Source organism: Symphalangus syndactylus, chromosome 20 (assembly GCF_028878055.3).
Source record: "Symphalangus syndactylus isolate Jambi chromosome 20, NHGRI_mSymSyn1-v2.1_pri, whole genome shotgun sequence".
In the NCBI taxonomy this organism is placed as follows: domain Eukaryota; kingdom Metazoa; phylum Chordata; class Mammalia; order Primates; family Hylobatidae; genus Symphalangus; species Symphalangus syndactylus.
Window position 1 is genome coordinate 40,903,491 of NC_072442.2, and position 63,001 is coordinate 40,966,491.

At 45.4% G+C, this 63,001-nt stretch overlaps 2 protein-coding genes and 1 pseudogene across 6 annotated transcripts; 1 reads left to right on the top strand and 2 right to left on the bottom strand.

The window, feature by feature from the left end:
• Window positions 1-1,500: 1,500 nt before the first annotated feature.
• GJD3 (gap junction protein delta 3) lies at window positions 1,501-6,407 on the bottom strand. The gene has a single exon (XM_055257594.2). The coding sequence runs from the start codon at window positions 4,773-4,775 to the stop codon at window positions 3,894-3,896; it is 882 nt and encodes a 293-aa protein (XP_055113569.2). The 5' UTR covers window positions 4,776-6,407; the 3' UTR covers window positions 1,501-3,893.
• On the top strand, window positions 6,305-10,033 carry LOC129470141 (peptidyl-prolyl cis-trans isomerase A-like; annotated as a pseudogene). Its single transcript, XR_010117952.1, has one exon. The product of XR_010117952.1 is annotated as a peptidyl-prolyl cis-trans isomerase A-like (transcript).
• Window positions 10,034-30,378: 20,345 nt separating this feature from the next.
• Window positions 30,379-60,175, bottom strand: TOP2A (DNA topoisomerase II alpha). Of its 4 annotated transcripts, none has more exons than XM_063628851.1 (35): window positions 59,992-60,175; window positions 58,968-59,123; window positions 58,651-58,741; window positions 58,225-58,288; window positions 55,675-55,820; window positions 55,389-55,486; window positions 54,951-55,163; window positions 53,821-53,994; window positions 53,528-53,629; window positions 53,283-53,420; window positions 50,659-50,797; window positions 50,131-50,288; window positions 49,714-49,839; window positions 49,010-49,120; window positions 48,761-48,866; window positions 48,561-48,670; window positions 46,977-47,069; window positions 46,566-46,680; window positions 46,340-46,461; window positions 44,786-44,934; window positions 42,732-42,963; window positions 42,413-42,547; window positions 42,093-42,293; window positions 41,756-41,951; window positions 40,903-40,994; window positions 40,636-40,800; window positions 40,425-40,508; window positions 38,174-38,356; window positions 37,329-37,419; window positions 34,447-34,599; window positions 34,080-34,203; window positions 33,931-33,974; window positions 33,350-33,475; window positions 31,813-32,012; window positions 30,379-31,495 (listed from the first exon to the last, which is right to left on the bottom strand). In XM_063628851.1, the coding sequence occupies exons 1-35, from the start codon at window positions 60,010-60,012 to the stop codon at window positions 31,367-31,369; spliced, it is 4,587 nt and encodes a 1,528-aa protein (XP_063484921.1). In that variant the 5' UTR covers window positions 60,013-60,175; the 3' UTR covers window positions 30,379-31,366. The 4 variants fall into 4 exon arrangements, with proteins under 4 accessions (XP_063484921.1, XP_063484922.1, XP_063484923.1 ...); XM_063628852.1 differs by having other exon boundaries at window positions 33,350-33,482; window positions 33,929-33,974; window positions 59,992-60,159; XM_063628853.1 differs by having other exon boundaries at window positions 59,805-60,103.
• Window positions 60,176-63,001: the final 2,826 nt, after the last annotated feature.

Below are 63,001 nucleotides of genomic sequence, written 5' to 3' on the forward strand. Positions count from 1 at the left end.
TTTGATCGATAATAAAACTATGCAAAAAAAAGCCAAAACAAAACCCTTAATGGTTTTTTTTTTTTTTGAGACGGAGTCTCGCTCTGTCGCCCAGGCTGGAGTGCAATGGCGCGATCTCAGCTCACTGCAAGCTCCGCCTCCCGGGTTCACGCCATTTTCCTGCCTCAGCCTCCCCAGCAGCTGGGACTACAGACGCCCGCCGCCACGCCCGGCTAATTTTTGTATTCTTAGTAGAGATGGGGTTTCTCTGTGTTAGCCAGGATGGTATCGATCTCCTGACCTCATGATCCGCCCCCCTCGGCCTCCCAAAGTGCTGGGATTACAGGCGTGAGCCACTGCGCCCGGCCTCAAAACTCTTAATGTTTTACATGTAAAACAGGGTTTGGGCCCAGGGTTTTCACTTATGCCAATGTCCAGTTGGACATTCTAAAGTTGTGCCTGAGGTCGGGTGCAGTGGCTCACGCCTGTAATCCCAGAATTTTGGGAGGCGGAGGCTGACGGATCACTTGAGTCCAGGAGTTTAAGACCAGCCTGGGCGACATGGTGAAACCCTGTCTCTACAAAAAAATACAAAAATTAGCCTAGCCTGGTAGCGTGCGTCTGTGGTCTCAGCTACTTGGGGGGGCTCAGGTGGGAGAGTTACTGGATCCCTGGAGGTTGAGGCTGCAGTGAGCTGCACTCTAGTCTGGGCAACAGACGGAGAACCTGTCTCAAAGTATAAAAATAAAAACAAAAAAGTTGTGCCAAGCAGGTTTTTATTTCAAGAGGATATCTTGACGTCCATAGCCCTTGCCCACTAAATGCCAACGGGGTCCCCCATCATTGTGAAAACAAAGCAGTGCCCCCCCACATTTACACAGTGCCCCTTGGGGTAGTGCCTTTGCTGTTGGGAACCTCTGGTCTTGGGGTTGTCCTCAGTGGTCGACAGTTCACTGCTGTCGAGCAGAGTTGCTCAGCTTCAGCACCAATGTGAAGATCTGAGCCAGGTTGTGGGGGCTGTCCTGTGCACTGTAGGATGCTAAGCAACATCTCCAACCTTCCGCCCATGAAACCCTAGTGGTGCTTCTCCCCCACCCCAGCTGTAACAACCAAATATGTCTCCAGACATTGCTAAATGTCCCCTTGGGGGGCAAAATCACCCCCAGGTGAGATCCACTGCTGTGGAGTGTGGTCCTCCAGGGCTGATGTGCTTTGCACTGAGCCAGGGCCCATCCTCTGCAGGGAGACTGAGCCAGAGGAAGGTGACCGGGATGCTACCGGGGCAGGGCTGCAACAGGATTGACAGGCCTACGGGAGTACAGGGCAGAGGCATTGAACCAGGCCTGGGGCAGGGCTCAGAAGACTTCCTGGAAGAGGTGGCCCCTCTCAGCTAAATCTTTTTAATTTAATTTTATTTATTTTGAGACGGAGTCTCCCGCTGTAGCAGAGGCTGGAGTGCAGGGGCGCTGTCTCGGCTCATTGCTAAATCTCTAGAGGAAAGAATTGGCTAGGTGGGTGCAGATTTGGAAGACTTAGTTTGAAAAAAAGAATGTAAACTCTCTCCTTAATACTTTTTAATATCAATGAGGCATTAAGATGAAAATATTTTGGATATACTAGGTTAAATAAAATACATGACTAAAATTAATTTCACTTGTTTCCTTTTACTTTTTTAATGTGGCTAATGAAAAACTTGAAACTACATACACAGCTCACATGCTATTTCCATCAGATGATGCTGATCTTGAACATCACCTGACACACAGTAGGTACCCCACAAATATTTGTTGAATGAATACATCTGGAAAACAGTGGCACAGCCCCATCTGAGTTTGTATGGATGGGTCTGGGTTGTGGACACAGAACTGTCATCAGAGAGATGGTGCCCACCATAGCATGGATAGTGTTCGGGCATGGCAGTGGTGTAGGCCTGGGGACACCTTCAGTTTCTCATCCAACACATATTTACTGAGCACATACTACGTGCCATGGAAGGGGAGAGAGCAATGCCATCCTGCAGGAGAAGTGCTCTCCCTAGGGAAGCGAGGGGCATCCAGCTCTGCCTGGGGGTGGGGGCTACAGGAAAGCCCTCTCCTTGAAGGTGTCTGTTTTCTTCCCAAGTGACAACAAAAGGTGGGTGGGCATTAGCTAGGGGAGGAGAAGGCTGCAGGAAGCAGAGGCTACTCTGGGTAAAGGAACAGCACGTTCAAATGCTTGGCAGCAAGCGGGTCTGGTGCTTGTTAGAACAGAAAATTCCCTATGGTTCTGAGCACACCTGGAAGCCGGTGCTGTGGGGTCAGAGGCCTGACGTGGGCAGGGCTTCAGAAGGAAGCCTTGTGAAGGCGCTGGACTCACCCTGAGGGCAGGGGTGCTGCCCCCAGCCCCGGGTTTAATTGGGGGGGTGCTATTCAGAAAGACCTCCCACTGCTGTGCGGGGCACAGGAGGAGAGCTGAGAAAGACGCCAGGAACTCAGAAGGACAGGGTGGGGTGATGGCGGGGAACGCACAGCCTGGTAGGCAGGATGCGGTGAGGCCCTCAAGGTGCAGTCCGATGACGGACCCTGGATTTGTCACTTAGGTCCTAGGTGATCTTATGGAGAGCAGCCTACTGGCTGGTGAAGGGGAAGGGCAGACGGGAGGGGAGACACAGGAGGGGGATTCACTGCATAGGCAGCAGCTCTTCGAATGCCCGCAAGGAGGAAGAAGGGGGTGGTTGGAAGGGAAGGCAGGGCCGGGAGCGCGTGTGTTTTGGGAGCTTTCTCCTGAGGACAGAAGGGACTTTCCCTGGGGGAGCAGTAGTGGCAGGGAGGATGAAGATGGAGGAGGGAGGCATAACACACGTCTGGGTTGCCCTCCGGCCCGCCGCCCACCCCCATCCCACCTCCATGAAAGGGCCCAGCCCCCCGCCTCGCCACAAGGCGGACAGCGAGGATGTGTTCATAGGCTTCCGAGGATTGAGGCCTGCCCGGGGAAAGGGAGCCTCTCCTCCTCTTCCTTCCCTGGGCGGAGTCTCTTGGGAGGGGGGACAGACCTGTGATGCCCTGGCAGGTGGGCTGGGTTAGGGTGGTAGGGAGGGAGCCATTGTGGCTGCTGCTGGTATCGGATCCTGGCCACCCCCGCAGTGCATACCAGAGATCACACACACACGCGTGCACACACGGAGGTCACGCAGGATGTACACATGCACACATAGCGCACAAGGATGTTTCTGTGTACAGGTGTGCACACGCAGCCCACGCAGAATGGACATGTGCGTGTGTGCACAATGCACTCACACAAAGCTCACAAGGATGTGAGTACACAGCTCTCAAGGGGCATACATGTGTCTGTGTGCATGCGCACACAGCTCAGCCGGGAGGGTTACGTGTGTCTGTGTGCACAAGAGGGCCTCACGCAGGGTGTACACATGCGCGCACATGCACAGCGCTCACAGAGTGTACAGGTGCGCGCGCACACAGCTCACAGTGCTTATGTGTCCGTGTATGCACACTCGCAGAGAGCCCACACGGGGACCACTCTCTCTCTGAGCACAGAGAGTGCCTGAGAATGCTGGCATCGCAGTTGTTTTTGTCCCCAGTAAAACAACCACTCTCCACCTTCCGCTCTGCTCTCCCCCTCGGGTCCACTCTCTCTCAGGGCCCTGGTCTCTTTCTTTCCACCTGGGTGGTGGCATCCAGGACCTGCCTGAGTTCATCCTCCGCCCCCAGCCCGGCCTGCCCCAGGTGCCGCCGGCAGCCACTGGGAGGCAGTACGAGGCAAGTGCGATGCCGCCCGCGGGCCGTACCCACAAGGCGTCTCCTGCCGGGGCAGGTCCCGCGACAGCTCTGGTGGAAGCAGCTTCCGGCTTCTGCGGTGCGGGCGGAGGTGGCGGGGTCCGCCCTCGCCTTCCAGCCTGTGCGAGGCGGGGCCTGCCCCTAGATGGCCAGATCTCGGCGGCCAGTGGCCGGTGACGCCTTGCCGCGGCCGCTGCCGCCCTCGTGGTGGCTGGCCGGCCCCCGGTGCGCATAGGCGGGCGGGGCGCAGGGCTCGGGGCCGGGGCGCCGGGAGGGCAGGGCCGGCGGCGGAGGTGGCGGCAGCGGCGGGAGAAGCTTCTGCGCCTCTTCGTGCGCACGGTTGCAGCGGTTGTCACGCTCCCCGGCGCGCAGGCGGCCCTTCCAGAGCAGGTGGCCCAGCTCGGCTACGCTGAGCAGAGCCGACAGCAGCCCCACTGCGAAGTAGAAGAGCACGAAGACGGTCTTCTCGGTGGGACGGCTCACGAAGCAGTCCACCGTGTGCGGACAGGGCGGGCCGGCGCACGCGAAGTGCGGGGCCACGCGGAAGCCGTACAGCAGCGCCTGGCCGCCCAGGAAGGTCAGCTCGGCCAGCAGGCGCAGCGCCACGCTCAGCAAGTAGCAGCGGCGCGCGCGGCGGGCGCGCAGGGCGCACGGCGCGCACTGGGCGTCGGGCAGTCCCGGGGCGCACTGCGCCGCCGCCTCAGCGCCGCCCGCCTCCTTGCCGGCCCGGTGCTTGGAGTAGACGACGAACAGCACCGGGGGCGCCGAGAGCAGCAGAATGTGGAAGAGCCAGAAGCGGTAGTGGGAGACCGGGAAGGCGCGGTCGTAGCAGGTCTGGCGACAGCCCGGCTGCAGCGTGTTGCACACGAACTCCTCTTGCTCGTCCTCGAACACGGCGCCGCCCACCGTGGCCAGCACCAGGATGCGGAAGATCAGCATGACCACCAGCCAGAGGCGGCCCACGAGCGGCGACTGCAGCTGCACGGCGTCCAGCAGCGAGCCCAGGAACGCCCACTCCCCCATGGCGCTGGGGACGCGGGGCGGGGAGTCAGGGGATGGGGCAGGTCAGGGACCCCCGCCCCTTCCACGCCTATCGGGATGGGGTCCTTTGGACCTTCTCGGACTTCAGGGTGAGTCGTGAGGTAGGAGAGGCCCGGGTTTAGCGATGAGACCAGTATGAAACGGAGGGCCACGGGAGGGCCCGAGGGGAGCAGGCGACTCTCAGCTATGGGTTCCCTTCTCTTTGGGGTCGATGGGTGCTGGGGAGGATCCCCCATTTGCGTTTTAGCCGCACCCCCTGAGCCGTCTGCGTTCGACCCTGGGATCCTCCAGATCCCGGATTCTTAGGAAGGACCTTGGAGATGAGCTGGGCCAGCCTCTGACTCGCCTGGTGGAAGCGGAAACCCAGCGGTGCCCTTAGCTGTCAAGGATGCTGTGGGAAGAGTGGAGCCTCGAACCTGAGCCTCCAGACCCAATTTGGTGCCCCTGGGAGGAGTGGGAGTGGCAGAGGCAGCGAGACCACTCCTTTCTTGGCCCACCATTTCTCTCACCATTTTTACTGCAGTGAACTCCTTTCAGGGTGGGGGGCTGGTACAGAGGCAACTCCGCTTTCATAACTGTCACAGGGTCCTTTGTCAGAGGTGTCCCTGCCCTCCTACCCCAGCGTGGTGGGAATGCGAGGCCAGGCCTCTCCCTCCTCCCCGGCCTCCTGTGCCTTCAGCCTCCACATCTCCTGAGAGCCTCCCCACCCCACACTTACACAGGTCCCCACACGCCCCTGGTGCCCCTAAACCGCCACCCAACCCCACTCACCCTGGGGCCGGGACTGGGGTGTCAGAGCTGAGCCAGGGACCTTGGGAGGTGGCTGGGACCGGCGCCTCCTGCTCCCTCTTTCATTTTCCCTTTCGGATTTGGCCGGGATGGAGGACAGGACAGGATGGCTGAGAGGGGCTAGCGCTCCCCCTTCTCTTAAAGGAACAGGGTGACCCTGCTGGCTGGCTCCGCCCTTGGGAACAGGCAGGGACCACGCCCCTTGCTGGGCTCTGTGGCCCTCACTTTTTAGCTAAATTTCCATCTGGAAATGGGGGAGGGGGGTAACCACAGCCACATCCTTTATCGAGGAAGCTGGGGGGTTCCTAGAAGCCCTTCCCAGACAGACCCTCAGTCTGGAGCCTAGATCCACTATGCACTAACTATGCCCTGTGAAGATGGTCTTCCGGGACAGAGGGAGGTTTGCTGCTGGAGTTTAAGGGGCAGCAAACATCTAACAGCTTCTGGTTCCAGCTCTGCCACTGCTCACCTTGGACAAATCTATCGGCGGTACTGAGCCAAGCTTTCTTGCCTTGTCAACAAAGGCGGCCAGTCCAGCTGACCCCCAAGTTTCCTTCCAGCTTTACATCTTTTTTGGAACAGGGTCTCTCTATGTAGCCCAGGTGGATCTTGAACTCCTGGCTTCAAGTGATCCTCACACCTCAGCCTCCTGAGTAGCTGGAATTCTCTACTTCTTAATATTGAGTTCCCAACCATATTACAGAGAACCAAAAAAACCCTCGTGCCTGCAAAAAAAAAAAAAAAAAAAAAAAAAAATCCCATATGGAAAACCATTAAAATATCCCAAGTGCCTGGCTTTGGTAGTTAAATAAAATCTTTGGTTTCTTTCCCACTTTTCTGTGATTTCCAGCTTTACTATAATGAACATTTTATTTATTTATTTTTATTTTATTTATTTGTTTGTTTCGAGATGGAGTCCCGCTCTGTCGCCCAGGCTGGAGTGCAGTGGCACGATCTTGGCTGAATACAACCTCCACCTCCCAGGTTCAAGCGATTCTCCTGCCTCAGCCTCCCCAGTAGCTGGGATTACAGATGTGCACCGCCACGCCCGGCTAATTTTTGTATTTTTAGTAGAGATGGGGTTTCGCCATGTTGGCCAGGTTGATCTCAAACTCCTGACCTCAAATGATCCGCCTACCTCAGCCTCCCAAAGTGCTGGGATTACAGGCGTGAGCTACCTCGCCTGGCCTAACATGTTATTTTATTATTTATTTATTTATTTATTGAGACAGAGTTTTGCTCTTGCTGCCCAGGCTGGAGTGCAGTGGCGTGATCTCAGCTCACCGCAACCTCTGCCTCCCGGATTCAATCGATTCTCCTGCCTCAGCCTCCTGAGTAGCTGGGATTACAGGCATGCGCCACCACGTCCAGCTAATTTTGTATTTTTAGTAGAGACAAGATTTCTCCATGTTGGTCAGGCTGGTCTCGAAATCCTGACCTCAGGTGATCCACCTGCCTCGGCCTCCCAAAGTGCTGGGATTACAGGCTTGAGTCACTGTGCCCGGCCTCATGTTATTTTATAATGTGAGAAATAGAAGACTTCTTTCCCCCCAGAAGGCTCTGAATTGAGAGTTCCCTCCTACTGCCCTGGGTGGCGGGGGGGAAGCTGTTTTATAGAGAAGGGAGTAAGGGTGACCGACGGTGATCTGAGTGGTCAGGGAGGGGACACCCCAGGCTGAGATGTTTGGTTGTCTGCTCTGCCTTCCTAGGGGTCCGCCTGAGTGCATAGCAAAACCCGCTTCACCTATGCACCTGCTGGGCCAGTCCCCGTGTGGAACCCCGTTAGCTCCATATGCCAACGAGCTCATTCGATTCTCTGTCAGTGGTGGCATGAGGGCACTATTTACAGCAGGGGAAACTGAGACTCAGAGGGTCTAAGCCACTCGCCTGCTGTCACGCAGCTGGTAAATAGCAGATCCAGGCCTATGCGAGGCCCAACTCATTCTTGGGCCCAAGCTCTTGAGCCTTTCATGGAACTGTCCTCCATCCAGCCTGGCGGGGCTTCCCAGGTGGTGTCCCAGGGCCTGACAGTCCCCAGCAGGGGTTGCCTCTGTGCCAGCCTTGTGTGGGGCTGGTGGGTGCAGGCAATGGAGGGAGGTCATGCCTGTCCCTCTGAGGAAGGGCAGCAGGACTCACCTCCTTGGCCACAGTTCCTCTCCCTGTCAGCCATGGGTGCCTGTGTGGTTTTCCATCTGCTGACGCAGACCCCCAGGTCCACTTTCAGGAAGGGGAAGGCACATACCCTTCACCCACCACTCCCTCCAGCTCAGGGGCCCAGCCCCCGCCGGAAAAACTCTAGGTGAACTCCTGCTTGTGTGTGTTGGGGAACCCTCCTGCCCTCGTGCAGGCTTCCCTTGGGAGTGGGCCTGGGTGGGGGACGCTGCCCTGGAGAAAGTCCAAGGGAAAAAGCACATGCTGGAGCCCCAGATTCTGAAAACAGGATGTGGGTTGGGGGCGCTGCTGGCCTCCCCCTCCCGACCTCCCTCTGCCCCCAGCAAATCTGCTACCCGCCCCCTGCCCCCAGCCACAGGGGCTCAGGGTCACACCTCATCTCCCTTGACTGTCCAGGAATGGTCCCCACCCTGTCCTGTCCCGTGGCTCCTGCTGGGTCAGGCCATTGGCGCCACCTGGAAAAAGCCCATCAGACCTGCGGGAATGGAAAGCAGCTGAGGCGGTGGGCCAGGGTGGGGCGGGAAGTGGAGAGCCCATGGTCACCCTGTGCTGTCCGCAGCCTGTGATGCCACAGGGCCAGACCCAGAGACTCTACAATCTCAGGCCTGGTCCTCTTTCCCTGATCGTGCAATCCAGCCTGAGAGGAGGTGTTGCTGATGCTGCCTAGATCTGGCAGCCGGTGGCGCCATTCTTGGCCATGCTTAAAGACTGGGGCCGGGCCGGGCGCGGTGGCTCACGCCTGTAATCCCAGCACTTTGGGAGGCCAAGGCAGGCGGATCACAACGTCAGGAGATCGAGACCATCCTGGCTAACACGGTGAAACCCCGTCTCTACTAAAAAATACAAAAAATTAGCCAGGCGTCATGATGGGCGCCTGTAGTCCCAGCTATGCGGGAGGCTGAGGCAGGAGAATGGCGTGAACCCGGGAGGTGGAGCTTGCAGTGAGCCGAGATGGCGCCACTGCACTCCAACCTGGGCGACAGCAAGACTCCATCTCAAAAAAACAAAAAAAACAAAAAACTGGGGCTGGGCTGAGAGGCCAATCCTGCCTTGCTCCCGTCTCTGTTCCAGACACCTCTCCCTGGCCATCAGATTGTGGGGCCACTGCTCACGTAAGACACACATGGGTGCACGTATGTGTTTGTACCCAGTAACTGTCAGCCATGGTCAACCCCACCACGTTCTTCAACATCACCGCTGACAGCGAGCCCTTGGGCTGTGTCGCCTTCGAGCTGTTTGCAGGCAAGTTTCCAAAGACAGCAGAAAACTTTCGTGCTCTGAGCACTGGAGAGAAAGGGTTTGGTTATAAGAGTTCCTGCTTTCACAGAATTATTCCAGGGTTTATGTGTCAGGGTGGTGGCTTCACATGCCATAATGGCACTGGTGGCAAGTCCATCTGCAGGGAGAAACCTGATGATGAGAACTTCTTCCTGAAGCATACAGTCCTGGCATCTTGTCCATGGCAAATGCTGGACCCAACACAAACGGTTCCCAGTTTTTCATCTGCATTGCCAAGACTGAGTGGTTGGATGGCAAGCATGTGGTCTTTGGCAGGGTGAAAGTACGCATGAATATTGCAGAGGCCAGGGAGCGCTTTGGGTCCAGGAATGGCAAGACCAGCAAGATCACCATTGCTGACTGTGGACAACTCTGATGAATTTGACTTGTGTTTTATCTTAACCACCAGCCCATTCTTTCTGTAGCTCAGGAGGGCACCCTCCACCCCATTTGCTCACAGTATCCTAGAATCTTTATGCTCTCGTTCAGTTCCCTTTGAGTTCCCTGTTTTCCTTGTTCCTTTCCATGCCTAGCTGGATTGCAGAATTAAGCTTATGATTATGAAATAAAAACTAAGTAAATAAAAATAAATTATTTGTAAGGCCTGGCATGGTAGCTCATGCCTGTAATCCCAGCACTTTGGGAGGCCGAGGCGGGCGGATCACCTGAGGTCAGGAGTTCGAGACCAGCCTGGCCAACATGGTGAAATCCCATCTCTACTAAAAAATACAAAAATTAGTTGGGCATGGTGGCACATGCCTGTATTCCCAGCTATTCAGGAGAATCGCTTGAACCAGGAGGTGGAGGTTGCAGTGAGCCAAGATCGCGCCACTGCACGCCAACCTGGGCGACAGAGGGAGAGTCTCAAAAAAAAAAAAAAAATTATTTGTAGAGATGAGGGTCTTGCCGTGTTGCCCAGGCTGGCCTGGAACTCCTGGGCTCAATTGATCCACCAGCCTTGGCCTCTCAAAGTGCTAGGATCACAAGTATGAGCCACCACACCTGGCCACTTATTTTTTACTGTTATTTATTTATTTATTTATTTATTCTATTTACTGACATCCTTGAGCCATCACACTGCTGTTTTGTCTCCTGTGCCCTGCTAACATTTTAAAAAGTCCTTACAGAAATGCTGTCTTTTCATGAGGCTTTCCCCAGCTGCCCTACTGTTTACCCCTCTGTTTCCTGTCCCTTCTCAGCTTTATTTCCTTTGTACTGACTACTGCATAACTATACACACACACACACACACACACACACACACACACACACACACACATATATATAGAGAGAGACGGAGTCTCACTCTGTCACCCAAGTTGGAGTGCAATGGCACGATCTCAGTTCACTGCAACCTCCGCCTCCCAAGATCAAGCAGTTCTGCCTCAGCCTCCCGAGTAGCTGGGATTACAGGCACCCACCACCATGCCCAGCTAATTTTTGTATTTTTAGTAGTGACGAGGTTTTACCATGTTGGCCAGGCTGGTCTGGAACTCCTGACCTCAAATAATCCACCCCTCTCGGCTTCCCAAATTGCTGGGATTATAGGGGTGAGCCACCGCGCCTGGCCAACGTTATCTTTTTCTTTTTTCTTTTTTTTTTTTTTTGAGATGGAGTCTCACTCTGTCGCCCAGGCTGGAGTGCAGTGGCGCAATCTTGGCTCACTGCAAGCTCCGCCTCCCGGGTTCACGCCATTCTCCTGCCTCAGCCTCTCCGAGTAACTGGGACTACAGGCGCCCGCCACCACGCCCAGCTAATTTTTTGTATTTTTAGTAGAGACGGGGTTTCACCGTGGTCTCGATCTCCTGACCTCGTGATCCGCCCGCCTCGGCCTCCCAAAGTGCTGGGATTACAAGCGTGAGCCACCGCGCCCGGCCCAACGTTATCTTTTTCTTACGTATCCTGTTTAGCGTCCATCTCTCCCATTAGCACAGGTGATCCACAGGGAAGGAATTTTTGGTGCTCTGCCTACTGTCCCGTCCCCAGAACCTAGAATGGTTGGGGGCACACAGTGGATGCTCAGTAGATGTTTGTTGGGTGGATGAATGAATGAAGTGGGTGGAAGTTTCTGCCCTAAGGTGATAAGAACTCTGTGTGTCTCAGGCCTCAACTGCTGGCTCTGGTCTCCTCTAGGGCTGTGGGCATTTAAGCGGCCAATCAAGTCTCAGGTCAGCAATCAGAATTTCCCATCCTAGATAGAAATCAGAACTCAAAAATTGATTCATGGTAAACACCTGCCCCCAGCTCCGCTGGCCTTGGGTCCATGTCTGGGTGGGAGAGGGAAGGGGTGGAGGGCGGCAGAGTTGACTCTTCTTGGTCCCTTCTAGTCCTTCTGCACCCTCCCCAACCTGCCTACAGCTTCTGACCTTTCATATTCTTCCCAGTGCCCCGAAAACCTTCCAGACCAGATGACTTCTGCCACCCCAGGGTGGCCACACCTCCTGGCTCTTGCCTTGGAGCTTGCCTTTGGCTCCCTATGGACCCCTGGGGCCCTGCGTTTTCAACACCTGGGACCCGCCTTCACATCTAGCCTTTGCTCCCTCCTTTGGCGCCATGATTATTTAAGATTAGGTTTGGGGCCAGGTGCGGTGGCTCATGCCTGTAATCCCAGCACTTCGGGAGGCTGAGGCGGGCGGATCACGAGGTCAGGAGATTGAGACCATCCTGGCTAACACACGGTAAAACCCCGTGTCTACTAAAAATACAAAAAAATTAGCCAGGCATGGTGGCGGGCACCTGTAGTCTCAGCTATTTGGGAGGCTGAGGCAGGAGAATGGCGTGAACCCGGGAGGCGGAGGTTGCAGTGAGCCGAGATCTCGCCACTGCACTCCAGCCTGGACGACAGAGCAAGACTCCGTCTCAAAAAAAAAAAAAAGATTAGGTTTGGATGGAACAACAATTCGAAACAGTGGCTTAAGCAAGACAGAAGTTAGTTTCTCTCTCACGTAAAAACTCTGCCCCAGCTGGGAGCGGTGGCTCACGCCTGTAATCCTAGCACTTTGGGAGGCCTAGAGGGGCGGATAACCTGAGGTCAGGAGTTCAAGACCAGCCTGGCCAACGTGGCGAAACCCCTCCTCTACTAAAAATACAAAAATTAGCGGGGCACGGTGGTGCACGCCTGTAATCCTAGCTACTCAGGAAGCTAAAGCAGGAGAATCGCTTGAACCCCAGGGCGTAAGTTGCAGTGAGCCACGACATTGCACTCTAGCCTGGGCAACAGAGCGAAACGCGGTCTTAAAAAAAAAAAAAACGGCTGGGTGCGGTGGCTCACACCTGTAATCCTAGCACTTTGGGAGGCCGAGGTGGGCGGATCACCTGAGGTCAGGAGTTCAAGACCAACCTGGCCAACATAGTGAAACCCAGGCTTTACTAATAGCCGGGCGTGGTGGCATGTGCCTGTAATCCCAGCTACTCGGGAGGCTGAGGCAGGGGAATCGCTTGAACTCAGGAGGCGGAGATTGTAGTGCGCCCAGATTGCGACACTGCACTCCAGCCTGGGAGACAGTGAGAGACTCTATCTCAAAAGAAAAAAAAAGCTCTGCCCCACGGAGTCCTCAGGGGCGCGGGCACCTCGCGGCGCCTCCCACAGCCCCATGCGCTGTCACTCTCTCTCTCTCCCCCTGTCTCAGAAAAGGGCCAGTTAGTGGCCACTTTACCGATTTGCTCACATGTCACTGGGTAGGATGAGCCCCACGACCACACCTATCCGCAAGGGATGCTGGGAAATGTAGTCTTTATTCTTGTGCCCAGGAGGGAGCAGGGAGACTCCCTCGTTGTCACAGATCTGCTTCTGGCGTTGGTCCCCCACGCTGACATGGGTCGTTGGACTCACTGGGTTCCTCCCAAGTCTTTGCCCCCATTAGCTGCTCTGGAGGAAGAAGGAAGCCTCCACAGTCTTGCCTGTCACCTTGTCCCTAGGCCCTTCCAAACCATTGCACCTCTGGGCTTTCCTTCACACCCCTCTGCCAAGCCTCATCCCTTCTTTACTGTCCTTGGGCAGCAGGGTCATTTCCTCCAAGGGGACCGCCTGCGTTTTCACCCATTTTTAGGTTGCACATGTAGCAACCTTGCTCTGCAAAGACAATGACTGTACCTGAATGTGGCTGGGGCCTGCGGTAGCCTCTTCTTAGTGACCAAGGGGCTTGGGAGTCCCTTTCTTCCTTTCCTTGAAAGCCGTTCTTTTTCTTGAAAGAGTGAACTGACAGGTGAGAGAAACTGCTTTGGGATTGGGGCTGGGGCAGGGGAAGGATTTGAGTCATCAAGAGGCATTTTTCAGAGTCCCTCCCCTGCACCCCCCCACCACCACCCCTTCACCGTGCGGCTCTGAATGGCCTGTGTTTTTGTACATGTCAAGGTGTGTAAGCAATCACTATCACTGCCTGTAGCCTGGGGTCCCGATCCTTTTTCCATCACCCCAGCCTCATGATCCTGGACTTGGGCTGGGATTGAGAGTACTCCGAGGTCCCTTCCCTTCCAGAGTCTCTCACGGGGGACTAAGCAGGTCAGTAGTGCAATCAGGTCAGCTCAAGATCAGTGGACCCACAGACCATTGAAGCTCCTTCCCTGAAAGCAATTCTGGACCCAAAGGGCTGTGCTTGGCACAGGCCCTGGAAAGTTACTAGGGGCAGAAGACAAGGTCGTCTATGGATGGAGCTTCCTTTCTTCTACCTAGAAACTGTCAAGCGCATCCGTGTGAAGAGAACACGAACAGGCTTTGTGTGAGCAACAAGGCTGTTTATTCACTTGGGTGCAAGTGGGCTGAGTCTGAAAAGAGAGTCAGTGAAGAGAGATGGGGAAGGGGTTGCTTTATAGGAGTTGGGTAGGTAATGGAAAATTACAGTAAAAGGTGGTTATCTATTGTTAGCAGAGGAGGGGGTCACAAGGTACATGGTGGGGAGATCATAAGACTCATTGTCCAGAAGAAGAATGTCACAAGGTCGATTGATCAGTTAAGGTAGGGCAGGGACAAGTCACAATGGTGGAATGTTGTAATGTTGGTTAATCAGTTAAGGCAGGAACTGGCTGTTTTACTTCTTTTGTGGTTTTTCAGCTGCCCCAGACTTCTTGGCTCCTGCAGGCCATCTGGACGTATATGTGCGGGTCACAGGGGTTGTAATGGCTGAGCTTCGGCTCAGAGGCCTGACAAAAACAACATTTATGGGTATAATATCTTTTTACACTCACCACGATGTATTGGAGCTACCTTGAGCCCAGTGAAGATATCGTCTGTAATGGTTAATATTGAGTGTCAACTTGATTGGATTGAAGGATACAATCCTGGGTGTGTCTGCGAGGGTGTTGCCAAAGGAGATTAACATTTGAGTCAGTGGGCTGGGAAAGGCAGACCCACCCTTAATCTGGGTGGGCACAATCTAATTAGCTGCCAGCGCAGCTAGAATATGAGCAGGCAGAAAAATGTGAAGAGAGTGATTGGCCTAGCCTCCCAGCCTACATCTTTCTCCCATACTGGATGCTTCCTGCCCCCCAACTCCAAATTCTTCAGTTTTGGAACTTGGACTGGCTCTCCTTGCTCCTCAGCCTGCAGATATGGCCTATTGTGAGAACTTGTGATCATGTGAGTAAATACTTAATAAACTTCCTGTTATATATATCTATTCCACTAGTTCTCTCCCTCTAGAGAACCGTGACTAATACATTGTCTCACCCAAGAGAACACAAATCTGACTCCTGAAAGTACCCAGCAAGTAAGAGGGAATGTACCATGATGCAACTGCTGTGAAAACCAGCTCCTCGGTTTCTTATGAAGTTAAACATACACTTAACATGTGACTCGACAATTCCACTCCTACGTATCTACCCAAGAGAAATGACAAGTTATGTCTAGAAAAGGATATGTACTCTAATGTTTATTACAGCTTTATTCATAATGAGCCCAAACTGGAAACAGCCCAGATGTCCATCAACAGGTGAATGGAGAAACAAGATGATACCATGGAAAAATATTCAGCAATAAAAAAAAAGAAGGGCCAGGGCCCTTGGTCTTGATCTCCTGACCTCGTGATCCACCCGCCTCGGCCTCCCAAAGTGCTGGGATTACAGGCGTGAGTCACCACACCCAGCCAACATGGATGCATTTCTAAAACATGCTGAATGAAAGAAGCCAGACACAAAAGCATACATACTGTGATTTCATGTATATGAAGTTCTAGAATAGGTGAATGTAATCTGTAATGCTGGAAATCAAATTAGTGTTTTTCTGGGGCCAGGGGTTGAAGAGGCACATAAGAACTTTTTGGGGTGATGGAAATGCTTTATATCTTGATTGTGATTGTGGTTGTTCAAGTGGATACATTTACCGTTTACAGCCATACCATCCTGAACTTGGAAGCTAAGCAGGGTTGGGCCTGGTTAGCACTTGGAAGGGAGGAGTTTACCTTTATCAAAAAGTCATCAATCTTTACACTTGGAATGAGTGCATTTTATGGCCGGGTGCGGTGGCTCATGCCTGTAATCCCAGCACTTTGGGAGGCTGAATTGGGTGGATCACCTGAGGTAAGGAGTTCAAGACCAGCCTGGCCAACATGGTGAAACCCCATCTCCATTGAAAATACAAAAATTAGCCAGGTGTGGTGGCGGGTGCCTGTGGTCTGAGCTACTCGGGAGGCTGAAGCAGGAGAATTGCTTCAACCCAGGAGGCAGAAATTGCAGTGAGCTGAGATCGCACCACTTCACTCTAGCCTGGGTGACAGAGTGAGACTCCGTCTGAAAACAACAACAACAACAACAAAAAAACAAGAATGGTGCATTTTATGTAAGTAAATTACAACTCAAGGTTGATTAAAAAGAAAAAAGCAATGCATATCTGTGCTGAAAATCATTGAGGCGACAATGAAAACAGAGAGTAAGGCTTTCTCTAAGTCATCATCACACATCTCTCTCTCATCTCTCCGGTGGACTTCTTTCCTTCTTCTCCCCCTCCTCCTCCTTTTTGTCTTCCTACACTCCACACTGTTCACCCTCTCCTCTTTTGTTGCCTGTCTTTTCCCTGTTCTTTATGAAATAGAGTAATCTGGCTTGCTCCTGATGATGCAGGACAGGCGAGCCCCAAAAGTGAGGCTTAGCCCAAGAGAGTTTTTGGCTTTGCCCAGGGAAGAATTTAAGGGTGAGCTGGTGGTGGTAGCAATTTTTATTGACGCATCGGTGCACAGCAGCAGCAGAGGTGCTGCTCCATGCGGAGCGGGTCTACCCCATAGGCAATGTGCCCAGAGAAGCAGCTCAGAGGCAGGTCTGCACTCACATGCATATCCACTTTTAGTTATATGCAAATTAAGGGGAGGTTTATGCAGAAATTTTTAGGAAAAGGGTGGTAACTTCCTGGTGGTCAGGTTGTTGCCATGGAAAGGGGCGGTAACTCCCCTGGGTGTTGCCATGGCAATGGGAAACTGACAGGGCCCACTGGTGGGCGCTGATGGAAAGCTGCTTCCGCTCATCCCTATTTTAGCTAGTCCTCAATTTTGTCCGGTGTCCGAGGCCCGCCCGCAGAGTCGAGTCCCGCCTCCTACCTCACGATCAGTTTTGAGTTTCTAATGTTTGAGTTACACATTTTCCCCCCCTTTTTGTGGAGAATAGGTTCTAGCTATATTGCCCAGGCAGGTCTGAACTCCTGGGCTCAGGATATCTGCCCACCTCTGCCTCTTTAAGAACTGGGATTCCAGGCGTGAGCCACAACACCCGGTGAGTTTCTAATGTTTGAAAGGGATTTTGTGCTCAAAATCAGTATCCTTGGGTTTGAATTTATTTAGTTGATTAAAACTTTAAATTTTAAAAAATCTAATTTTTTCCTTTTAAGCCTTCAGGTCCAACTTACACAGTTTGTTATTCTAGTTATACATTTAATAATTTGGGGCCGGGCGCCGTGGCTCACGCCTGTAATCCCAGTGAGAGGTGACAGCTTGCTGGCAGCCCTCGCTCCCTCTCGGCGCCTCCTCTGCCTGGGCTCCCACTTTGGCGGCACTTGAGGAGCCCTTCAGCCCATCGCTGCACTGTGGGAGCCCCTTTCTGGACTGGCCAAGGTCGGAGCCGGTTCCCTCAGCTTGCAGGGAGGTGTGGAGGGAGAGGCGCGAGCGGGAACCGGGGCTGCGCGGCACTTGCGGGCCAGCTGGAGTTCCGGGTGGGCGTGGGCTTGGCGGGCCCCGCACTCGGAGCGGCCGGCCGGCCCTGCCGACCCCGGGCAATGAGTGGCTTAGCACCCGGGCCAGCGGCTGCAGAGGGTGTGCTGGGTCCCCCAGCAGTGCTGGCTCACTGGCACTGCGCTCAATTTCTCGCCGGGCCTTAGCTGCCTCCCCGCGGGGCAGGGCTCGGGACCTGCAGCCCGCCATGCCTAAGCCTCCCCTCCCATGGGCTCCTGTGCGGCCCGAGCCTCCGCGACGAGCGCCGCCCCCTGCTCCACGGGGCCCAGTCCCATCGACTACCCAAGGGCTGAGGAGTGCAGGCACACGGGTGCGGAACTGGCAGGCAGCTCCACCTGCAGCCCCGGTGCGGGATCCACTGGGTGAAGCCAGCTGGGCTCCTGAGTCTGGTGGGGACTTGGAGAACATTTATGTCTGGCCTAGGGGATTGTAAATACACTAATTGGCACTCTGTATCTAGCTCAGGGTTTGTGAATGCACCAATCGACACTCTGTATCTAGCTACTCTGGTGGGGACTTGGAGAACCTTTATGTCTAGCTAAGGGACTGTAAATACACCAATCGGCACTCTGTATCTAGCTCAAGGTTTGTAAACACACCAATCAGCACCCTGTGTCTAGCTCAGGGTTTGTGAATGCACCAATCGACACTTTGTATCTAGCTACTCTGGTGGGGACTTGGAGAACCTTTGTGTGCACACTTTATATCTAGCTAATCTAGTGGGGAGGTGGAGAACTTTTGTGTCTAGCTCAGGGATTGTAAACGCACCAATCAGCACGCTGTCAAAAACGGACCAATCAGCTCTCTGTAAAATGGACCAATCGGCTCTCTGTAAAATGGACCAATCAGCAGGATGCGGGTGGGGCCAGATAAGAGAATAAAAGCAGGCTCCCCGAGGTAGCAGTGGCAACCTGTTTGGGTGCCTTTCCAGGTTGTCGAGAGTTTGTTCTTTCACTATTTGTGATAAATTTTGCTGCTGTTTCTGTGGGTCTGCTCTGCCTTTATGAGCTGTAACACTCACTGCGAAGGTTTACGGCTTCACTCCTGAAACCTGTGAGACTACGAACCCACTGGGAGGAACCAATAACAACACACGCGCCACCTTAAGAGCTGTAACATTCACTGCTGAGGTCCGCAGCTTCACTCCTGAGCCAGTGAGACCAGGAACCCACCAGAAGGAAAAAACTCCAAACACATCTGAACATCAGAAGGAACAAACTCTGGACACGCTGCATTTAAGAACTGTGACACTCACCGTGAGGGTCCACGGCTTCATTCTTAAAGTAAGTGAGACCAAGAACCCACCAATTCCGGACACACCAGCACTTTGGGAGGCCGAGGCCAGCGGATTGCCTGAGCTCGGGAGTTCGAGACCAGCTGGGTAACATGATGAAACCCTGTCTCTACAATACAAAAAATTAGCAGGGCATGGCGGCGTGGGCCTGTAATCCCAACTACTCTGGATGCTGAGGCAGGAGAATTGCTTGAACCTGGGAGCCGGAGGTTGCAGTGAACTGACATCGTGCCACTGCACTCCAGCCTGGGCAACAGAGCAAGACTGGCTCCAAACAAAATAATATTAATAAATAATAATAAAAACAAGAATAATCACTTTCACGTATTATCTAATTTTTAATTATCTCACACTTTTGAGAAGTCAAATTTGCCTAAGCAATGAACACCTAATTGATGACATTTCTAAACACTTCTAATGCCTGATGGGGCAGACGTGCAGTTCTAACAAAATAATATCTTCCTATGCATTAAAACAACTCTTGTAAACTGAATAAACCAAATTTACAGATGTAATTCACGTGCGTTTTTCTTTTTCTTTTTTTTTTTTTGAGTTGGAGTAGTCTTGCTCTGTCGCCCAGGCTGGAGTGCAGTGGCATGATCTCAGCTCACTGCAACCTCCACCACCCGGGTTCAGGCGATTCTCCTGCCTCATCCTCCTGAGTAACTGGGATTACAGGCATGCGCCACCATGCCCAGCTAATTTTTGTAGTTTTGTAGAGACAGGGTTTCCCCATATTGGCGAGGCTGGTCTCGCACTCCTGACCTCAAGTGATCTTCCCACCTCGGTCTCCCAAAGTGTTGGAATTACAGGCGTGAGCCACCGCACCTCACCCTAATTCAGGTTCTTTTAAATTTTCTAATAATGTTATAATGTTTACAAATTTAATCAAGTTCCTTAAGCCTTTCAATGTAAAATCATACCTAAAAAATTGTGCATTTAAATTGAAAAAAACAGCTGGGTTCCAAGATTTGAGGGAGAGTAAAAGCCAAAACCAAAACAAACAGCTGGGTGTAGGCGTGGTGGCAAGTGTCTGTAGTCCCAGCTGCACAGGAGGCCTAGATGAGAGGCTCATTTGAGCCCAGGTAGTAGAGGCTGCAGTGAGACATAGTCGTGCCATTGCATTCCAGCCGTGGTGACAGAGCAAGACTCTGTCTCTTAAAAAAAAATTGAAATTACAAGGCAAATCTGAAAGATTCTCTAATGTGACAGGTTGAAAGAGTGTTACATTCTCTTAAACATTAGAGACATTTAAAATATGCAATACAGACACATTATCCTGATGACTTTTAACACTAAATTATAAATACTATGGGTTTGATTACCTTATCATTTCCATATTATTTCTTTACCCTCAAGCCTGTAAAGTCATCTACCCCACCCTGAACAGTTTGACCATGTCAGGTGGACTGAGGATTTCTACATTAAAAATAAACGAAGACTGAGATTTAGGGTTAGTGATTCAAGGCTGAGATTTGAGACCAGGTTGCTCCTTTTTTTTTTTTTTTTTTTTTTTTGACAGAGTCTTGCTCTGTTGCCCAGGCTGGAGTGCAATGGTGAGATCTTGGTTCACTGCAACCTCCGCCTCTTGGGTTCAAGCGATTCTCCTGCCTCAGCCTCCTGAGTAACTGGGATTACAGGCATGTGCCACCATGGCTGGCTAATTTTTTTTTTTTTTTTTTTTTTTTTTTTTTTAGTAGAGATGGGGTTTCACCATATTGGCCGGGCTGGTCTTAAACTCCTGACCTCGCGATCTGCCCACCTCAGCCTCCTAAAGCACTGGGATTACAGGCGTGAGCCACCGCACCCGGCCCAGGTTGCTTCTTTTCTTGTAGTTGAGCCTGTCTGTTTTATCAGCAGCAGTCCCCAAGTTCACCCCTTTCAGTGGGAATTTGTTTTATAACTCACTTTGTCTAATTGTTCACTCACGATTAGGTTCAAGTTAAGTCTTTTTGGCAAGGATACTCCATGAGTGATGATGTATGCTTCCCATTGCATCACATCAGGAGCGCATTATGGCATTTGGTCTCTACTGGTGTGCCAAGTTTGATCACTTAGTTAATGTGGTGTCTGCCAGAGCGCTCCACCTTTTCACTTTGTAATTTATCAAAGATGGGTTTTTATGTTCTCATTTTTAGTCTTTTCATAGACTGTCTTGTCTAACAGAGACAATTATAAAGCACATAATTTGAGTTTGCACTCCCTGGATTCTACAACCACACAGATGGTAAGGCGACCATTTTTCCATCCAGCTCAAACTCCTCTGTTTCATCCAGTAAGAAAAGATACATTAATGGTTTTCTTTCTTTTCTTTTCTTTTTTTTTTTTTTGAGACAGAGTCTCCCTCTGTTGCCTAGGCTTGAGTGCAGTGTCACAATCTCAGCTCACTGCAACCTCCACCTCCCGGGTCCAAGCAATTCTTCTGCCTCAGTCTCCCAAGTAGCTGGGACTACAGGCATGTGCCACCACGCCCGGCTAATTTTTGTAATTTTTGTATTTTTAGTAGAGACGGGGTTTCACCATATTGGCCAGGCTGGTCTTGAGCTCCTGACCTCGTGATCTGCCCACCTCAGCCTCCCGAAGTGCTGGGATTACAGGCGTGAGCCACCGTGCCCGGCACATTAGTGGTTTTCGTATGTTTAGTAGAGGCCGGGTTTCACCATCTTGGCCAGGCTGGTTTCGAACTTTTGACCTCAAGTGATCCGCCCGCCTCGGCCTTCCAAGTGCTGGGATTACAGGCGTGAGCCACTGTGCCCGGACAAAACTTCTTTTTTTTTCTTTTTCTTTTCTTTTTTTTTTTTTGAGTTGGAGTCTCTCTCTGCTGCCCAGGCTGGAGTGCAGTGGTGCAATCTCAGCTCACTGCAACCTCTGCCTCCCAGGTTCAAGTGATTCTTCTGCCTCAGCCTCCCGAGTAGCTGGGATTATAGGTGTGCGCCACTATGCCCAGCTAACTTTTTTATTTTTAGTAGAGATGGGGTTTCACCACGTTGGTCAGGCTGGTCTGGAACTCCTGACCTTGTGATCCTCCCACCTCGGCCTCCCAAAGTGCTGGGATTACAGGCGTGAGCCACTGCCTCTGGCCAGAGTATCACTTAGCAGGAATATTGGCCATCATTTCCCGGTCTTCTTTCTTTTTTTTTTTTCTTTTTTTTTTTTGAGGCAGAGTCTCACTCTGTCATCCAGGCTGGAGTGCAGTGGTGCGATCTCATCTCACTGCAAGCTCTGCCTCCCGGCTTCACGCCATTCTCCTGCTTCAGCCTCCCGAATAGCTGGGACTACAGGCACCCACCACCACGCCCAGTTAAGTTTTGTATTTTTAGTAGAGACGGGGTTTCACCATGTTAGCCAGGATGGTCTCGTGGTCTCGATCTCCTGACCTTGTGATCTGCCCGCCTCGACCTCCCAAAGTGCTGGGATTACAGGCGTGAGCCACGGCGCCCGGCCAGTCTTCTTTCTTCACACTGTTATTTTTCAATTATTGAAGACATATCTACTGTGTCAGAAGGGAGTCTTATGCACTGTACAAAGTGTTATTACCAAAAGCTGCAACCCAAGTAAAGGACCTGCTCATCTGCCTCACGGCCACCGCTTCAGACCTTGGAAAGTGACACGAAAGAGGCTCAGCATTATCACATAACTGCAGTGTGGACCAGCAACTGCTGAGCACAAGCAGTCTATTCACCCTCCTCAGTGTCATACCTTTCTGCTGTGTTCTGATTGAGTTCTTTGCCTACACTCTCTTCCAGTTGATAGTTGTAGCCTTTACAGCAAACCAGTGGACAAGAAGCATCAGGGTCTTTGGAAATTTTTCTGTGCATTGGACCAGACAAAGTAATTCCAGATCTGAAGACAGCTTGACTTTGGCTTATTTTTACTGATTCCTATTTGTGTTTTTCAGAAAGAGCTACTTGATAACCAGCTCTAGAAGTGTTATCAGGAATTACAATTATCCAATCTTATGCAAATTGGCTGGTGGGCTGCAAAGCTTGTGAACTTTTTGCACTGGGGGTTGTACAAACAGAAAAATAAAGAATACAAGGGTTGGGCCAGGCACGGTCTCTCATGCCTGTAATCCCAGCACTTTGGGAGGTCGAGGTGGGAGGATCACTTGAAACCAGGAGTTCGAGACAAGCATGGCCAACATGGTGAAACCCTGTCTGTACTAAAATACAAAAATTAGCTGGGCATGGTGGCACACACCTGTAGTCCCAGCTACTTGGGAGGCTGAGACAGGAGAATTGCTTGAACCTGGGAGGTGGAGGTTGCAGAGAGCTGAGATTGTGCCACTGCACTCCAGCCTGGGCAACAGAGTGAGACTGTCTCAAAACAAAAAACGAGGCTCTTCCGAAGATGCTTTAATGAAAATCATCATTTCTTAGTCACCCCAAGAGCATCAATTTGATGTGGTTGGGAACTCAAGCTAAATATTGTGAAGGTATAACTCTGTGTTGACCTCTAGCCACGCAGCTCAGTTGTTTTGCAAACTGTCCTGATTTCCCACAGATGACTTGTCCTACTGAGGACACCTATCAGTAGGTCAGAGAGCAGCTTTGTGAGGCCTTCCTGCTGGTACCCAGAAGTGAGCTTGTGCCCACTAATTTTTTAGCATTTTAATTCCTCACAACAGAAGAGACTGGCAAAACTCAACAATTTTCTGTATTTATTTATGTATTTTTGAGACAAGGTCTTGCCCTATCACCCAGGCTGATGTGCAGTGGCACGATCATGGCTCATTGCGCCTTGACCTCATGGGTTTAAGGGATTCTCCCACCTCAGCCTCCTGAGTAGCTGGGACCACAGGTGGAAGTCACCATGCCCTATTAACTTTTTTTTTTTTTTTTTTTTTTTTTTAAGACAGAGTTTCGCTGTCTGTCACCCAGGCTGAAGTACAGTGGTGCGATCTCGGCTCAGTGCAACCTCCACCTCCTGGGTTCAAATGATTTTCCTGTCTCAGCCGTCTGAGTAGCTGGTATTACAGGCATGTGCCACCACACCCAACTAATTTGTGTATTTTTAGTGGAGACAGGGTTTAACCATGTTGGCCAGGCTGGTCTCGAACTCTTGACCTCAAGTGTTCCACCTGTCTTGGCCTCCCAAAATGTTGGGATTACAGGTGTGAACCACCGCACCCAGCCAAGAAAACATATATTTATTTTTATAAACTATAGGAAAGCACAAAGAAAACAAAAATCATTGAAATCTCATTCTCCAGATAAAAGCAGCTGACATTTTGCTGAGACTTGCAAAATGCCTTTGGATTCAGATAACAGTGGTTCTGAAACTTTAGTGTGCATCAGAATTAACTGGAGGGCTTGTTAAAACAGTGCTTCTGAGTTAGAAGTTTTGGAATGGAGCCGATAATTTAAATTTCTTTCTTTTCTTTTTTTTTTTTTTTTTGAGACAGAGTTTCACTCGTTTCCCAGACTGGAGTGCAATGGCACGATCTTGGCTCACTGCAACCTCCACCTCCCAGGTTCAAGCAATTCTCCTGCCTCAGCCTCTCGAGTAGCTGGGATTACAGGTGCCCGCCACCATGCCCAGCTAATTTTTTATATTTCTAGTAGAGACAGGGTTTCACTGTTGGCCAGGCTGGTCTTGAACTCCTGACCTCAGGCAATCCACCCATCTCAGCCTCCTAAAGTGCTGGGATTACAGGCATGAGCCACCACATCCAGCTGATAATTTGAATTTCTAAGAAGCTCCCAGGTGTCCCTGACACTGTTGGTCCAGGTATCATACATTGAGAAGCACTGGATATGTGCACGTTGGCTGTTCCAAGTAGGGTCTGCAACCAGAAGCATTGACATCATTTTGGGAACTTGTAATGCAGAATCTCAGGCCCCAGCCCAGACCTACTGAATCATAATCTGTAATTTAATAAGATCCCTAAAAAATTCTTAAGCGCCAGTCATGGTGGCTCACCCCTGTAATCCCAGCACTTTGGGAGCCCAAGGCGGGTGGATCACGAGGTCAGGAGTTCAAGACCAGCCTGGCCAAGATGGTGAAACCCTGCCTCTACTAAAAATACAAAAATTAGCCAGGCGTGGTGGTGGGTGCCTGTAATCCCAGCTACTCGGGAGGCTGAGGCAGAGAATTGCTTGAACCCAGGAGGCAGAGGTTGCAGTTAGCCAAGATCGCGCCACTGTACTCCAACCTAGGTGACAGAGCGAGACTCCATCTCAAAAAAAAAAAAAAAAAAAAAAATTTTAAGTTTGAGAAGTATTGGTTTATATTTTAAGCCTCATAGTGTATAACAGTTACTCCCCCCACCATATCGAGGTAGAATTTACACATAGTGCATCATTTTATAATGTATAATTTGATGAGTTTTGACAAAACGATACTAGTTTTGTATCCCTTTGTCTCTCTACCCAACATAATGAGGACTTTCCTGTAGTATTAGATGTTTTGGAAAAACATGACTTCTAATGGCTGTACAATACATTGTAGGTAAGGATGATCCAGTTTAACCAATTTATTTATTTATTTATTTATTTATTTATTAGACGGAGTCTCTTGCTGTCACCCAGGCTGGAGTACAGCGGCGCAATCTTGGCTCACTGCATCCTCCACTTCCTGGGTTCAAGCGATTCTTGTGTCTCAGCCTCCCAAGTAGCTGAGACTACAGGTGTGCACCACCACACTCAGGTAATTTTTGTATTTTTAGTAGTGACAGGGTTTTGACATGTTGCCCAGGCTGGTCTCCTGAGCTCAGGCAATCTGCCTGCCTAGGCCTCCCAAAGTGCTGGGATTACAGGCATGAGCCACTGTGCCCAGCCCAGTTTAACCAGTTCTTCTTCTGTGAGACATCTATGTTGTTCCCAATTTCTCACCAGTGTAAATAATGCTTCAATGAATGCTTTTGGACTTAAATGTTTTCGTTTGGACTTTAACATATTTTTCCACAGCTAAATTACTGAGGAAAGGGTACTGGACAGGCAAGAACAGGTATCCGTTAAGAATAAAAAGTTAATGAATTAAATTTTTTGTTTGGGTTTCAGGAAAAATGGGTAGAAATCATTGAAAAAAAATCCATTGCAGCAGAAACAGGGGGATGCAATGTATCTTAAAAACAAAAAGGGTCAGGCTGGGCACAGTGGCTCACACCTGTAATCCCAGCACTTTGGGAGGCTGAGATGGGTGGATCACCTGAGTTCGGGAGTTGGAGATCAGCCCGGCCAAACTGGTAAAACTCTGCCTCTACTAAAAATACAAAAATTAGCTGGGTGTGGTGGCACGCGCCTGTAATCCCAGGTACTCAGGAGGCTGAGGCAGGAGAATCGCTAGAACCCGGGAGGCAGAGGTTGCAGGGAGCTGAGGCTGTGCCATTCCACTCTAGCCTGGGCAACAGAACAAGACTCAATCTTTTTTTTTTTTGAGACAGAGTCTCGCTCTTTCACCCAGGCTGGAGTGCAGTGGCGCGATCTCGGCTCACTGCAGGCTCCGCCCCCCGGGATTCACGCCATTCTCCTGCCTCAGCCTCCCTTGTAGCTGGGACTATAGGCACCTGCCACCTCACCCGGCTAATTTTTTGTATTTTTAGTAGAGACGGGGTTTCACTGTGTTAGCCAGGATGGTCTCGATCTCCTGACCTCGTGATCCGCCCGCCTCGGCCTCCCAAAGTGCTGGGATTACAGGCGTGAGCCACGGCGCCCGGCCAAGACTCAATCTTAAAAAAAAAAAAAAAAAAAAAAAAGCCGGGAGTGGTGGCAGGTGCCTGTAATCCTAGGTACTTGGGAGGCTGAGGCAGGAGAATTGCTTGAACCCGGGAGGTGGAGGTTGCAGTGAGCTGAGATGGTGCCACTGCCCTCCAGTCTGGGCAGCAGAGCAAGACTCCGTCTCATGAAAAAAAAAAAAAAAAAAGACTCGGTAAACTTATTGTTGAATCCTTTACCAATTAATGCAACTTTTGAATCTTTTCTCAATAGCCATTCTTTTGTAATTCATAACTGATATAATATGTATTTAAGGAATGTTTCATACACATAGGAAATAGCCACATTCTATAAAGGGTCTAAATACATAAAACCATCACATTTATTAGCAAATCTGTATATCCTTTAATGTGTCAGTAGCTTAAGAAATAATGAAGGCCGAAGGCCAGGCGCAATGGCTCACGCCTGTAATCCCAGCACTTTGGGAGGCCAAGGCGGGCAGATCACGAGGTCAGGAGATCGAGACCATCGTGGCTAACATGGTGAAACCCCGTCTCTACTAAAAATACAAAAAATTAGCTGGGAGTGGTGGCGGGCGGCTGTAGTCCCAGCTACTCGGGAGGCTGAGGCAGGAGAATTGCTTGAACCTGGGAGGCGGAGGTTGCAGTGAGCTGAGATCACGCCACTGCACTCCAGCCTGGGCAAGAGAGCGAGACTCTGTCTCAAAAAAAAAAAGAAATAATGAAGGCCGGGCACGGTGGCTCACAACTGTAATCTGAGCACTTTGGTAGGCTGAGGCTGGAGGATCTCTTGAGGTCAGGAGTTTCAGACCAGCCTGGCCAACATGGTGAAACCCTGTCTTTCCTAAAAATACAAAAATTAGGACATGGTTGCGTATGCCTGTAATCTCAGCTACTCAGGAGGCTGAGGGATGAGAATCACTTGAACCTGGAGGCAGAGGTTGCAGTGAGCTGAGATTGTGCCACTGCACTCCAGCCTGGGCAGCAGAGTCAGATTCCATTAAAAAAAAAAAAGAAATAAAGAAAAGAAAAAAAAAAAGAATGAATAGGCCTGGCATGGTGGCTCACGACTGTAATCCCAGCTCTTTGGGAGGTTGAGGCAGGTGGATCACTTGAGCCCAGGAGTTCCAAAACAGCCTGGGCAACATAGTGAGACCCTGTCTCTACAAAAAATACAAAAATTAGCCAGGTGTGGTGGTGTGTACCTGTGGTCCCAGCTATTTGGGAGGCTGAGGCAGGAGGATCACTTGAACCCAGGAGGCAGAGGTTGCAGTGGGCCGAGATTGAGCCACTGCACTCCAGCCTGGACGGTAGAATGAGACTTCGTCTCAAAAAAAGAAAAAAAAAATAGAGTCAAGGAAACGTTATCCACTTTCAGTTAGCAAGGTCTTTACTCATCAGGAAATGTAAAACTACTTTTAAAAAAGAACTTTTGGCCAGGTGCAGTGGCTCAGGCCTGTAATCCCAGCACTTTGGGAAGCTGAGGCAGGCGGATTGCCTGAGCTCAGGAGACCAGGCTGGGCAACATGGTGAAACCCCATCTCTACTAAAAATACAAAAAATTTAAGCTGGGCATGGTGGTTTATGCCTGTAATCCCAGCACTTTGGGTGTCTGAAGTGGGAGGATCACTTGAGGTCAGGAATTTGAGACCAGCCTGGGCAACATGGTGAAACCCCATCTCTACTAAAAATACAAAAATTAACTGTAATTTTTGTATTCCCTGCAATCCCAGCCACTTGGGAGGCTGAGGCATGAGAATCACTTGAACCAGGCAGGCGGAGGTTATAGTGAGCCAAGATCGTGCCACTGCACTCCAGCCTGGGTGATAGAGCAAGACAAGACTCTATCCCCCCAAAAAACAAAAAACCCCAGAAAATCCCACAAATAAAAACACAAATTAGCCAGGCGTGGCGATAGGCGCCTGTAGTCCCAGCTACTTGGGAGGCTGAGGCATGAGAATTGCTTGACCTTGGGAGGCAGAAAGCAGAGAATTGCAGTGAGCCGAGATCGTACCACTGCACTCCAGCCTGGGTGACAAAATGAGATTCTATCATCTCCAAAAAAAAAAAGGAAAAATATTTGATTCTTTTACTTTCTAAAAAGGGTTTACATACTTTCCTCCCACTATTTATTTTGTAAACAAATGCATATTTACCAGATGGGGATTTCATCTTTGATTTGTAATCTGTTTTTTTCCACTTGGCAATGTCGTGAACATCTCTTTTCATGTCAATAAACAGTATACATAATCATTCTTTTTTTTTTTTTTTTTGAGACAGTCTTGCTCTGTTGCCCAGGCTGAAGTGCAGTGCCATCATGGCTCACTGCAGCCTCCTGGGCTCAAGCAATACTCCTGCCTCAGCCTTCCAAGTAGCTGCGACCACAGGCACGCACCACCATGTCCAGCTGATTTTTACTTTTTTTTTTTGTAGAGATGGGGGTCTCACTATGTTGCCCAGGCTGGTCTCAAACTCCTGGGCTCAAGCAATCTTCCCACTTCAGCCTCCCAAAGTGCTGGGAATACAGGTATGAGCCACTATGTCTGGCCTACCTGATCTTTTTTTTTTTCTTGATGGAGTTTCACTCTTGTTGCCCAGGATGGAGTGCAATAGCACAATCTTGGCTCACTGCAACCTCCACCTCCTGGGTTCAAGCGATTCTCCTGCCTCAGCCTCCTGAGTAGTTGAGATTACAGGTGCACACCACCACACCTGGCAAATTTTTGTAATTTTAGTAGAGACGGGGTTTCACCATGTTGGTCAGGCTGGTCTCGAACTCCTGACCTTGTGATCCGCTTGCCTTGGGCTCCCAAAGTGCTGGGATTACAGGTGTGAGCCACTGTGCCTGGCTTACATGATCATTCTTAATAGGCACCTGGTATTCCATATTTACCATTTTAACCTTTTGGACATTTAGGTTATTTTCCATTTTATTATTACAGCAACTTCAATAAGCATCTTTGCATGTGGCTTTGTTTTGATATAATTGTACATTCACATAGTTTTAAGAAATGGATCAGGCCGGGCGTGGTGGCTCACGCCTGTAATCCCAGCACTTTGGGAGGCTGAGGCGGGCGGATCACAGGTCAGGAGTTTGAGACCAGCCTGGCCAACATGGTGAAACCCTGTCTCTACTAAAAATACAAAAATTAGTTGGGCGTGGTGGCATGCACCTATAATGCCAGCTACTTGGGAGGCTGAGGCAGGAGAATCGTTTGAACCCCAGAGGCAGCAGTTGCAATGAGTCAAGATGGTGCCATTGCACTCCAGCCTGGGTGACAGAGCAAGACTCTGTCTCAGAAAAAAAAAAAAAAAGAAATGGATCAGAAACAAGGACTCTTTCTGAAAGGAAAAAAAAAGAATGGAGATCCATCGTATACTTTGCCCATTTCCCAATTTTCCAAAATTATATAGTAACCAGAATATTTACATTGAAACAACCCATTGATCTTATTCAGATTTACTTGTACTCATATTTGTGTGTGTTTACATAGTTTTTTGCGTGTCTGATTCTTCTGTCAAACGAAATTCCTTTTTTTTTTTTTTGAGACAGGGACTTGCTCTGTTGCCAAGCCTGGAGTGCAGTGGCACAATCTCTGGTCACTGTAACCTCTGCCTCCTGGGCTCAAGCAATCTTCCCTCCTTGGCCTCCCAAACTGCTGGGATTACAGGTGTGAGCCACCACGCCTGGCCCAGATTTCTTTGAAAGGGCTAATTCCTCCATATCTTTGTCAACACTACTTTTGGGTTTTGTTTAGTTTATCCCTCTGTAACTCAAGATTACCTTTTTTATAGTTACTTTTTAAATAGTTTTTGACATTTAAATATTTCATCTATTTGAACTTAATTTTGGGGTAAGGTGTGAAGAGATTTATCTGATTTTCTTCTAAATGGATTAGCCAGTTGCCTGAATATATCTTACTGATACCATCAAGTAGTTGACTAGGTTATCAAAATAGTTGTTAAAGGAAGGTATCATAAAAAAAAAAAAGATACATGCATATTTACTGATCAAGTGTGGTGGAGATGAAGAACTTAGTCTTCATGTATAAAATCTCAGTAAAGAGCCTTTGGCCTTAATTAGGTCATAATGCCTATCTCTTGGACCTATCACCTTAGCCAGAGGCTGTAAGGTCTGTCAGAATATGATTGGAATGCTTCTGAAAGGGAAGTGAAGACTATATTTTAGAATAAGTAGTGTGTGTTTTAAAAGAGGCATTCTATGGGTTGCAATGTTTAGAACATTTTATTAAAGTACAAAATTGTTGGAATTTAGCTAATAGAAAAACATAGTAAATATTTACAAAAACATTGATAACATCACTCAAGTCACACACATATAACAACGTAGACAGGTCTTAACAAAGTTTACAAATTGAAATTATGGAGATTTCCCAAAATGAATCTAATAGCTCATTGCTGAGCATGGTTATCAATATAACATTTAAGATCTTGCAGCAAACGTTGTCCCTGAGTCTTCTGCAATCCAGTGCCTCTTAGAAATTGATTTCTTTCTTTGGGAGATTCAGACTCAGAGGCAGCCAGAGGGGACAGGTCAAGAGCTGAAATAATCACATAACTAGTCTAATCTTCTTCATTCTATTGACTGTGTCAAGTTATAGACATAGCCAAAGGGTTTTTCTTCAGCCTCTGATGATTTGAGATGAAGAACATGAGCAATTTCTCATTGCTTAAAGAAAAACTTAGCACATAAGAGGCTGAGTGTAGAGTATCTGTACTAGAACCATAAAGTTCTATCTGATGGTAAATTATGTATAAAACTAAGATAAAACAGATAATTATGCTCTATCTCATATTACTGAAAGTAGGAAAGGAGGAAGAGTGACACTTTTAAATCAAACTGCTCTAGTTTTAGCTTAGTGGAGGTTAATAAACACACTGCTTTATGCTGAAGTGACCAGATAGCTATTTCTACAGTTCAGAAGAACTTAAAAATCAGGTTTTAAAGACAAAAGAAGGCAGACTCAAAACAGAGACAAAGCAGAGAAGAAAACAATGCCCATGAGATGGTCACTATTTAGACAGTATTATAAAAAGCTAAAGAACACTTGGGCCTTACTTCACTTTGATGGTCTTGTACTAAAAACACCTTCCCCAAAGTAAATTCAGAAGGGAGGAAGTTAAGAGCTTCAGGTAACTTTAAAACCAGTCTTGGGCTCAGTAAGATAATTACTTAAAATAATCACCTCACATTTTAAAACAGATCATCTTCATCTGACTCTTCCAGGTACTTTATAGGTTTCTTTGCCCGTACAGATTTTGCCCGAGGAGCCACAGCTGAGTCAAAGTCCATATGGAAGTCATCACTCTCCCCCTTGGATTTCTAAAAGAGAAAAGCCCAGGTAACTTGCACATTGTAAATCTGACAACATAATTGTAATGTAAAAAAATGTATCAAGACGCTATATTCAAGGAGTTTTCTACTTTCTACCAAGTAATAAGAAGCAGATCTAAGGCCAGCTCTTCCATTGCCCAAATAAGTGGCATATTTAACTTTGTTAAAACTAAATATGTACAGTAAAAGCTAACAGATTATGAGAGTTAATTTTCTTAAAGATATGCCAAATTTTTAAGAGCAATGGCTTAGTTACTTGTTTCAGAACATCTACAGCAAAAGGACTGACTAGGATCAACACTCACCTTGCTTGTGACTGCTTTCGAAACAATTTTCTCAAAATTAGAGTCAGAATCATCAGAAGTGGATGCCTTCCTCTTGCGGCGATTCTTGGTTTTGGCAGGATCAGGCTTTTGAGAGACACCAGAATTCAAAGCTGGATCCCTTTTAGTTCCTTTTGGGGCAGCCCTTTTTTTGGTACCGGTAGTGGAGGTGGAAGACTGACCTGTAATTCAACACAGGCATTTGTCACAGCCGCTCTTTTTTTGAGATGGGGTCTCACTCTATCGCCCAGGCTGGAGTGCAATGGCGCTATCTCGGCTCATTGCAACCTCTGCCTCCTGGGTTCAAGCGATTCTCCTGCCTCAGCCTCCTGAGTAGCTGGGATTACAGGCGTGTGCCACCACACCCGGCTAATTTTTTGTATTTTTAGTAGAGATGGGATTCCACCATGTTGGTCAAGCTGGTCTCGAACTCCTGACCTCAGGTGATCCACTCGCCTCGGCCTCCCAAAGTGCTGGGATTACAGGCATAAGCAACCATGCCTGACCTAGTCACAGCCACTCTTAGATGAATTGTTCTCATTGCGAACTTTCTTCAGCAATGTGATGACTATGTATATTTAACATAGGAAAAGACAATCTAAGAGAGGTGAAAATAGAGAATCAAAGTATTCTTAAACATTCTATTTTTTTTTTTTTTTGAGACAGCATCTTGCTCTATCTCGCCCAGGCTGGAGTGCAGTGGCACGATCTCAGCTCACTGTAGCCTCTGCCTCCTGGGTTCAAGCGATTCTCCCGTTTCAGCCTCCCAAGTAGCTGACTACAGGCATGTGCCACCACACTTGGCTAATTTTTTATTTTTAGTAGAGACGAGGTTTCACTATGTTGGCCAGGCTAGTCTCGAACTCCTGACCTTAGGTGATCCACCCATCTTGGCCTCCCAAAGTGCTGGGATTACAGGCATGAGCCACTGCACCCAGCCTTAAACTTAATTCATTTTCAAGAATACGCTTTACGTTAAACATTTGCAATTGCTTATAAATCCTATCCTTGTCATAGAAATGAACTAGATGAAGCCTGGTACTGAGAGAAACACACTGATTTTAAACATTTGGACTACCTTATTTTTGGAGACAGGGTCTTGCTTTCTCACTCAGGCTGGAGTGCAGTGGCTTGATCATAGCTCACTACAACCTTGAACTCCTGGCCTCAAGAAATCCTCTTGTTTTAGCCTCCCAAAGTGCTGGGATTACAGGCATGGGCCACTCTGCCTGGCTTTTGTTTTGTTTTTTGACTAGTCAAGTGCAGTAGTGAGAAGGAGGGAAAAGAGTAGAACAAGGAGTTTGATCTGTAACTGAACAATCAATAGAGATAACTTACTGTTTTGGACCAGTCTTGACTACTAATTTTGATTATAAAGATATAAAAGAAATTGCTTCCAATTGGAAAACGTTTAATTTGTAATATCAATGGTAAGTTTTGGCAATAAAAAACTGAAATTGACACATGGAAACCAGTTAGTTAATTGCAACATTAACCCATCTCAAAGATTTAGGCTTACTTTTTGCTGCTGTCTTCTTCACTGTCACATTCTTTTTAGGAACTGGGTTTGTAATTTCAGTTTCATCTGGGAAATGTGTAGCAGGAGGGCTTGAAGACAGTGGTACACTGTCCTTAGCATCATCAGCTTCAAGGTCCATTATTTCAAATGGAAAGGAAGATAGTACATTTAAGCAACACATGAAAATCCATTTTCTGCTTTGTCTCTGGTATGAATTCCTATTTAAACACCAAATATGTGACTTTTCTGGAATACTGAAAACATACTCTTAAAACTTTGTTCTAATTTCTGAATTTTTTATTAGCAAGAACAGTTTTTATTTTTTGTATCTCTAGCACCTAGCAAAGTACCTGGCAAGCACTATGATTACTTTTAGTATACTGAATGCAGTACGTATTTACGTGTGAAACTAAACCCAGTGAACAGTATCAACATAATGTTAATAAGAACTCAAATTTATTTCCAAAGGAAGTACTTGGATAATGTAGCCAGGATTAGAACCCAGTTGGATCTGAGTGTCCCAGTTGGATCTGAGTGTCCCAGTAAGGCAGATGTCTCCCTACTTTTACTTAAATACATACCTGACATGGTGCTTTTCTGTGGTTTCAGTTCTTTGTTAGTAAGTCTAGAATTAAAAAAAAAAATATCCTGACAACCAATTCTAAATGTGTTAAGCAAAAAATATATTAGAAACAATCATGACAAAACCCGTATTAGATAAGATACTTGCTTTGGGGAAGTTTTGGTCTTCGGTGGACTAGCACCTGATGGGACAAAATCTTCATCATCAGTTTTTTCATCAAAATCTGAGAAATCTTCATCTGAATCCAAATCCATTGTGAATTTGGTTTTTGCTAGTAAAAAAACCATATACAAAAAAATCAAAGAGGGTAGTAGGAGAAACAATTCATAGGTCGATAATAACATTTCATGAATATTTTAGTTTTTAATCTCCTGAAAGATGCTTCAGTGTTTCAAAGCTTTAACATAATTTACTGCTCTATTAAGACACAGTAATTTCCGGGGCAAAGTACCCTGAAGTATATTGGCCATCCCACTCTTACAGCTTATCTATAATGTTCTTTAGTTTTCCTTACTTGCTGCTCTCCGTGGCTCTGTTTCTCGTGGAGGGACATCAAAATTACTTTCGTCACTGCTCCTATCTGATTCTGAATCAGACCAGGGATTTCTCTTCTTTCCTTTTTTGATTGGCTTAAATGGCAATGTAGTTTGTTTCTTTGTCTTTGTACCTAGAGGGGAGATAGAAATTAACTACCTTTATATATTCTTAGACTCACTTTTCTCCATCTATCATCCATCCATCCTTCAAATTTATTAACTCCTGTGATAGTTCTGAGAATACAATCGTGAAAAGAGACAGATATGGTCCCTGTTTTTGTGGTGCATATAGCTTGGTCGCTTAATCTCATAAATAAATGTGGCCGGGCACAGTGGCTCATGCCTGTAATCCCAGCACTTTGGGAGGCTGGGGCGGGAGGATTACTTGAGCCCAGGGGTTTGAGATCAGCTGGGGTAAAATATAAGACCCTGTCTTGGCTGGGTGTGGTGGCTCACACCTGTAATCTCAGCACTTTGGGAGGGTGAGGTGGGCTGATCACTTGAGCTCAGGAGCTAAAGACCAGCCTGGACAACATGGCAAAACCCTATCTCTACAAAAAATACAGAAATTAATGGACATGGTGGAGTGCGCCTGTGGTTCCAGCCACTAGGGAGGCGGAGGCAGGAGGATTGTTTGAGCCTAGGAGGTCAAGGCTGCAGTGGGCTGTGATCATGCCATTATACTCTAGCCTGGGAGACAGAGTGAGATCTTGTCTCAAAAAAAGAAAAAAGGACTGTCTCTACAAAATACAAAAAATTTTTAGAAATTAGCCAGTCATGGTGGTGAGTGCCTGTAGTGCCAGCTACTTGGGAGGCTGAGATAGAAGGAGTGCTTGAGCCAGGATTTCAAGACCAGCTGGGGCAACAGAGTGAAACCCTGTCTCAAGAAAAGTAGATACTCAAGGACAGATATATAGCTCAATCAATGGAACAGAATTGAGAGTCCATACATAAACCTTAACATTTATAGTCAATTGATTTTTGACAAGGGTGAAGACAAACATTGTGGAAAGAAGTCTTTTTAATATATGGTACTGAAATAATTGGATATCTACCTGCAAAGAATCAGGTTGGACACCTTCCTTACACCATATACAAAAACTAATTCAAAGTGGATCACAGACCTAAATATAAGAGCTAAAACTATAAAATGCTTAGAAGAAAACACAGAGGTCTACCTTCATGGGCTTAGCAAAATGGGAGGCCGAGGTGGGTGGATCGCTTGAGGTCAGGAGTTTGAGACCATCCTGGCCAACATGGTGAAACCCTGTTTCTACTAAAAATACAAAAATTAGTTGGGCATGGTGGTGTGTGCCTGTAATCCCAGCTACTTGGGAGGCTGAGGCAGGAGAATTGCCTGAACCTAGCAGGTGGAGGTTGCAGTGAGCCAAGATCTCACTACTACTGCATACTGCATGCCAGCCTGGGCAACAGAGCGAAACTCTGCCTCAAAAAAAAAAAAAAAAAAAAAAAAAAAGAATGAAGTACTAATACATGGGCTGCTACGTGGGTTACCTTGAAAATATGTTAAGTAAAGAAGTCAGCTCCAAAAGACCACATATTATATGATTCAATTTACAGGAAATGCCCCGAATAGGAAAATCTAGAGACAGTAGATTTTTTAATGGTTGCCTAGTGGAGGAGTTGGTGGCAAATGGCAAATGATTGTTAATGAGTTCAGTTTTCTTGGGGGGTAATAAATTGTATTAAAACTATTTGTCTATACTAAACCCACTGAATGGCATACTTTATTTTTATTTTTGAGTTGGAGTCTTGCTCTGTCACCCAGGATGGAGTGCAATGGCACAGTCTTGGCTCTCTGCAACCTCTGCCTCCTGGGTTCAAGCGATACTCGTGCCTCAGCCTCTCAAGTAGCTGGGACTACAGGCATGCACTATCACACTCAATTAATTTTTGTATTTTTAGTAGAGATGGGGTTTCACCATGTTGGCCAGGCTGGTCTCGAACTCCTGACCTCAAGTGATCCGCCAGCCTCAGCCTCTGAAAGTGCTGGGATTACAGGCATAAGCCATGGCACCCAGCCAAATGGTATATGTTAAATGGGCAAATTTGGCATGTGAATATCTCAATAAAGATGTTTCAAAAAAAGTAGACAGTAAAGGCATTATCAAATGATTAACAGAATTATTAATTCTATTTAGTTCATTGAGTGAACATTACCTATATCCGAAGCATGATGTTGAACTCTAGAGATAATACAAACATGACTAATATGTGGTCACTTTTCTTAAGAAACTTTGTATACTAGAACCTCGTAAGTGGCTAGAAAATGAAATCTAATAAGCTGGGTATTTTCTTAGATCCCAATTAAGGAATTCAAATTAACAAACTACTTCATTACAAAATATTTTCTATAATGAATCAAATCCCAAGGACAATATTAAAGAGGTCCAGGCTGGGGGCAGTGGCTCACGCCTGTAATCCCAGCACTTTGGGAGCCCAAGGCGGGCAAATCACAAGGTCAGGAGTTTGAGACCAGCCTGACTAACATGGTGAAACCCCGTCTCTACTAAAAATGCAAAAATCAGCCAGGCGTGGTGGCATGCACCTGTAATCCCAGCTACTCAGGAGGCTGAGGCAGGAGGATCGCTTGAACCTAGGAGGTGAAGGTTGCAGTGAGCCGAGATCGTGCTACTGCACTCCAGCCTGGGCAACAAGAGTGAAACTTTGTCTCAAAAAAAAAAAAAAAAGAGGTCCAAGTAGAATTCAGATACAGTCCTCTTTCACGTTTCTCAATTCAATTCAACAAAAAGGTTTTGAACATCTATGTGGAATGTACTAGGTAACAAACACAATTTAATCTTCACTTTATACCATTTTCCTAAAAATGTTGTAATACCTGGTTCTCTTTTCTGTTTCTTTTCTAATCTTTGTTTTAGGCCTTCTAGTTCCATACCATCTTCTTGAGGGCTTCCTTCAGTATTTTCATTCTAAAAGATACCAAAGTTAGGGTTAGATATAGAATAAATTCTGAACTATGGGATTAGAGATTTTATACATTTTTGGCCGGGAGAGGTGGCTCATGCAAAGTAATCCCAGCACTTTGGGAGGCCGTGGTGGGCGGATCCCTTGAGGTCAGGAGTTCGAGACCAGCCTGGCCAAGATGGTGAAACCCCGTCTCTACTAAAAATACAAAAATTAGCTGGGTGTGGTGATGTGCCCCCAACTACTTGGGAGGCTGAGGCACGAGAATCGCTTGAATACCGGAGGCGGAGGTTGCTGTGAGCTGAGATCCTGCCATTGCACTCCAGCCTGGGTAACACAGCGAGACTCCATCTCAAAAAAAAAAAAAAAAAAAAAAAAAAAAAAATTTACACATTTTTTTTTTCAATTTTAAGTGGAGATATGCATCAATATTTTATGCATAATATTTTTAAGAGTATTACGTCTTTTTTTTTTGAGATGGAGTTTTGCTCTGTTGGCCAGGCTGGAGTGCAGTGGTGTGACCTTGGCTCACTGCAACCTCTGCCTCCCGGTTTCCAGCGATTCTCCTGCCTCAGCCTCCCGAGTAGCTGGGATTACAGGCGCCCGCCACCATGCCCGCCTAATTTTTTTAATTTTTAGTAGAGACAGGGTTTCACTATGTTGGCCAGGCTGGTCTTGAACCACTGACCGCAAGTGATCCACCCACCTTGGCCCCCAAAGTGGTGGGATTACAAGCGTGAGGCACCACAAGAGTGTTACCTTAATTTTCTTTTTATTTTTCTTTTCTGCCTCTGCTTTCATTTCTATGGTTATTCGTGGAATGACTCTTTGACCACATGGAGAAGGCAAAACTTCAGTCATTTGTGTTTTTTTCCCCTTGGCCTTCCCCCCTTTCCCAGGAAGTCCGACTTGTTCATCTTGTTTTTCCTTGGCTTCAACAGCCTACAGAAGGGATATAAGAAAGCAAGTTTAAATGTTAACAAAAACATTACAATATCTAAACAGCCAACAGTTAAACTGATTTCATTTTGTTACATCTTAAAAACTAGTGGTAAATTGCTCCATAACCTAGTATACTATCAACAATAGTGAAGATGTAATTAAAACACACCTTGAAGGAAGGCATGGAGACAGCAGACTGGGTTTTATTCCTGATTCTACCACTTAACCTTTTTGAGGAAAACAAGGGAGAAACTAAAAATAAAACATGTATATACATATATATTTGTAAACTCACATACAAAATACGAAAGGAAGTGATGCACTTATCCAACCGACTGATTACAATGAGCTAGGCATCTATACTGAAGTGCAGTAATACAAATTTGCATGTTAAATTTAAGAAATAAAGCTTTTGGTGTTTTTCTTTTTTTTCTTTTAAGAGACACCCAGGCTGAGTACAGTGGTACATGATCATAGTTCACTGCAGCCTTGAACTCCTGGTCTCAAGTGATCCACCCACCTTGGCCTTCGCAGTAGCTGAGACTATAGGCCCACACCACCATGCCTGGCTATTTAAAAAAAAAATTTTGTAGAGATGAGGTCTTGCTATGTTACCCAAGCTGGTTTTGAACTCCTAATCTCAAGTGATCCTCCTGCCTCAGCCTCCCAAAGCACATTGGGATTACAGGTGTCAGCCACAGTGCTGGCTTTTTTTATGTTAAAATAATGTTGAGAAACAAATGTTATTAGGAAGATTTAAGTAACAAATAACCTTCTGAAACCATCTGGATAGCCCTGCTTTCTCCTTTTTTTTTTTTAGATGGAGTCTTGCTCTGTCACTCAGGCTGGAGTACAGTGGCGTGATCTCGGCTCACTGCAACTTCTGCCTTCTGAGTTCAAGCAATTTTCCTGCCTCAACCTCCTGAGTAGCTGGGATTACAGGCAGATGCCACCACACCCAACTAATTTTTATATTTTTAGTAGAGACAGGGTTTCACCATGTTGTCCAAGCTGGTCTCGAACTCCTGACCTCAAGTGATCTGCCCACCTCAGCCTCCCAGAGTGCTGGGATTACAGGCATGAGCCACCATGCCCTGTGGCTTTGTCCTTTTAAGTTGACTTGGGGGACTGGGTTGGTGGTCTTCTTCCACATTTAAGCTCTTTTTATCTTCTCAGTCCTAGTATGTTCTTCCCTTTATCAAAAATCAACTCCTGCTCTTTTCTTTTTTTGTCCAAAAATGTCTGAATGTTGGGGCAGTCTCCTGGTATCATTTACTGTATTCTAAATAGTATTATTATTATTATTTTTTGAGACGGAGTTCCACTCTTGTTGCCCAGGCTGGAGCGCAATGGTGCGATCTCAGCTCACCACAACATCCGCCTCCTGAGTTCAAGTGATTCTCCTGCCTCAGCCTCCCAAGTAGCTGGGATTACAGGCATGTGCCACTATGCCTGGCTAATTTTGCAATTTTAGTAGAGGCAGGGTTTCTCCATGTTGGTCAGGCTGGTCTCGAACTCCCAACCTCAGGTGATCTGCCCGCTTCGGCCTCCCAAAGTGCTGGGACTGTAGGTGTGAGCCACTGCACCCGGCCTTGTATTCTAAGTAGTATTTAATAATCTGTCCCTTTTTTTTTTTTTTTGAGATGGAGTCTTGCTGTGTTGCCTAGGCTGGAGTGCAGTGGTGCGATCTCGGTTCACTGCAACCTCTGTCTCCCGGTTCAAGCAATTCTCCTGCCTCAGCCTCCTGAGTAACTGGTATGCGCCATCATGCCTGGCTAATTTTTGTGTTTTTAGTATAAATGGGGTTTCACCATGTTGGTCAGGCTGGTCTTGAACCCCTGACCTCAAGTGATCCACCCAACTCAGCCTTCCAAAATGCTGGGATTACTAGCGTGAGCCACTGCACCTGGCCAATATAATCTGTTCTTTTATACGCTATTTTGAATTTATCCTTATGCCTCTTATTTTCTTTTTATTGCCAATTGTGAACTATCTTGACAAAGGTATACTGCTGGAATATATTATTTCATTAATAAAAATTCTAACATGGGCATTATAAACTACACACCTCCAATTCTTCAACAAATGTAGCCAAGTCTTCTTTCCACAAATCTGATGGACTCTTTCTCTTTAATGTGTCCAGCTCTTGTTCCTTCATAAGATAATTACAAAATTGAGTTAATATATGTATACAAGCAACATTTTCATGCAACACACAATTTTCACTTTTACCATTAGAACAAAACTAAGCAGCATGTACCATCCTACCATCAACTCACTTTTTCATTTCTTAGCCTGCAGAGTTCATCTTTCTTTTCCTTGGTTAAATACCAAAGGGGCATATCAAGAAGATAGTTGAAGGTTGGTCCAGAATCTGTTACGGAGTCACTCTTTCCAGTTTCCTTTTCGTTGTCACTCTCTTCATTTTCTTCTTCATCTGGAACCTAAAGGATTAATTAAAATCTGGCTTTATTAGAAAATGTGAAACATAAACATTATACAACACATAGTCTTTAACAATATAGAAAAGTGCCACCCAAGATTACCTTTTGCTGGGATTCTTTCCAGGCCTTCACAGGATCTGAATCATATCCCCTCTGAATCAGAACTTTAATTAATTCTTTCTTAGGCTTATTTTCTATTTTAAAACAGTAAACAGAGATAATGATTTTGAGTAATATTTTAGGAAAGGGATAAGGTTTTACCACAAGTCAAAAGTTTAAAACTGGAAATTAAACTGTCTTGGTGCTTGCATAAATTTGTATTATCCCGGTATACAGGCAAGTATCCCTAAACCATTGACAAATGTAAATTACCACAAGGGGGCAGTCAAATCATATATGAGGCTATGATCAAATCTTTTTTTTTTTTTTTTGGAGACAGGGTCTCTCTCTTGTGTCCAGGCTGGAGTGCAGTGGCACTACCTAGGCTCACTGCAGCCTTGACCTCCCCAGCTCAAGTGCTGGGATTACAGGCATGTGCCACCGCACCCAGACAGTATAAGCCGTTTGTAATCTTCCTGCCTTTTTTTTTTTTCTTTTTTACCATCAGATTTATTATCTCTTCTCTCTTTGTCTCTTTCATTTTCTGTTCCTGTAGATATGATTAGTGTATCTATTCTCTTGGTCAATCAGTTTATGCAAGGTCTTCTAGCTCTCTATTCTCCTCATGTCTAATTGTCAACTAAATCTTGATTTCTCAAGATGCTCAGTCAAGGAAACATCATGTCTTTCAAACTATAAATACCTAATCAGATATTTTAAAGAAATGCGTGTATAAGTGACCAGGTGAATTAAATGGATTTTGCCTCTTTCTCCACCATTACTCTCACCAAAAATGTTTAAAGGAAGTTTGGCGTAACTAGAGTTTTAGTAAGCAGTTATTATTCCCAAAACATACCAATGATTATTTTGCCATCTATTTTCTCTAAGATAAAGCGAGCCTGATTATTCAGTTTAGCAGATTCAGCACCAAGCATTCCTAGGAGCCATTCTTTTCTTAATCCATAATATTTAAGTCTGAGTTCAAAAAAGTCTCTTAGAATATCCAACACCGTGTCATATTTCTTTAAACAGCCTACGTGGTCAAAAAGCACCTGAAAAAGGAAAACAAGATTAGAGCCAAGAATAGACAAATCGGCTAAACTTTATAAAGGCAGACTAAGATATACTTTTAAAATTGATACTAATCTTTAATATAAATTGAAAGGTGTACATCTCACAAAACAAATACATACCATAGAGTTGCATGTGAGACTAGTTTGGAGTTTGAAGACTTTGTGTAGTCCGACTCTCTCTGCCTCTGCCAGTTTTTCTTCAGTCATCTTCACAACAAATTTCACAGTGGTATCTGTATGGTATTCCCTGTAGTCTGTTATGAGAGGAGGTGTCTTCTCAGTGCCATTCATCATGGGTTCTAGAACTTGTTCTTTGTATGTCTAAAGAAAGAAATAATCCTGAAGTTTCTAAAATATAGGCTTCTGAATAGTCAACAGCAATAGTACAAAAAGGGTTTCTTTTGATCACAAAACTAAAACAGGAATCCACAATTATTTACCTGGGTCCATGTTCTGATGGGAAGCTCTGAGATTTCAATGGTTGTAGAATTAAGAATAGCTACTTCACCACTAATCACATATTGATTTGGAGCCAGTTCTTCAATAGTACCCTTGAAGTTCTTGTAACTTGGAAGCTAAATTGGCATTTTAAAAAACAATGTTTTCTAAATGTGATACTAAACAGAAATCACAACAGCGTTTAACAATAAATCTAAAGTATGAAATTAAATTTTATGTTTGCAGCATCTGTAATCATACAGTCTATTCAACTGAAACCCAAGGAAAAGTTAAGGCTCTTAACACACACAGAATACTTACCATTGGCAAAGGTTCTTCTCCATCCATCAAACGCCTGATGTTATTTACAATTTCACGCACATCAAAGTTGGGGATTTTGCAGGACCACCCAGTACCGATTCCTTCAGCACCATTTATCAGCACCATAGGAATAATAGGAATGTACCATTCAGGCTCAACACGCTGATTGTCATCATATAAAAACTTCAACGTGTGATCATCTTTTGGTGGAAATAACAATCGAGCCAAAGAGCTAAAGAAAAGAAACAAAAGAATGTTATTTTATAAAAATACTGAATTTGACACTTTTATGGAAAGGACATGTGTTGTACATGAAAATTATCTTGGCTTTACTTGCTGACTAATATTCATTTAACAATATTTATTGAGTACTTTCTATGTGTCACGCACATGGATATAAAGTCTCAATCCTCAAGGAGCCCACATTTCAGTAGAGGTTTGACAATTAACACATATTTTGTTAGGTGGTGGGATAAACAAGAGAAGAAAAAGTAGGAAAGTGACCGAAGAGGTGCTAAGGAAAGTTAAGCCGTTTCTGATAGGATAACATTTGAGCAGAGAAAAAGACACTGAGGGCGCCAGGTGCAGTAGCTCGCGCCTGTAATCCCAGCACTTTGGGAGGCCGAGGCAGGCGGATCACCTGAGGTCAGGAGTTCAAGACCAGCCTGGCCAACATGGTGAAACCTCATCTCTACTAAAAATATAAAATTAGCCGAGCGTGGTGGCACGTGCCTGTAATCCCAGCTACACGGGAGGCTGAGGCAGGAGAATCACTTGAACCCAGGAGGCGGAAGTTGCAATGAGCCGAAATTGCGCCACTGCACTCCAGCCTGGGCAAAAAGAGCGAAACTCCGTCTCAAAAGAAAAAAAAAAAAGAAACTGAAGGACTGAGCCATGTGGATATCTAGAGAAGGAGTGTTGCAGGCAAAGGAACCAGTAAGTAAAAGGCCCTGAAGAGGAAATGTGCTCGGTATATTTGAGTATAGGCCGAGGACAGTGTGGCTGGAGAGGAGATGGTATGAGAAGGAATCAAAAGATATGGAAGGTGGGGACACGGATCACATAATGTCTGGTTAGCTAAAACAGGTCTTTAGATTTTACTCTGAGCAGTTGAAGGTTCTGAATCAGAGTGACTTATTTTTTAAAAAATAATTGGCTGCTATAAGAAAAGATGATATATTATGTTACAATAGTTTAGATGAGATGGAGGTGGCTTAGTATTTTTCCAATGCAGATCCTATAGGATTGGCTGAGGAACTGGATGTAAGTATTGAGCAAAGGAGTCAAGGGTGACAAGGTTTTTAGCCTGAGCAATTAGAAGGATGGCATTTCATTCACTGAGACAGGAAAACTAAGGATTTGGTTTTAGACTTATGTTTGAGATACTTAACTAGATATCCAAGTGGGAAACGTTGAGAGGGCAGTCAGACATAAAAGTTGAGAGTTCAGGGGAGAGACCAAGACTGGAGATCTAAAGGTATAGACTGGATGAATGGGAGATCATCTGGGAATTGAGTGTAGGCATTGGAAAGAGATCTGATGAAGGAGCCCTGGAATGGGCCAGTATTTAGAGGTTGGGAAGGTGAGAAGGATCCAGCAGAGAAAGCTAATAAGATAGAAGAGAACCAGAAGAGTCTACAGTCAGAGGCCAAATAAAGAGTTTCAAGAAGGATGGTGCAATTAGTAACTGTTTGAATGCCACTGAAAGGGTGACTGGGATGACAGCTGAAAATTAACCATTCATAATATACTTTCCATAGGCTTGTAAAGGAGTAAAATTTCAATTGTGATATTTAGGAAGAATCAGTTTCCTCTACGCAGTCCCAAGCTCTACATCAGGATTTCTCAACCTTAGCATAATTGACATGTTGTGCTGGATAATTGTTATGGGCGGGGGGCGGGGTCAGCTTTCCTGTATAAGCCTCAGCCCTGGCCTCTGCCACTAGATGCCAGTATCTTCTGATTAACTGAGTTTTTGTATTTTTGGTCAACTAAATCTCACATTGTTTCAAAACTGGAAATGGCAAGTCACTAGAAAGTGAAAGCATACCTACCTGAGCATTGTAAAGATGTATCGTGGACTAGCGGAATCCTTGCCACCATGTAGCCTGGTACCAAACTGACCAATGGGCTGCAAGAGGTTCAGATTATTGCTACCCACAAAATTCTGAGCCAAATTGATAATGGTCATCATTAGTGACATCTGTGGGGAAAAAAGATTCATTAAGCTGAGGCTTTTACTAATACAAATACATTATTATGACTTAACCTCACTATAATCCTGTAACATTTTGTGAGGTTTAGTTGTTTAGTGACTTTCCTAAGATTAATAGATGGCAGAAATAGTACTTGAACCTACAACTTCTGGCTCCAAGTTTAGGGCTGTCGTCCAACAATTTCTATTAAATCCCACTCAGCTTTGAAGGCATAGTTCCTCTCCTTATCCTCAGCAAAATGAAATATTTCCTCCTTTGTGTTACAATGCTGTTTTCATTTCTATTCTAGCATGTATCACTTTATTTTATAGCTGTGTGTGTATTGGCCCTCTGGCTAAATTGTTATTATATCTTGGGGATAAGGTACATATTTTTATTTATTTTTGTATACCTGGTACATGGTAGGCATTCAACAAATGTTCATTGGGTGAAAATTTATCTTATCCCTACTATATTTTGATTGAAAGCAACAAGACAACCATTATATTTAAAATTCTAGAAATCTGTAGGCAATCTAGTTCTTTAAAACTGTTTTACATAATTAATGCAAAAAGCAACCACAAAACATTGGTGTAAAGTCAAACAATTCAGACACACATAAAAAGTGAAAGTTGCCCTTTCCAATTCTCAGGGGTAACTAAAGTGAACAATTTGGAACATATCCTTGTAGACATTTTTAGTTATTGTTCTATCTCTTTTTTTCCTCACCTGACAATAGACCCTGGATATTCCTCAGTGTCAGTGCACACAGATTTACTGAAGTTACAGCACTGATTCCATGCATACCTGTGTCACAATTTATTATAACAATTTTCAAATCAGTGGAGGTCTAAATTTTGACATCACAAAGTTATAATAAACATACTATTTTTTAATGTAGACCTTTGCAGACTTATGAGTATCCCTGTAGGAATATTACTTTCAGAAATCAAAGGGCAAGCAGTTTTATTCTTTGACAGGTTTTACCAACTTGTTCTTTTTTTTTTTTTTTTTTTTTGAGACGGAGTCTTGCTCTGTCACCCAGGCTGGAGTGCAGTGGCGCATCTCGGCTCACTGCAAGCTCCGCCTCCCGGGTTCACGCCATTCTCCTGCCTCAGCCTCTCCGAGTAGCTGGGACTACAGGCGCCCGCCACCACACCCGGCTAATTTTTTGTATTTTTAGTAGAGACGGGGTTTCACCATCGTGAAACGTGGTGTTGATCTCCTGACCTCGTGATCCACCTGCCTCGGCCTCCCAAAGTGCTGGGATTACAAGCGTGAGCCACCACGCCCGGCCACCAACTTGTTCTTTACTATGAATATATGAGCTTATACTTTCACCAAATCTGTTTTGAGAATGACTGCAGGGATTTCTGATATAATGCTTTCTGGAAACATGGATTGTGTGTTTACCTCACCATGATGATAAGAAGACATTTCAGCCACTGATCCAGCTAATTGGGCAACTTTTACCTCTCGCTTGTCATTCCGTTTGAAGCAAGTAAACAAAACCTTTCTCTGACCTGGTTTCAAACCTTTAAAATGAAATAAGAGCAAACATAAGTATCCTCAATTTAACCATTTTTGGAAATTTGATTCCCATCTTACAATGAAAACAGACTAACAAATTGGAACTCACCATCCACCATAGAAGGGATAGATCTCTCATTATCAGAATTTGAGAACAAGATAAGTTCCTTGTTGATGAAGTCATTATATGTCAGATATGTGGTAGTTTGTCCATACAAGTAATCCTGAAGGACCAAATAGTATTACATGAGACCACCGGTCTAAACAATGCTCAACACAAAAATCAAATAGAAACCTTTAAGAACTAAGAATTATTTCTGTAATTGTTAAGTCTATAAAAAATATTGAATAATACAGAAATATTTTATGTTTTAAAGATAAAGCAAGTTTAACTGCTGCACAACTCTATCATATCAAATTTTTTACTAAAATAACTATTCAGTAAATTCAATTTGCTATAGTATCAATACCAAAAGGTCAGTCTAACAATCCATTTTGTGGGATATATTTAAAACTTTACCTCAGGAAGCCCAAGTAACTTTCGTTGTCTTCTATCCTCCATGAAATTAGTTAACCATTCCTTTCGATCATCTGTTTGTTTTTTGCTAAAGGCCTATAAATTAAAGGATGAAAAAGATGTCACTGGTACTAATAGCTTCCAAAATATCCTTCTACAAAGAACGAACAACAGAAAAACAACAAAAATCCTGTTTTCCTTTTTTTTTTTTTTTGAGACAGAGTTACTGCTCTCTTGTCCAGCCTGGAGTGCAATGGTGTCATCTTGGCTCACTGTAACCTCCACCTCCTAGGTTCAAGCGATTCTCCTGCCTCAGCCTCCCGAGCCCCTGGGATTAAAGGCGCCCACCACCACGCCCAGCTAATTTTTATATACATATATATTTTTGAAATGGAGTTTCACTCTTGTGGAATGCGATGGCACGATTTCGGCTCCCACAACCTCCACATCCTAGGTTTAAGTGATTCTCCTGCCTCAGCCTCCCGTGTAGCTGGGATTACAGGCACGCGCCACGAGGCCCAGCTAATATTTTGTATTTTTAGTAGAGAGGGGTTTCACCATGTCGGTCAGGCTGGTCTTGAACTCCCGAGCTCAGGTGATCCGCCCGCCTTGGCCTCCCAAAGTGCTGTGTTACTGGCGTGAGCCACTGCGTCCGAACTCTTTTTTTTTTTTTTTGAGACAAGAGTCTCGCTCTGTTCCCCAGGCTGGAGTACAGTGGCACCATCTTGGCTCACTGCAAGCTCTGCCTCCTGGGTTCACGCCACTGTCCTGCCTCAGCCTCAGGAGTAGCTAGGATTACAGGCGCGTGTCACCACGCCCGGCTAATTTTTTTTTTTTTTTGTATTTTTAGTAGAGACGGGGTTTCACCGTGTTAGCCAGGATGGTCTTGATCTCCTGACGTTGTGATCTGCCTGACTTAGCCTTCCAAAGTGCTGGCATTACAGGCGTGAACCACCACGCCTGGCCTTTTTTTTTTTTTTTTTTGAGATGGAGTCTCACTCTGTTGCCCAGGCTGGAGAGCAGTGGCCTGGTCTCGGCTCACTGCAACCTCTGCCTCTCAGGTTCAAGCGATTCTCCTGCCTCAGCTTCCCAAGTAGCTGGGACTACAGCCGTGTGCCACCATGCCCGGTTAATTTTTTTGTATTTTTAGCAGAGATGGGGTTTCACCTTGTTAGCCAGGATGGTCTTGATCTCCTGACCTTGTGATCCGCCCACCTCAGCCTCCCAAAGTGCTGGGATTACAGGCATGAGCCATTGCGCTCGGCCAATTTTCGTATTTTTAGTAGAGAGGGGTTTCACCATGTTGGACAGGTTGGTCTCCAACTCTTGACCTCAGGTGATCCACCTGCCTTGGCCTCCCAAAGTCCTAGAATTATAGGCATGAGCCACGAAGCCCAGCCAAAAATCAAAATTTTCTAAAATATCTGATTCCTTCTCTGGGATATGCTTACTGGAAACATTCTATTCTATAAAACATTCTTTTTTTTTTTTGATATGGAGTCTTATACAAAAACGTAAATGTTTCAATTGACTAAAGTAGTGATTTCTAAAATTAGAATGTATATATAAAATACAACTCAAACCTACCAGGCTGATAGCAGCATCATCTTCAGGACCAGAATATTTGAACTGGATACGATGTCTTTTCATATCTGCAAAGTATTCTTTAGCTTCCTTTGATGTGCTGGTGCCCAAACCTATAAAACCAAGAATACCAAGTTCCCTCATATAGTCTTGTACAGGGTGTATCATAAAATGAGAAGTTCTATATGGGTTTCATTACAAACCTTTGTAATATTTGACTTTCCATTTTTTATGATTTGGAGTAGAACTCTTCCATTCTTCAAATTCAGGAAGGCTATAAAATGCCATTTCTTGCTTGTTTTTTGACACCTGTGATAAAAAACAATGACTGTGGCTTTGTACACTGTGGGGTCCCCTGTATACCACTACATGTGAATGGGCTTATATGTATATCCAGGTTTGAGGAGTAGGGTCTTAAAATATCCATGATGGTATCTTAGAAATTAGCGTACCTTTACAATGGGAGTGATAAATTCCTCCAGAAAACGATGTCGCAGAAGAGAGGGCCAGTTGTGATGGATAAAATTAATCAGCAAGCCTTTGATGTGGGAACCATCTTGGTCCTAGAAAGATTTGAAAGCCAAAGTTCAAAAGAATTGTTAGACTGGGCGTGGTAGCTAACACCTGTAATCCCAGCACTTTGGGAGGCCGAGGCGGGCGGATCGCCTGAGGTCAGGCGTTCGAGACCAGCCTGGCCAACATGGTGAAACCCTGTCTCTACTAAAAATACAAAAATTAGTTAGGTGTGGTGGCATCTGCCTGCAATCCCAGCTACTCGGGAGGCTGAGGCAGGAGAATCGCTTGAACCCATAAGGCGGAGGTTGCAGTGAGCCAAGATTGTGCCATTGCACTCCAGCCTGGACGACAAGGGCGAAACTCCATCTCAAAGAATTGTTTAGAAATAAAAAAATATTATGACCTACTGGCAATTTGTCAAATTTTCTATGGGAATCAAAAAAGGTCTGTTCAAATCCAGACTCACTTAACCTGTATTTGCAACATACATATGATATAAGCATATCTGATTAGATGTTGATTAGAGATGATGAATAAAGCTCCTATTTAAGTAATTTATTTTCATGGCAAAAAAAAATGAAATTAAATTAAGACATGCTTAATTTAGTTGACAATCTAAAAATTTAATAGCAAATCTGACCTGATCTGTCATAATCATTATCTTCCCATAACGAAGAGTCTTCAGTGAATCTTCATCTTCATAGTTTTTCTTGTACTGAAGACCCACAATCTTGATGATATTGTTAATCTCAGCATTTTCCATGATCTGAAATGGACATATACCAAAAAAGCGTCTTGTTTATAAATTGAAAAGAACAAAGAAATTTAACAGTACATGTTGCTTGGATTTTCTTGAGCTCCAGTATTTTGAGCTATTAGCTTACAATTTACTACATCAGAAAGGTCTGTTAAAATAGGCTACAATGTACCTAATTTCTCAAAATAAGCACAGATTGTCTAAAATATATTTTAAAATGCCTAATGAGGAATTAAATATAAGTATAAAGTCTTGTATTATAAATTAGATTTAGATTCTAAAGATAGTTTTATATTCTACCTGCTTATGAGAAGCTTCTCGAACATTGAGTATTTTTCCTCTAAGAGGGAAAACCCCATATTTGTCTCTGCCAACCACACCAAGGCCTGAAACAGCCAAAGTTTTGGCTGAATCTCCCTCAGTCAGGATAAGTGTACACTCAGTGGAGTTTCGACCCCCTAAAATAAAAATATACAAATTAATATTAGCACATTTAGTTCAACCTCAAATATACTAACTTGAACACGCTGTTTATAGCCTTGTGATAAAACACAAATAATTTACTATATAACAAGTAAAATTATTTGTTAGGTAATAGATCATAATATAAACATTCTTGTTTTATATTCCAAAATAATCACCTCAATATTATTTATAACATGGAAATGACCTAAATGTTCCATAATAGGAAACGGGTCGATTTTTAACAAGTTATTCTGTTGAATATAGTTATTCTGTCAAGGGAAAAATAAATATCCATGGTATGCCATTAATGAATAAAATAACAACCATAAGACTTAAAGTTTGGAAACATTATTAAATATATACCTGCATCATTGGCATCATCGAGTTTGGGAATTCCCTTGATTCTATTATGTTTTACAGCTGAACACTTCTTGTTTAACTGGACTTGGGCCTTAAACTTCACCCAGTTTAGTATGCTTTCTACAATACCACAGCCAATTGCCTGAAAATGAGAAGATTCATATTAGAGATCATATTAGGAAGAAGGGATCTATCAGAAATCTAGAATACAAATGAGCCTTAATAAAAATAAAAATGATTCAAAAATTAAACAGATGTAGAACAATAATTTCTGGATAGAGGGTGGCATATCTTCCCATGTCAGGTTATCACCACTGAGGGAGCTGCTCCTTTTGGTTCATTCGTTCAATAAATATTTACTATATACTTATATTGTGCTAGCACTGAGCTACTTGTTGGAGATATAGTGGTTAAAACAAATTAGGCCAGGCACTGTGGCTCACGCCTATAATCCCAGCACTTTAGGAGGCCGAGGTGGGCGGAACACCTGAGGTCAGGAGTTTGAGACCAGCCTGGCCAACATGGTGAAACCCCGTCTCTACTAAAAATACAAAAATTAGCTGGCGTGGTGGCGGGCACCTGTAATTCCAGCTACTTGGGAGGCTGAGGCAAGAGAATCGCTTGAACCCAGGAGGTAGAGGTTGCAGCGAGCCAAGATCGCGCCATTGCACTCCAGCCGGGGTGACAAAAGTGAAACTCCGTCTCAAAAAAAAAAAAAAAAAAAAAGTAGCCAGGCATGGTGGTGGTGAGATGGCTGTAATCCCAGCTGCTTGGGAGGCTGAGGTGGGAGAATTGCTTTAACCTGGGAGGCGGGGGTTGCAGTGAACTGAGATCAAGCCACGGCACTCCAGCCCAGGAAACAGTGAGAAGCTGTCTCAAAAAAAAAAAAAAAAAATTAAAAATAAATAAATAAATAAAATTAGACACAAATAAAACAAATTGAGACACTTGTCCTCATCAGGTTTAAGACACAACATAGAAGACAGACATAGCTGGGTACAGTGGCTCACACCTGTAATCACAGCACTTTAGGAGGCCGAGGATGGTGGATCAAGTGAGGCCAGGAGTTCAAGACCAGCCTGGCCAACATGGTAAAACCCCATCTCTATTAAAAATAAAAAATTAGCTGGATGTGATGGTGCATGTCTGTAATCCCAGGTACTCAGGAGGCTGGAGAATCCCAGCTACTCAGGAGGCAAGAAGAATCGCTTGAACCTGGGAGGCAGAGGTTGCAATGAGCCGGGATTACGTCACTGCACTGCAGCCTGGGCAACACAGCAAGACTCCGTCTCAAAAAAAAAAAAAAAAAAAAAAAAAAGACCGGGCACAGTGGCTCACGGCTGTAATCCCAACACTTTGGAAGGCTGAGATGGGTGGATCATTTGAGGTCAGGAGTTTGAGACCAGCCTGACCAACAGGGTGAAACCCTGTCTCTACTGAAAATACAACAACAAAAAAATTAGCAAGGCATGGTGACGCATGCCTGTAATGTCAGCTACTTGGGAGGCTGAGGCAAGAGAATCACTGAAACCCAGGAGGCGGAGGTTGTAGTGAGCTGAGATCATGCCACTGCATTCCAGCCTGGGCGACAGAGCGAGACTCTGCCTAAAAAAAAAAGACAGAAATAAAATAAGTTACAGTGTTATAAGTGTTATGGATAAGCAAAAAGTTTGCTAATAAGGTATGTTCAATATTATATTGGAACCAACTTAGGTGGGGGGAAAGGTAGAAAGTAAAGGCTTTCCTGAGGAAAGGACAAGACCTAAAGTAGCCAGGTGAAAAGGATGTATTTCATACAGAGGGATTAGCATGTGAATAAACTCTGAGGGGAAGAGCACTGTGCTTTTCAGTAATTTAAAAGCAACAGGACAATATAGGAAAAACTGGCACTGAGATGAGTTGGAGAAGCAGGTGTAATTAGATTACAGCAGAACTTTATTGTTGGCCAAATTATGGAATCTGGACTTTCCCTGAGTGGAAGTCATTGAAAGATTTCAAATGAGAGTGAAGACAAAAATGTGTGTTTTAACACAAAAGTCACTCAAAAGCATTGCAAGGAAAGGACTTAACCAGTATGAAGGTTAAGAACCTATTGTAGTAAACCAAAAAAGAGATAATGGTGAGAAGCTACTGTGGCATCCAAGAGATGATTCTTGTTGATTGGATTAGAGAGGAGGGGAAATAAAGGAAGGCTCCCAGCTTTCTTGTTTATACAACCTAGAGGTTGGTTGGGGTTTTTTCACTAAGATAGGAAGTTGTTTTTTTGTTGGAGAGTGGGGGCTGCTTGTATGGGCACATCAGTGAGTATGGAGGTAACAAATTCAATTTTGGATGTGTTGATTGAGAGCAAGTCTTAGGCATTTAAGTGAGGGTGTTTGTTAAACAGCTAGATTAATTAAAAAGTGATCTAAGTTTAATGGTGAAATGTAATTGGAAAATACTGAAATATAGACGATAATCAAGTCCTTGGTAAATCAGTTAAAGAAAAGCCCTTTTTTACTTCCTTTTCAGATTGGGAAGACTTGGAGAAGTGCACTATGGGAAGAATCATTGTTTCTGCAGAGCTGAGAAGCACAATGGAAAATAAAGTCAGGTGTTTCTATTTTTATTTCCCTCTAAGTACTCACAGCTTTGATAAATTTTTCACTCAACTGGCATGTTGATCCAAAGCTCTTGGGTTGTAAAGTCATGTTTTCTTTTGTCTGAGAGTCAAAGGTTGGGTTTTCAATTAAGGCATTTACAAAAATCCACATGTGATTTTTCACCTGCAATAAAAGTTGATATTAAGTCACTAAAAATGTACTCATGCTTTATTTATAGCCTTTCTCTTCTTTCTTGACTTTAGAAAAAGAAAACTGCCAAAAGCACATACCTGATGTGCTTTTACTGCAACACCACCCTTGTTCTTCTTCTTCACAACATCAACAAGTTTAGTCACAATCTGATCAGCTACATAATCAACATGTCTGCCACCCTAATAAGGAAAAACACCAAACCATAAAACTCAGTATCCTCAAAATTATAATAATCAAACATTAAAAAAACGAATTTAACCTCCTTTATACTAAGCTAGCCCAATATTCAAGTCCACTTTATATATTAAAAACAATAAGAACACATATACGTAAAGATAAATCATGATTAATAATTTAAGAATAAAATTACCTTGGATGTAGCAATGCTGTTGACAAAGCTAATTTGCTGAAAGCCTTTTTCACTCATAGTTAAACACACTTCCCACCTGTGGTTTACTTGTTCATGTATTACTTTCAATGAGTTACCAGTTTCATCCAACTTGTCCTTCAAATACATGTCCACATAACTACGAAATCCTTTTACCTGTACAGGAATTAAAGGTAATAGTATTAAGAAAGTTATTAAAAAATAGGTTCAGTGATAGACTATGAGGACTTTCCAAAACCAGTGCAATGATGTTCACTGATAGGCAGAAGGGAATGGTCATTAAAGGACACAGGCCAAGGTGGGTGGATCACTTGAGCCCAGGAGTTCAAGACCAGCCTGGGCAACATAGTGAGATCCCCACCTCTATTAAAAAGAAAAAAAAAATTAGCTGGGCATGGTGGTGCTGCCTGTATTTCCAGCTATTCCAGAAGCTGAGGTGGGATGACCGCTTGAGCCTGGGAGGTCCAGGCTGTAGTGAGCCGTGATTGCATCACTGTACTCCAGCCTGGGTGACACAGCGACAGGCTATCAAGAAAAGAAAAAAAAAAGTAAAATAAAAAAAGGACATGAAATATTTATTTTAGATGTTTCTTTGAGAAAGAAATTCCTTCAGTAAGTTTAAAATGAGCTGATTAAAAAATGTGGCATACCATTCTCTTTTCAAGAACATATGTGAGAAGTGGTAAGAAAATACATATGGTTTGGCCAGGTTCGGTGGCTCATGCCTGTAATCCCAGCACTTTGGGAGGCCAAGACGGGTGGATCACGAGGTCAGGTGTTCGAGACCAGCCTGGCCAACATAATGAAACCCTGTCTCTACTAAAAAAATACAAAAAATTAGCCAGGTGTGGTGGCAGGTGCCTGTAATCCTAGCTACTTGGGAGGCTGAGGCAGGAGAATTGCGTGAACCTGGGAGGCGGAGGTTGCAGTGAGCTGAGATCGTGCGACTGCACTCCAGCCCGGGCAACAGTGTGAGACTCTGTCTCAAAAAAAAAAAAAAAAAAAAAAAAGAAAAGGAAAAAAAAAGGACATATGGGAGGGGAAAAAATTCAATTTTGCACTTGACAATGATTACAAAATCCCTTATCCTTAACATCCAGGAGAGTACTCACTGGCAGTTTATTTCCATTAAGAAAGACTTTGACATCTTTGGTGGATCCAGCAATATCATATGCTCTTCTGACCATTAGTGCAACAATATCTTTGTCCAGGCTTTGCATTTTAAATTTAGACAAATCAGGCTGAAAGGTGATACATGTATAATCTTCTCCATTGAAGGGCTTGAGTTCCATCTCACCAGCTCTCCCCATATTATCCATCCATGTCTGTGGAAGTAAAGAATAGGAAAGATGAAAAATTCAAGTCATCTCACAAACTGGAAGTAAATAACATAAATTTATGAGTCCTAATAACCTAATATATGCTTATGAATAATTTTCCATACTTCAATAGCTTATAAATTATGTTAAATTAAACCTATCATTAATGCCATTATAAATGGCTATACTACTACCATTTATCATTAAGGTACAAGACACTTATTTACTTGCCTGTTTGAACATTTTCTTGTATTCTCTACTGGCTGTTTCCACAGTAAATTTGGTACTGAATATGTTACACAATTTGGCTCCATAGCCATTTCGACCACCTGGGCAAATAAATATGAAACACTATTTTATTGTTACTATCTCATTGACAGCTTTATTTCTTAATCACTGGCAGAGCTATTCAATTATAGAGATTTATTTCCATATCTTTAACCCTCATGCCACAGACAGTCATTTAAAATATATATATTTTTAGTAACAAATACGTTATTTCCCCTCAATACTCTACCTGTCACTTTCTTTTCATCATCATCATAGTTACTAGAAGTTAGGAGCTGTCCAAATATGAGAGCTGGGACATACATCTTTTCGACTTTGTGTTCAACAACAGGAATACCTTTTCCATTATTCCATATACTAATTATATTGTTTTCCCTAAGAAAACAAGATTGAAAATTGTATTGTACAACACATTAAACGAATGCTTAACATTTAAAAATATTTAAATACTATTATTTCTAAAATATGTATATTCAGGCTGGGCGCGGTGGCCTGTTCCTATAATCCCAGCACTTTGGGAGGCTGAGGAGGGCGGATCACTTGAGGCCAGGAGTTCTGGCCAACATGTTGAAACCGTCTCTACTAAAAATAAAAAAATTAGCCAGGCATGGTAGCACACACCTGTGATTCCAGCTACCTGGGAGGCTGAGGCAGGAGAATTGCTCAAAGTGTTGTGATTATAGATGTGAGCCACCATGCCCAGCCCTCAATTTTTTTGGCACTTTTCATATATATCTTCTGAAATTCAGCAGGAACAACATTTCCCACCATGCTTAGTTCCTGACATTCCTGAAATAGGAGTCAAGAGGAAAAAAAAACCTTTTCCAACACCTGAATAGACACTGATAATGTTGAAAAAATACAAAATTTTAAAATGTTAGGATAAACAGAGGGAAATGATTTATGCCCAATGGAAAGAAAAGGACAATCTGGAAACATTATTATACACCACTCCCACTCCTTTTTTGAGACAGCATCTCGCTCTGTCACCCAGGCTGCAGTGCAACGGCAGGATCACAGCTTACTGCAGTCTTGACCTCCTGAGCTCAAGCAATCCTCCCACTTCAGCCTCCTGAATAGCTGGGACTACAGGTGTCCATCACCACACCTGGCTAATTTTTAAATTTTTTGTAGAGATGAGGGTCTCACTATGTTGCCCAGGCTGGTCTCAAACTATTCCTGGGCTCAACTGATCCTCCCACCTTGGCCTCCCAAAGTGCTGGGATTACAGGAGTGAGCCATCATGCCTGTTATAGCCCTTTCAAGAGGATCATCTATACATCTCTTGTTCCCACTCAACAAAGTACATGGCAAGACAAACATAAAAGGGAAAAACACGCTGGGCGCAGTGGCTCATGCCTGTAATCCCAGCAATCCCAGCACTTTGGGAGGCTAAGGCAGGCAGATCATTTGAGGTCAGGAGTTCGAGACCAGCCTGACCAACATGCAGAAACCCCGTCTCTACTAAAAAAAATACAGAATTAGCCAGGCGTGGTGGTGTGCGCCTGTAATCCCAGCTACTCTGGAGGCTGAGGCAGGAGAATTGCTTGAACCCAGGTGGTGGATGTTGCGGTGAGCTGAGATCATGCCACTGCACTCCAGACTGGGCAACAAGAGCAAAACTCCAAAAAAAAAAAAAAAAAAAAAGAAAAAAAGAAAAACTATCAATCATAAACTGCCTTGCTCTCAAATAAAATGCTGAAGACTTATTTCAGTTATTTTAAGTTAATTCTTGGATGGTAATATATTTTAGTTAATAACTAGATATACATTATAGTTCTTGTTCTACATAGTACTTATTATCTATAAAAAAACTAATTAAAACTAGCTCAACTTTTTTTTTTTTTTTGAGACAGAGTCTTGCTGTGTCACCCAGGCTGGAGTGCAGTGGTGCAATCTCAGCTCACTGCAAGCTCCACCTCCTGGGTTCCCGCCATTCTCCTGCCTCAGCCTCTCGAGTAGCTGGGACTACAGGCGCCCACCACTACACCCGGCTAATTTTTTGTATTTTTAGTAGAGACAGGGTTTCACCGTGTTAGCCAGGATGGTATTGATCTCCTGACCTTGTGATCCACCCACCTCGGCCTCCCAAAGTGCTGGGATTACAGGCGTGAGCCACCGTGCCTGGCCCTAGCTCAACATTTTTTAAAGACTATGATATTGAGTCCTTAGGAAAATCCAGGTATACTTTGTCATAATTAATCAGACTATCAAAAAAGCGAAATAAGCACCCTGATCACCCACAAGGGACACCCTGCATTTATAAGCAGAAATGTCAGATCAAATTATTCTCTACCACCACCTACTGGTTTACTGTTTGAATAGCATCATGAGAAAAAGTTAAAACTCCAGATGCCAGAATACTTACAGCAATTACTGAAGGTGCTTGCTCAAATATTTAGGGATTAGGTGTCATAAGTCCTGTAATTTATTTTGAAATGATCCAGACAAATAGGCTGCGTGCCATGGCACACACCCATAATGCCAACACTGGAGGAGTGCTTCAGGCCAGGAGTTCTAAGACCAGCCCAGGCAAAATATCGAGATCCCTTCCTCTAAAAAAATTAACTAATTAAAAAAAAGATGGAGAAAATATGGAAAAACGTTGGCAACTGTTGGATCTAGGTGGTGGGTATCCATAGGTTTTTCATTTTAGCATTCTGCTTTTGTGTACTTTTGTGAACTTCTGTTTAGGAAAAGCCAACTTCACCAGTAATCAAAATATATGCAACTAACAATAGCAACGAGTTACATAATAAAAACAAAGCAAAAGACGTACGGATCAATTGTGACTCTAATACAAGACATTTTTGGGTCTCTTTGTTTGTTGTCCGCAGCATTAACTGAAAGAAAATAAAATATACATTTGTAAGAAATTAGTGTTTTAAAAAACATTCTGTAATGCTAAGTAAGATATAGAAAAAAAAAAAAAAAGGTTCCCAAACAGCACAGGAGTGGCATTAACAAGGTGTTAATTTAGCAATTTTTGTCCATAGTACTGTTTCTAGGAGAAAGCTCAACCTCCTGGGCTCCAGGAAACCACCTCACCTTTATCAACTAATTGAAATGACAGGAGCCCTGGCTACAGCAGGTTTAGTAGAAATGATACTTTTTTTTTTTACTTTTATCTTTTTAAAATTTTTATTTGGAATGATACTTCTTACGAAAGATTTGACCAGATCTTTATATTAAATGATTTACTCACCTAGAATCTCATCAAAGATTTTGTACAAACCAGGAACAAAAGTGACTTCCCTATAGTTAATGCCAACATCTTCATCGTAAACCCACATTTGCTAGAAATAAGGCAAAGAAATACTGTTATTTTTACTCTGTATTCATTGTTCTGTTATCATGATTACCATAAAGTCTTCATATTAAGTATTACCACATTTAGGCCAGTTCCAGTGACACTCAGTACATGAGAGGTACAGAAAGGTCACACTCAGTACATGAAAGGTACAGAAAGAAGAGTATCCATTTCAACTACTAGGTAACTGCCTTTGATGAGCTTGATTTTACCTGGGTCACTAATTCCACAGAACCAATGTAGGTGTCTGGGCGGAGCAAAATATGTTCCAATTGTGTTTTCTTTTGATAGATTCTTTCAACAGACAGTCTTTTCTTAGCATCTTCATTTTTCTTTATTTTGTTGATTTGCATATTTTCATTTACAGGCTAGCAATTTAAAAAAAGAGAAAGAAGAAAGGGGATTTTTAATCATAAGTTTACCCCAAACTAGAAACAAAATGCCTACCATAGTGAGATGTCAACACACATTGCAATCTGTTAGTAGGCAGTGGTGGAGTTGACAGTTTTGTACAAACAGGACAATTTAAATTCGCTGCGGCCAGGTCCTCAGGTGTCAGGTTAAACAGACACATATTATCTCACCAAGTGGGTCTGTCTGGAAACCTCTTTTCTTGAGCAACGTGGTGGATGTCATCAATAAAACATACCCACTTCTTTCAGTTCCTGCATACATTATTTACCGAGTGCCTATTATTATAAATTATTTACGGTGTCCCGAGCACACGACAGATTCTAGCTCGGCAGCAGCAGTTTGGGCGGCTATCCGTTCAATCCCTTGGCCACCTGAGCGTTGTGAACTCAGGAAGGGGGCGCTTTTGGAAGCTGGCCAGCTGCTCCAGGGAAACACTGTGCCAGGCTCTGCCCTTTCCAAGATCGGGGACATTCAAGACCGTTTTCAAGCAGAGGGCAGGAAGGGAAAGCATCTGTACGCGCGACTCAATAACGTCGCACCCGGGCCGCTGTAACATGGATCCACTACGGGACCAACGGACTCCTGCCCCTAGAGACAAGGCAACAACGCACGACACCCTGGAAGCCGGGTCATACTTCACTAGTAGCACCAGAAGGGGCTTCCGCCTCTTCACGATCACCCCGGAACCGGGAAATGGAGAATATGGGCTCCCAAGCCCTTCGCCGGCCTGACCGCAGCCCCGGAGCTTCACCCGTCACGGGCGGCCAGAGAGATGCCCGGGCCGCGCTGAGGCTCCACCGCCAGTCCCTCCGGGAGCCGTACCTGCAATGGTGACACTTCCATGGTGACGGTCGTGAAGGGGCTCGAGAACCCTGAAAGCGACTAAACAGGCAAGACCCCACGAGACCACCCTCGACCAAGCCACTTCTCCACTGACGCGCGTCGGTTAGGAGAGCTCCACTTGAACCTTCCTTTAGCCCGCCCGAAGCAGACCAGCCAATCCCTGACTCGCTCTCACTGTCTCCGTCCAGAAGAACCAATCGTAGCTTGTCTTTTATATCCACCTATGAACGGCTGAGCTGGCTGGGGTTTGTTTGAATAAACCAATCAGGTTAGGGAGGCGGGACTAGAGCGGTTTCAAAAGGCAGCACTCGGCGGCATAGCGGAGAGATTGACAGGGAATCTGGCCAATGAGAAGGGCTCACTTGTTTTCTCGGGCGGAAAGCTTGGAAGAAATGGGCTTTGGAAGCGGGAAGGTGTTGCCTGAGGCAAAAGTGTGCAAGTGAAAAGCAAAGGATGTTTATTCTCCAGGAACTGCCAATCTATTTAAGATCCCTGAAATCTAAAAACTGTCCTCTGTTCTGACGTTGTTAGCTAGGGGAATGGGAGCCTTAGCTTCGTTTTCCTGAGGAAACGGTGTGCCGGCTTTCTGGACAGGCAGCCTGGCTGCTTGGTTGAAGCGAACAGATTCTGGCATCTGCCTCAACCCCGCCCCCTTTACCCTTGAATTTACTTTTCAAAGAAAGAAAAGTAGGCTGTGTGCGGGTATTCGCAGCACATTGGGAGGCCGAGGCGGGAGGATCGCTGGAGCCTAGGAGTTGGAGACCAGTCTGGGCAACATAGCAAGACCCCGTCTCTACCCAAAAAGGAAAAAAAATAGCCGGGCAAGGCGTCGCACGCCTGTAACTCCAGCTCCGTAGGCTGAGGGAGGATCGCCTGAGCCCCGGAGATCGGAGATCGGAGATCGAGGCACCTTGAACCGTGATCGCTCCACTGCACTACAGCCTGAATGACAGAGCGAGGCCACCTCAAGAGATAAATACATAAATAAATAAATAATAAAAATAATTAAAATAAAAGTGCTACAGTTGTGGTTTGGGGGTTCCATATAATGGAAAGATGTAGAAAGGCTTTGCAAAATGGAGGGCAGCATTCAGGTCCCCAGTAGAGCAGCGCTGGACTGCAACTGGTAAATCGAAAGGGATAACCTGTGGTCGTAGCCTCTTGAGCTGAGGGTGGGCTCAGCCGTCCGGAGCTGAAACCTTTTCCGCAGCCGGCTGGCCAGATGCCCTCCGACTGGCTACTTTTGCTCACCTCCGTGAACCCTGCAGTCCAGAACAGCTTTTCCAATTTGACAAGGAAATGCCAAAGACTGAAGCTTTTTTGTTTGTTTTTTTTGTTGTTGTTGCTTTTTTTTTTTTTTTTTTTTGAGATGGAGTCTCACTCTGTCGCCCAGGCTGGAGTGCAATGGCGCGATCTAGGCTCACTGCAACCTTCACCTCCTGGGTTCAAGCGATTCTTCTGCCTCAGCCTCCGTGTAGCTGGAATTACAGGCGCCCGCCACCACGCCTGGCTAATTTTTGTATTTTGTAGTAGAGACAGGGTTTTGCCATGTTGACCAGGATGGTTTCAAACTTCTGACTTCAAGTGATCTGCTCGCCTCAGCCTCTCAAAGTGCTGGGATTACAGGTATGAGTCACTGTGCCCGGCGAAGACTGAAGTTTTTAAATTACTCTTACATATAAATGTTTGAGTGGATTAAACAAAGTTATTGCCCTTACAAGAAGCCAGAAAAAAAAAAACTGCACAATTTGAGTGCCTACTAATTCCAGCTGAGCCACCTCTTTCCATTCATTGCTTCCTTCCTCTACCTGGGTTTCAGTCCCAGCTCAGCAATTTGCCATTCGTGTCATTTTGATGGAGGAAGCCTCTCGGTGCTTCCGTTTCCTCTCCTAAAAAGGAGAATAATTAACTATGATCTCAGAGTAATGTGAGGGTTACATGAGAGACGTGTAAGGTAAACAGTGGGCTGACAGTATTAAGTAGCAGGAATTTTCCTTAGGCTGGTGTGACAATTGTGGATGTAATTTTTTTTCTTCTTCTAAAAGAAACCAGAGGTCAACCATTGTTACATAACCACAGCGTGTCAGGGGAGGGCCAATGGGGAGCACGATGTGGCAGGAAGCCAAGGATGGAAGTTGCCCATGGGCTAGGGGCACTCGGAAACCATAGGTATGGTGCTTCGGCATTGTTTTGCTCTCTTGACCTTTGGCCCCCTGGCCTCCAGCAGTCTCCGCGTGTTCCCAGCTCTGCTCTGCTCACCACATGTGCTAGAGAGCACAGGACCTCCAGGGGCCCAGAGCAGTGGTAGGGAAGCTTGGCCAGTAGCCTCTGCTCAGCCAGAAGGCTGACCAGGCCCTGGGATCCACGACCAGCATGCCACTCTCTGCAGGACACCCGAGGGCCCTGACAGAAACCAGCCATACTGGCTTCTACCTCCTGGAACACACTACCTCCAAGGTAGTGGAGATGGTGGGCATGCTTCCCCAAGGATGGCAGCTCAGTCTCTGCAGCTCCCGGCCTCTACCCTGTAGCTCATCCCAGCCTGCAGTGACCCACCGGGCGATGAGGCAACAGGAATTTAACAAGCAGCTCCAGCCCTATTTTTTAGGGGCCCAGCTTTAAATCTGTCCTGCAGTTTAGTCTGATCCTGTGTGTCTTTGTTCCAGAAACCCAGAAGCAGTACTGTGGAGTCAAAAGGACTTTGGGGGCCAGTCGTGGTGGCTCACACTTGTAATCCCAGCACTTTGGGAGGCTGAGGTGGGTGGATCACCTGAGTTCAGGAGTTTGAGACCAGCCTGGCCAACTTGGTGAAACCCCGTCTCTACAAAAATACAAAAAAAAATTAGCCATGCCTGATGGCGGGTGCCTGTAATCCCAGCTACTCGGGAGGCTGAGGTGGAAGAATAGCTTGAACCCGGGAGGCGGAGGTTGCAGTGAGCCGAGATCGTGCCATTGCACTCCAGCCTGGGCGACAGAGCGAGACCCCGTC

Coding starts and splice junctions, on each gene's coding strand:
- GJD3 (XM_055257594.2), bottom strand. CDS start 4,775: ATGGGGGAGTGGGCGTTCCTGGGCTCGCTGCTGGACGCCGTGCAGCTG.
- TOP2A (XM_063628852.1), bottom strand. CDS start 60,012: ATGGAAGTGTCACCATTGCAG. Junction 42,294..42,412: donor CCATCAGAACATGGACCCAG/GTAAATAATTGT, acceptor TTCTTTCTTTAG/ACATACAAAGAACAAGTTCT. Junction 32,013..33,349: donor GAAGAAGACAGCAGCAAAAA/GTAAGCCTAAAT, acceptor GTTGAATTACAG/GTCAGTCTTCCACCTCCACT.